Source organism: Chenopodium album, chromosome 14 (genome assembly GCF_948465745.1).
Source record: "Chenopodium album chromosome 14, dcCheAlbu1.1, whole genome shotgun sequence".
Lineage (NCBI taxonomy): Eukaryota > Viridiplantae > Streptophyta > Magnoliopsida > Caryophyllales > Amaranthaceae > Chenopodium > Chenopodium album.
In genome coordinates, this window is record NC_137847.1 from 31,464,071 (window position 1) to 31,536,159 (window position 72,089).

A 72,089-nucleotide genomic window follows, 5' to 3' on the forward strand; every position below is an offset into this window, starting at 1 on the left:
AGTCGGTAAAAATATACAAATACTCAGCACGCAGGCCGAAAAAGTTAAAAATTTGGCATACTGCCGTAGAAAATTCAAGGCTGGGCTGCCTGGTCCTCATTATGCTGGGCCGCCTAGTTCTCCTCTTTGGGATTCTCCCCATCAGATTGGAGTTCAATGGCTTCTCCTTCTTCAGGGAGCTCCTTGGCAGGCTCCTCAAGCTCTCTATTTGCCCAGGCCCCGAAGGATTCGGGCTCCGGTTCTCCTTTCTCTCTTAAATACACTACATTTTCAGCATATTGAAAAGCCAAAGCCCACATATCATAGTCCTTGTTGGGGTAGAGAGCATTACAGGCGATCTTCATCCGGGCGTCGGAGTCCTCTTCATTTTCAGCAATCAGGCGGTCTTGCTCCGCCTCGATGTTGCCTTGATATTCATTTGGACTTGCTCCGCATCCTTCTTCATTCAGCTTCTCAACCTCCACCTTGAGATTTACATTCTCCTGGGAGGCACCTTGCAAGGCCTTGAGGTCTTCCTCCGCCTTCTTGAGGTTGGTTTCAGCCGTGTTGGCCTTCTCCTTGGCCTCATCTAGAGCTTTTTGAAGACCCCTGATTTGATCCGCCTGTTGCATCAATTCGACTTTAGTATCAAGTTCATTAATTGTACATTGATATTCAGCAACATCTTGAAAATCCCTAGCTGATCTAGTGGCTCTCTTTACCTCCTCCTTCTTCCGGGCATATGGCCATTTGAGTCCATCAACCCTGAGCATGGCCTACAGACACAAACAGTGTCAATCATGCGGGATATATTATACTTAGTTCCAGAAAAGGGGAATTAGGTATACCTCAGACAGGAGTGCAGTGATCCGTTCAACATTGAACGTCTCAATGCCCGGGATGACATCCTTCTCCTTCTTGGGGACGGCCGCCAGCATGGACCGGGCATGCGCCTGGACGTCCGACCATCGGGGGGATTGATCTACACCATATATGAAAGGGGGTGAGTGAGCTATATAGGCGGCACCAGCTTGATGCCGGCTGTCAGACGAAGAAGTCTATTGAGAGTGAGATTTCACTCGCAACGGCCATCCCAGCTCAGGCGGAGATTCGAAGGGATTGTATTTACCTTTAGGAGCTTGTGGGATTGCACCACCCACAGGCGTAGAGAGGCTGGATGGGACCATATCAAAGCCCAATCCAAAGCCTCCGATGGTAACGTTTCTCCCCCCGATACGGAGGCGGTTCCTCCTAGAAGAGCCTTCGGGGCCCGTCTTACCTAAAGCCGCTTTGGCAGACTTTACAGGCTTGGTTGGGATGGAGGCGATCTCATCCCGTCCCCGTTTGAATAGGTTCTTAGTAAAGGACCTAGGTGCCTCTCCACCCTGCAATTAAAGAAGTATTAAATATACAACCAGCAATGCCTGTTGGAAAAACAGTGCTAGGAGCAAGACGGTTCTTTACCTTAGCCTTCAGCTTGGCGGCCTTAGCCTCCACCAGGTCTCTCCGGATTTGTGCAGAGGACCGCTTGGGAGTCTTCTCGTCAGCTACCATGTTCAAAGCTTCTTCTGCAAAAATAATGAACACATGATTAGTGCAAAATCATAATTGGCTAACAATAGTACAAGCGGAATTAAACCGGATGTATATCAAACATACGCTTTGGAAACATCGTGCTAAGCCCACAGGCGGATAAGAACGCCTTATCTCTAAACCATGCGCACATGGGAATCCAATTATTAGGGACCTTTATTACGTCCCCGGTTGAGAGTGTCTCCGGATGGAGCTCAAAAAATTTGGTTTCCATGATAGCGTCATAGTCATGCCCTGGGATCCGGGGAAGGACACATTTGTGACCTAGTAGGTCGGGCTTTTTATTATACCGATGCAGCTCCCGGTTCTCTCGATGGGTTGGGGCAGACAGCAGGTAGAAACGGGTCTTCCAACCGTCATATTTGGACACCTTGTCTAATGTCATTTGATATTGAGGGAGGGTGGTCAAGGTGTACCACTCCCTTCAACCGCCTGGGTTGCGGCTGAGATAGTGCATGTGTGCAAAAGCCTCCCAGCTGGGATTCAAGTTTTGCATCTCACAGGCGGCAACATATCCTAGAATGTTAGCCATGAATTTGGGGAGAGCTGCTAGACGCCTGGGCCATAACCCCTGAGTATGGCTCTCATAGCATTGTGAAGCGGGAACCGAAGGACTGTCAGGATTGCCGCCTCATAGCATCCAAAGTAGGCATTGGCATTCTCCTGGTCATCTTTCCAAGAGATGGTGCCTAGCTCAGGCGGCACCTGGATAGTATATCCATTTCCCAGGGATCGCTTCTTTACAAAGCTTTCAATGCCTTTTAGCATTATCCGCCTGTCTTTGGCGGAGATATGGATCTTAAAGGGATCATCCTTTGCTTCCCATTTTTTCCTCTCTTCGGCCTCACTATCCTCAAGCGGGGAAAAAGGGGCATCACTATCATCCTCAGGGCTAGACCCTGAGGCGGAGCTTTCACCGTCTCCCTCGTCGCCGGCTGACCCCGATGCAGACTCTTCCCCGTCTCTATCTTCGGAGCCAGCATCATCAAGGTCCATCTGGGAGACGGCTCCCTCCTCGTCTCTACCCTCATCGTATAAGATTGTGTCACTTGGGATTATAGGAATCCCAAACGGGAATATTCCCCTGAGCCTTCATTGCTCTCTAACCCCTCAATCGGTGTTACCTCATTAGACGACACTTCCAAAGTACCGCCTCTTCGACGCCATTTGGTGGCTGTCTGTTTAGTTCTAGCCATCGTGTCCTGCGCAGACACATAGATGGTCGGTTGAGGAGTACAAAATTGCTCCATGCACCTAGAGCCGGCACTCCCAGTCCTAGACTCAGCCGTACCAGGAGACCGGTTGACTACTGACCTAGGTCGTGCCGTGTGTGTTGGTGATGAGTCCATTTATTGAATGAATTGAAGCAAATGTAAATGAGCTGAAGAGGGTAGAGGCGGTACCTCATGTTTGTCTCTGAAAGGGGGGCAAACGGTGATGACTGACAGATGCTGCTGGAGTTGACTTTGCTTTTTGGGCATAGGCGGTTGTAAACTGGCTGAGGCAGGCGGAAAATGAGCAGAGCTTGTGTTCACACACGGATGGACGGCAGGCTCTCTCTCTCTAGAATTGGTGATTTTCTCTCTCTAGAATGTTTTGGAAACGTCCAAAATGAGGGGGGTAAATCGTGTATTTATAGAGGGGTAAAAAACAGGGGCATCCTGGTAATTTTCCCGGAATGTGAAAGGTTAAAATTTCATGGTAAAAAAAAGAAAAAAAAGAAAAAAAAACTTTATTACTATTTCCTATGGCTGAGTGACAGGTGTCGCAGATGCCACGTGGCGCGCTACGTCACATCTGTGAGGGGCAAATGTTTTGGGTAATTTTACCCGTGCCACGTGGGCCAATCATGTCCTGACACATACTCTGGTTGGTTCGAATTGGACCAATCTCCATTTGACACGTGTCCTTCCTAAAACTTGGGAGAAAAAAGGCGGCCTTTAAGGGCCCAAATCCCGAGAAAGCCGTAATACGGCGCAGCCTAGCAGAATTAGGTTAGAGTGACCTAATCAGGGGTACGTTTCCCAATGACCCTATAAGTAGGGAGATTCCCCCCATTTTTGGGGCATCTACAATTTATTACAGCATACCCTAGATTCTCTTACATCAGAGAAACACCTGATCTCGGAATCCGAGAAGATCTCATTTCATTTTCCGCACCTTCTCCTACTCATATTCAAGTACTAACTTGACCGTCGGAGGCGGAACTCCCATCACCTGGAGTCTCCATTGTTTTGCAGGTACAGGCCACGTGCAACCAGTCTTCGAGCCGTAACTCTCCCGAGGGACAAATACACCCAGAACAACATGGAGCTATTGCGATACCGAGGAAGGAAAGGGACACCCACCCTTAATGTATTAGCAGCTTGTGACTTTAATTTACTTTTTACGTATGTACTAACTAGTTGGGAGGGATCCGCTCATGATTCTAGAATTTTCCTTGATACAATAAGTAATCCGAGTTTAAATTTTCCAAAACCTCCTCCATGTAATTATTATTAGTAGTAAGAATTAAATTTTATTCATTATGTCTATATATATATATATATATATATATATATATATATATATATATATATATATTTTAGTTTACTAACATGAAATTATTATCATACTCATTTCATACCATTTTGTTTAGGTAAATATTACTTGGCAGACAAAGGTTATCCTGAAAGAGAAGGGTACTTGACACCTTACCATAAGACAAGGTATCATCAATCTGAATTTCGTGGTACAAATCCAAAAGGGGCTCGAGAAATATTTAATCAAGCTCATTCATATTTGAGAAGTTGTATTGAAAGGGCATTTGACATTTTAAAGGCTCGGTCGAAAATATTAGCTAAATTGCCAAGATATATACCACAAGATCAAAACAAAATAATTTATGCTTCGTGTGCCTTGCATAACTACATTAGATTAAGCAAAATCCCTGACCCAGCATTTGTGATCATTGATAAAGATCCAAACTTCATTCCTCCTGAAGGCTTAGTGGATGGTGACTGTCATTCCATGCAAGAGGCTAGGTGTTTGAGTACTAACGAGATGACAAAAATTCGAAATGAAATTAGTACTAGTTTGATGGCAAATAGGCAATCTAGACGACGACATATTTCTTAGGCATGGAGTTTTTTTTTTTTGTTTTTCTTTTTGTTTTAATTTAATAAACATTCTCATTTTCCAATATCAAATGGTTGTTTACATTGTTAAAAAGTTTAGCTTGTAATATTTCATTTCGATTTTACTGATGTTGTGCATTTATCTTTCCTTAGTATTGTTAGTATAAAATTATACTTCCAATTGTTCCTATAAAAAATTATTTCACAACTTCATAAACAGAATTATGTAAAAAAATTATCTCGCAATATCATTAATAAAATTATATGCCCAATTATACCTACCATGTAAATTTGTTTAACAATAAATACATATATCATTTATGAATAACTAATCCTTCAAAGTTAAATATGCTAATGTCCTTATTGGTCATTTTGCATACTCAAACAACTTTAAGTAATTAGCTATTTACCAAACACTTTTATACAAATCGGTTAATACAATAAGTTAGTCAAATCATTTAATAAAATCAGCTAACTCAATCAGATTCAACTTTCAACTTTCCCCCAAACAGAGCCTATGTATATTTTAAATAAAAAACTTTATTTTAAAATTCAATAAACAACCTACACATCGCACGGTTCACAGAAGTAGTTATCTATTATTTTAATAAATTCATTAACCTCCTAAAATCCCGTGACTGTCAAAACGAAGGAAGTAGGACTAACCCAGTGTGTGGTTCCTACAGGCGTGTGTACCTTGCATCATACAACTGTTTCGCGAAAAGAACATATTATACAAATGTAAAGAATGTAAAGATGTAATGAAAAGAACATACTATTAAAATATGAATAACATATACCTAAAGTAAAAGGAACATATTTGCACCAAAAAAGAGTGAAAAGAACATATGTTCATGTTCTTTGATTGCCAATGCAATGTAATTTTATTTGTGATATAATGTTCATTGCTTATTGTGTATTGTTCATTGAATTTTGTCTTAAAATAATGGTGGATATATATAAATCATGTTCATTACATAATATTTTCATGTTCTTTATTAATATTACAGATGTTCTTTAAATATAAAAAAAAAGAAAAAAAAAACTCAAAATTGGATGTTCTTTACAAAACAGGTACATGTTTTTTACAAAATAAATATATGTTCATTATAAAATAGCTAAATGTTCTTTCCGTATTTTTTGTCTGTACCAAGCAAGATAGGAACTGCTGTATCTTAAAATTTTCAGGACTAACCAACCTTTTGATAAATGATTAAGATAGCCAGCATTTGAAACGCAAAGCGACAATCTACTTTGAAATTTCATTGGAGGGAATATTACCCTCCCACACTCCCCGTTATTTTTTAAAATTAAGAACCAATCTTTTTCTTTAATTTTAAATAATTTCATTAAAGAATCTAAGCATGGATTATCCAACTAACTGCGTTTACACTCTCTCTCCCCTCCTTGCATTGCAATGGGCAACAAATTTGAAAAACGGAAGAATTACTTGTCTTTAATAATTTCTTTCTTTCTTCCACTTTTAAACTTTAAAGCTTCATTCACTTTCACTCTCTTTTTCTCTCTCCTCCATTAAAGCGTACTTTGAATTCTCCATTGAAGCGGCTTTCTAAGCTTTCTCTCTTCTACCGAAACAACTTCCAAGGTAATAATTTTGTTTCATTTTTGTAACAATTGAATGTCGGTTTGACAATCTAGTGTTTAGTTTCACACTATTGTTTGTATTATATATAGTCAATTTAGGGTTGAACTGTTGAACTTTTCGTTTTAGTTATGAAAGATTATAACCAGCGATTTTGTTGCTTGAATTTTATCGTTTGCATTTTGAGTTGCTAGTGTTAAGCGAGAACAATTTTATGCGAAGTTTTGAGCTTAATTATGATGATTTTGTTGAATTTGGTGGCAAATGTGTTGCCGGTTTTTCTGATTAACTATGAAAATGGTCCTTTTTTCCCGGCCAGGCCGGGCGGGGTGGCCGGGTGGGCATGGAGATAAGTTGTTAGGAATAATCATTATACTACCTCCATTTCATTTTATTTGCAACTTTGGTGTATGATTTGTGAGATATAATAATTCCAAAGTTGCAAAATAATATGAAATAGAGGTAGTATTATTATTTGGATACTAAATTGTATTGGTGGGATTTTCCTGTTATTATTCTTGAGTCTGGGACGGGGTTTATTGTTAATGACCTAAAAGACAAATGTGGTTGGTTTGAAATGGTGCATTACTCAAACCTACCAAACTGATTACTAGTTAAATTAATAATGTCGGTGTTGCAATGATTGATTTGGGTTGTGTGTAACTTGTTCATTTCTGGTAGAAGGATTGCTCGACACATTCTTGGAGGTTGTGTTCTGGTCTTAAATGGAGGATCCTATTGTGCAATCTCAGCCATTGATGTCTGAAGGGATTGAGGAACTATGCAATGGTTCTGCTGATGGTGGTGAAAAAGTTGTGGAAGTGATGAAAGCAGCTGTTGGGTCGAGTAATAGGAGAGCAGAAGCAAGGAGTAGTTTAGGTTTGAAAACAGGTGTGGCTAAATCACGTGTAAGTGGGAGTCCACATAATCCCAATGTGGTACCTGTAAGGGCAAGAAGAAGTAGCACTGGTGGGTCGGGTGAAAAGCAGTCTATTCCTGCAAAAAAGCAGCAGTCTGGTTCTGGTTTGGCGGGAAGAAAAACTGCTGGTCCTTCTGTTTCAGAGCCAGTACGGCGATCATTGCCAGAAACAAGGACGTCCAAGGTTTCTGATGTTGGTAAGAGTGTTAGCAAAATGGGTATCAAAGATACAAAATCAGGGCCAATTTCACCTGGGGCTAGAACTTCGAAGATGTCTACAAGCTCTAGTTTGAGTAAGAATGATTCTGATAACAAGTTGTCATTTACACGTGCTATAGGTTCCTCAACAAGTAAGTTTCATTCTTCTCCTTCAGTTGATAGTACAGCAAGCAGCACTACCAAAAAGTTAGTGTCAAAGAACTCTACACAGTCAGCTCAATCCCCTTCAGTATCAAGTGGATTGAAGAAAAGTACCAAGCTTTCTTCACCTTTGGCTTGGTCTCCATCTGTAAGTAGTGGATTCAGAAAAGGTACCGTGTCAGCTTCACGGGACCAGAGTTCAAGCTCATCTGGTCGAAAGAAGGCAGCAACCTCTGATTGCCAGGATTCTCATTTCATAGTTCTGCCACAGGTAGAGACTAAAGCTGGGGATGATGTGGTAAGTTGCTATCATTGCTTTAGTTGCAGTCTAATTGCTATTTGTGCCTGCATACTGCATGTGTCTGTTTGTAGAAGCTTGCAACATGATCACAGTCAGGGTCCTATTCCTATAATTGATAGACTCTATCTATCCTACAAGTGAGGTTGCCTGTAGTTGGGTATGATAGTGCTTCATGATTTTAGCAGAATTATATATTAAATATTTATGAAATCACCTGAACTCATTCTTTCATGGTAAATTATTTACAAATTGATGCACTGTGTCTATGGAAGATAAAAATAGTACTTGGTAGAAGACTAAAAAAATTGCTTGTTGATGAGCTATTGCGGAATACAGAATGGACATTTTTTTTTTGGTGTAAAATCATTAGCTTTGTTTGGAATGAGCAAGGTTTAACCTTTTGATGTTAAAGTGCTCTCTTAACTTAGATATGGACAGAGAAAGTTTGGTTTAATGAAGCGTGGAAAATGGTTTGTTGATATTTTGGTGGTGCATTTGTAAAGGATCCAACCAATATGGGAATATAGCCTCCCATGACAAGGTTTTGAGATCGAACTATAGTGAGAGATAGTCGGTTTCTGAGATAAATCTACATAATACACCCTAACATCCACAATTAAAGGTAATCCCTCTTAAACTTGTAAAGAAACTGTAGGAAAATCACAAAACTATGTAAAAAAAAAGGAAAGAACTAGTGACTATATTATGGTGATCGAGCATCTGATGCTCATTGGTGATACAGGGAATGGAGTCAAGTCATGAAGAAGTAGGAACTACTTTGTGAGTTTATACTCTAACATCTCCATGTGCAAAATGACGGTGTTGAGCCTATTAATGATAGTAATCAATTGATTGGTGTTTTGCGTCTATGGTTGGGCATACAGTGGTTGATTTTTGGTAGTGTGATTGGTGGTGAAATATTAGATGGTTAAGCTAGAATTCAAGTTAGGGTTGCTGCTGGCCAGAATGAAGAAGGATAGAAAGCAACTAAGAAAGTCACACAGAGGTATTGATGGAGAAGTGGATTAATTGGTGGGGTTTGAGTGTTTTTTTTTGGTGTGGTTTAGGGGGAAGCAAAGGTTACAAATTATGAGAAATACATGCAAATTATTCATATTGTTAATGTCATTCCATGCATAATCATTTTTTGTTGTCTGTTAGAGTTAAGCATATTTGTGATTCTATTATAGTTAGCAAAGAATTTAACTTGTAAATATATGTTTAAAAGTTTTTCTCCAAGAGGACTACTTATCCTCTTGTGTTCCTCTTTGTGAGTTTTTATACACTCTATTCTTTAATAATGTGTTCTTGTTACAAGTTATTGGTAGATTATCTATTTCTACCTTTTCATTCAGTTTAAGTAGAACAGATTAGATCCCCGTTACTGCATTTTACTTAGTTATTTTCTAGGATTTGTCCTTCTCACTTATTAATTTCTTTCCAATGCTTTAGTATTTCTCTTATCCCTTGGTGACAATATTAACATGCTTTTTGCTTGATGGTTGCTTCATGTTGTGGTTTTAGAGGCTAGATCTGAGAGGTTTGAGGATCCGTAGCCTGAACGCAAGTGGTGTGAATTTGTCTCAAAATTTAGAGGTACTTTTCTTATAATAAATTCCTTCTAAGATGGCATACAATGAAAATTGTCTTACTTTCTCTTTAATACCTATATTTGACATACTATCATAAAAAATGTGCATGCACTGTTTATATACTTGATGTAAGCTTCAACGCAAAGTTACAAATTTACAATTTCTTGAATTTGGTGCTAATGGGGTAGAATAGATTGTTACTTTGCTCTAGACATACAGATAGATACGTGTGAAACCAGTTAGATTTAATGATTTATTGGAATGAATGGCTTAAAATGGCTTCGTAAGCTTCCTTAAGCAAAGATACCAATTTTGTTTAAGAAAATTGTAACAAAATTGTAAGTGTTTTGCCATTTTTTTCAGTTTGAAAAACCACATTTCTTTCTCTCTTTTCCAAATTAAGTACGGTTTGCAAGATTTGTAATCTTGTTTGCAGTGGTCAATTGGCTATTGACCAGCTTGGTAAAACTTTGTGTGGACATACAATATTTAACTTCTACCTTTCTTTCTTATTAGTTGCAACAAAGGAATTCTAATATGTCTCACTATTAATACCCTTTTGTTGCAACTGATAAGATTAGGTAGTAGCTCAATTCAGCCTTTATCTCTTAAATATAAAACCTTCTTATGAAGGCGGTTTTTTTCCACATTGCAAGTGTTAATAAAAAAATAATGGGATCTTATGCGGGAGCATGAGGTGAATCCACAATAAAAAATAAACCGCCATCTAAATAAACTTTTTACACCTCAAGTAGTTTATTTGATGTAAAAATTAAACTACTTTACATCTTCATTTATTTTTATGTGAGATAGTGGTTAGCCTGCCAGGTAAAACCACTATTCAAGGTATTTGTTTTGCTAGATCAATTGCTGTAGTAGTTGCCCCTAGAAATTTTTATGTCAAAAAAAGGGAAATTCTCATTGGCAACCCTATGAAATTGCACTTTCTCTTTGGTAAACTTAAAAAAAACTTAATTTCTTTGGTAACCTTATATTCTTGATTAATCTCATTCATGGCATTAATATGGTTAAAACCTAAGATATCTTGATTAAGTAACTATATTTAGTAGTTGATACGACTAATCTAGGGTTTGTTGATTTTCCAATAATTAGTGAGGAAGGTGAACAATAATTGACAACATGAAATGAAGTAGCAATCAACCACAAAGCTTAAAGTAATTCTTAATCCTAGCCAACACCAAGTAAAGCAAAGATTTAAGGAGCAATTACCAAGATTATATCAATCACAAAGATAGAGGAGAGAGAAAACCTCAATTGGTTTCAATTAAGCAAAAAGATGTCCAAACAACAAATATCACCCTATTTATAGGGGTATTACAAAAAGCTAGAGTTCTTAAATTATAGCCCTTGGATTACAAATGAAAGACTAAGATTAAAATGAAAAACCTAAGAGGAAAAAGGACAAAAAACAGCCTGTCGAACGGGGGTATAAGACTACAAGAGTGGTCCCTCTGAGCTCCGTTGTTTTTAGTATTACTTTCTCTTTTTGTTGTGGTTATTATATTGTTGGTCCTCCAAATCAGTCTGTTACCTTTCACAAACTACGGACAGGTGTTTCCTTGGCCCCTCTTAAGATGGAAATCAAGGGGGCAGTTATCTATGTATGAAAAGCAAATGTATATACTTCTAGAGAGTACCTTAATATCTTACCCATTGGTGTATTTTTTTGGCAGTTCGTTTATCTCAGGGACAATTTATTATCTTCGTTAGAAGGCATTGAAATACTTAAAAGAGTTAAGGTCAGTTTATTATTTTGTATTGGTTTCTTGGCACAACTTTGTTAACCAATTACCTTATAAAGCTATTCGACTTCACTGTGTTCTAATGCACTATTATGTGCAACTAATTTGATGTTGTTTATAATGACCAGGTTCTTGATTTGAGTTTCAACGAATTTAAAGGGCTCGGATTCGAACCACTTGGGAACTGCCAAGTCCTACAGGTCTTAATTAGACTTTTTATCATGTACTTGTTTTTATACGAATCTATTTAGCATGCTCTTGAAAAGTCTCTATGTTTCATGTAGCAACTTTATCTTGCTGGGAATCAAATAACATCACTTTCAAGCCTCCCAGAGCTTCCTAATTTGGAGGTTGTCTCTTGATTCAATATAGGTTATATTGCACTTGTTTACACTTCATGATCGCTGCGTTGTTTTTCTACTTTACTTTTTCTGAATTGCTTTTCTTGTTTTCTTTTCCTTTATACAGTTTCTCTCCGTCGCTCAAAATAAATTGAAGTCTCTCTCTATGGCGAGTCAACCTCGGCTACAGGTCTGCTTTTGCAAAATGATAAAGTTTTGGCTTATAATTCATGTTTATATTTAGCTGTTGAAGCTGCTTGTTACTCTCTTCAGGTGTTAGCTGCAAGCAAAAACAAAATATCATCTCTCAAGGGTTTCCCGCATTTACCATCTCTTGAGGTTAGCTTTCTATCACTACCCCCTTTGAAAAGAGCTATCTTTCTTTGTTAGTAGCACTAGTTACCCCTGGTCATTCGGGTTGTATTGTGCTATATTGTAGTGCTAGTTTTTCAGCCAATGCATTGCTGGGTTTTCTTGCATCACACAAGTTATTAAAATATAAATATTCAGGAATTTTGACTTATATCCAAGAGTCATACTTTAATTAGGTGTATAGTAAGGGAAAGAGATGGTCTGATTACCTTTGTTGTTTGTTGGGCCAAATTTGTCATTCCCTTTTACCCTGTTACATTTTGACTTACCCCCAAAATGCCCCACCTCCAAAAATTTCCATTTTCTTTCCTCTGACACCCTTAAAACCATAGAGCACCAATAACACTAGCTCACTACCTCTGGTATTTTACCTTTGGCATCTATTCTTCCTTTTCTTTCTTTGTTTTCCTTGATCCGGTTTCCAAATCTCCAATCTCCATTGTTGTCCTCAGATGCTGTCTCCTCTTTTCTATCTTGTTTATTTGGTTAATTTTAGTATTTGGGGTGGTGCTGCACGGTATGGTGGTGTTTCGTGGTGCTGTGGGGGTGTTGCTGATGGTAGTGGGTTGCATTATGGTGTAAGGTGGTAGTATGTTGTGTAACGGTGTAGCTGTGTAGGGTGGTGTAGGTTGGGTTGTGCAGTATTGATGGTCTGATGGAGCTTGGTGGTGCTGGCGGTTCGTGTGAAAAAAAGAGAAGGGAAGCAGATCTTGTTCATCCCTATCTCATCTTAAAACAAACACAATGTAAAATTTAGGGGTTCGTATTTCCTTTCTCCTTGTTTGCCTTTCTTGAAGTCATTCTTCTTCCCTTCATGTGTACAAACTAAATGATCCTAATGGTTAGTATTCTTGTTCAATGAGAATAGAGTTTGATTTATTCACATCTCTTATCCAATTTTGTTTTACCTCAACTTATTGCATACGAATTCATATAAGCTAAATTAAATACTTAATGTGTCACTCTTGGAAAAGCTTCCCTTACACGTATATTATTTATTAAGTTAAATGAAACCTTTATATAGTTACGTGCATAAGTTGGATCAAAATATAAGTTTAATTTTAGAACTTAATAAATTACATATACCTTGTTTTTTCATAATGTTCTTAATTTTTGTTTCATAATGTTCTTAATATATTTTTGTTTCATAATGAACTTAACATAATCCTTTTTTTTTATATTTATTTTTTATTTTTTTATTATGTGTTTTCTACTTTTTTTGTCTTCCCATATGTTTGTTATGTGCCATGCCTTGACATCACTCACATGGTGCAGCACTTAAGAGTCGAGGAGAACCCGATCCTCCGGATGCCTCATATAGAAGCAGCATCCATTTTGCTTGTTGGTCCTACGTTAAAGAAGTTTAATGACAAAGGTTAGTGTTTTCCCTTATACAAGAAATCGATCACTATTGTGATAGAATCTCTCATTTCATTTTTACTGTTTGTTTCAGACCTGTCTAAGGAAGAAATCACAATTGCTAAGCACTACCCTACGTGTACTGCCCTCTGCATAAGGGATGGTTGGGAATTTTGCTCTCCGGACTGTGTTGCAGGTTGGTTTTCTAAGGTATATGATCAGTTATGGATCAAGTTAGTACCAACTTAGAATCCCTACCTTATAAAAAGTATAAGATAACTCTTAGGAATAGTGTGCTACCAACTATACCCTTAAAACTGTGAACAAAAATATGTACAAAAATCCGTATTTATATTTTTACCCTCATTAATATGTGTACCCTGACAAGGGAATTAACGCGTTGTCAAATGTCTATCCCTAGATCAAATACAATTTATACAACCTAAGCAAACCTAATACGAGTATAAGGCAAGCATAGGGGTCGAATCACAGGGAACGAATAAAACACCACCAAATGTTATCAACAACTATGCTAGTCCGGAATAGGAGATAAGTAAACTAAAGTCTAAAGATGCTAAAACAAGAAATAAGACACTAAGGGAAACGGTTTAGGTATAGTATTCACTCAAACATAAACAAAGGCATAGAAGTTGAATTAATCATGAACTAAACACGCTTGAATATCGAAGTAAGAGGTCCAATCTAGCCACCTATCAGGGTCAATTGGCTTCTCCTAACATAGCCTCTATGCTATCACATTAGAACCATATATTAGAAGGTGAAATCAAGTAATAAACGATACAAATGAATCTTGCTAGGTCCGCTATCGCATCTTCAAGCAATAATTCACCTCCAATCAACTAACAACATGCATTTTGCAAGTAGATTGAAGAACTTCGAGCATATAAAGACTTTAATCACAAACAAATCAACTCCAAACCCTAAAACATGCTTAAGATCCAACTAAACTACAACCATCCCCTTAATGGAGAAATTACTCACTATTCATGCCAACAACAAGATTAATTAATAAATAGCCAATCATTAATATGATTAACAAGCAATACTAACAACTAAAACAAGAATAAAATAGCAAGATAAAGAGAAAAGAGTAAGGAGATGCTCATTGATTGAACTTGAAGGTCTACAAAGAGGTTGATTAACCTTCTTCTTCAAAATCCAAGTTCAACAATGGAGAAACCCTCACTTTCTCTCTCTAAATTACTCTAATCCTAATCTAAACCTAGAGAGAGAAGCTCTCCTAAAACTAATTAAGAGAATATAATAATAGTTGATTGTTCTAATTACCCCAAAAATGGGTATTTATACTAAGCTAGGAAAAATAAGAAAGATAAAAGAATAAAAGAAAATGAGAAAGTAAGAAGGAAAACAAAAGAAAATTAAATTGGAAAGGAATAAGAAAAGGAAAAAGGAAAATAAAAAGAATTAAGAAAAGAAAATTAAAATAAAGAAAATGAAATAAAAATAAACAAAACAAATCCCATAAATCATCAGACTCATTTTCCTTCTCGAATTGAAGCTGCTCTAATGGGGAACGATTCCCTCCAATGCGCCTCACCAAGTATCATCATCATTAAATCACCACCATTCATCCTCAACCGCAATTATCAAGCATCAAATCAAGACCGTTCGATCTCCATAAATAATCACGTGCAAAGCTCGTGATTGGTTCGAATTATACCCAGACTTGCGCGCCCGCGAAGACGTCGCGCAATTGCTACTGCCTAAAATCTGTTTTCTGGACTCCATTTGTGCGTCTTCTCACAGGGCTGCGCGCCCGCGAAAAGCTCTAAATAAATTGGGGCTTTATTGAGGTTCGATTGTTGGGGCTGAATTGGGGCTGAATTGCGGTTGTGAGGGAGGAGTAGAGGAGATGGAAACGGTGGGTGAATTGCGGGTTGTGAGGGAGCAGCTGCGACATTTATTTGGTGTGAAGGTGGTGGTTGATTGAGGTGATTATTGCGGTGGTGGTGGGCTGGAATTGGTGTTCGCCGATGGTGGTTGCAAGTTGCTGCTGGGAATGGCTGTTGTAGGTGGCTGTTCTGATTCGGTTGATGCGGTTTTGTTGTTTGCATGAGCAGGGCTGCTGAGATGGTGAAGGGGGTAATTAAGGTGGCAGGTGGTTGATTTGAGTGTGCAGAGGTGGGAAGATCGAGGGAGCAGGGGAGTTCTGATTGGTGGTGTTGGTGCTCGGTTTGGGTGGCTGGTTGCTGGCCAGTTGGTGAAGTGGAGGAGTTGCGGTTGGTTGATGGGAATAGGTTGGAGTTGGAGTGTAGTTAACTGAGAAGATAGGGACCAGGGGAGGTTGGCTTTGTGTGGTGAAGGATAAGGTTTTGGTGGGGTGTAGGATAAGCTGGCAGCATAGTAGCAACATAGGCATTGTTTCCTTGCTCAAATTGGCGCCCGAACTCACTTGACATGAAACCCGAACACCTACACACAAAACTGAGGAAAGGATTGGGACAAAGAGAATAAAATAAATAATAAAAATAAGAGAAATAAAACTAAACTAATAAAAATTATATAAAATTATTCAAGTATATAAAATCAATAAAATAACAAAATAAACTTAAAAACTAATATATAAACCAAATAAACTAAAACATGCCAAAATTACCAAAATAAAAAGAAAATTTATTGAATAGAAAACAAGAGAATAAAAGGGAAAATAGAGGAAAATAAAGAAAACAAGAGAATAAAAGGGGAAATAGAGGAAAATAAATACGAAAAATGACTCTAAAACTACTCCCTGAGAGTGACATACCCTCATTAATGTATTTAATGCTTTTTTTTTCATTAAACATATCATCAATTAAATCAAAGTTTTTTTTTTTTTTTTTTTTTTTTTTTTTTTTTTTTTTTTTATTTGAATAAAAAAAAACTTCTAATGCTTTATACTTCATATGTTATTATTATTATTTGAAAAGAAAAAAAAACTTTATGTACAAAGAGACTGTTTATACCAAGAGACTATTTATTTTTACTCTTTCGTGGTTTGTCGTCGTTTAACTACAACTATTGTTAAGGTTTATTAGCTTTTGAAATTTACGTTATTTGATGGCACATAAACAACGTTATGGGACTGTGAATGGGATTCATATTAAAAAGTGGTATTTGAGCAGACGTTATCAAGAGGGTAAAGAACTTAAAAATCCTAAAATCAAGGGAAATCAATGATAGAAAAAAATGGTATTAATTATGGGAGAGAAATTGAAGGAATTTAAGAGGAAAAATATTATTAAGTGATTATTGCTTTAGTATTAGGTATATATATTAGATGGTCGTAGAACATTAAGGAACTTACATTTTGAAGTTTTTAGCTGCAATATTTCACATATTATGACCTAAGCTCACAAAAAGTCATCGGGAAAAAAATCACGCTAGAAATAGTATGCTAAGTATTATTGAAACATGGAGATAAATTAAGAATTCTAAATTAACAATTGCCCCTTAAGATATGAAGGGATAATAATATTATATGAAGGGATGCAAATCAATTAAAATATAATTTAATAGTAATTTTGGAATAATACCCTTTAACTTTAGAGAGTTTAAAAATATAATCATCATAAAAGATTTAGGTGCGCTTTCAATCTCTTCTTCAAAGCCACCACATAAGCACATAAACCAAATGGTACGTAAAAAACTACCGCGAAACCAAAGGTGTAAAAACACGCCAATACAACTTCTCCGCAAGAGCTAGCCCCTCCGCGCGCACCCTAGTTACTGTAAAATTAACAATGAGACGACTTCCGGAAAATCAAGGTCAGCGATGTCAAAAAAATGTTAGAAGGAAAAATAGATTGGGCATGTGTAAAGAGAATCTCTAAATCTCTTTAAAAGTTTAAGGAAAAATTATTTGTGCTTAATCTATTATCATAACCCCATAAAGAAATAAGCAAGACGGGTTTATGTCATATTGACTCTTAAAGTCTTAACTTGTAGACATTTAACTGATCTCCAAAATTGGAAAAAACCTATTCTACAAAAGGAAGCTGTTTCACAATTTAGAGTCATCACTAGCTCACTACCAAGGTATAAACAATGGACATTGGGGATAGTAGTTTATCTAATTTCCATTTATACTGTTTATCATCACGAACAGTTTCCTCTAGTTTTTTAAAATTGGTTGTCTATCCAAAACAAGCATGTGTCCATGTGAAATCTTCAACTTGGCTTTCCAAATAGTTTGTTTTGTAAGTAAATGAAAAAAGTGCTACAGATTTAAACATGCAATGGAGCTCCCTTAACCAATCCCACTAAAATTGTGAACTTACCCAACCATGGATTCTGAAGATTGTATCTATATGTGATATCCCTTGAATAATTCAACTCTTTACAAATTGGGCCTTGCATAAAGTAGAGCGATGACAGTTGATACTCTTTATTTTTATTTTTTAAAAATTTTGGGAGATGAAACGTGGTTCAGAGAATGGGGTACTCCCTTGCATATGATCCCTCCTGATACTAGGACTGAGTTGCCTGTAGTTTTTTCTTACAGTGCAGTGTGATTGATACTTTTTTTTGGATGGGTAATAAAGAATTTGTTAGGGGCATAAAAGGGTGTTGACCCCCCAAAAAAGGAGTAGAGCTAGGGTTGAGAATATTTATCCCCCAAGACAGTGACAAATTTTCTTTTTCTTAAGAACCTGTGGACAAAACTTGTTCCTTTTTTGATAGAATTATTCATGAGCGCTCTTTGAAGTCAAGATAGTGATGCTTTTGCTGAAGTGCTCGACAACATCAAGTCATCAACTATACAAGATCCTCAAAAATAATATTTCATATGGAGTGACAAGGATTTCCTCTAAGAAATATGTGGATTCTTTTCCTTCCATGTACACCACCGAATAGTCAAAGGAACTACTCTCCACATGTCTGCAATCCATTTGTTTTTGAATCCCACTCTTGAGCTGTTATAGCGATTCACTTCACTGTTGAACTTTATATATTTCATATAAAAACTCAAGTGCCAAAAAAATAGTACCTAATGACAAAATGAAGTAGTTGGTTACTTACTCTTCAAATTTGCAGACTATGGCCACTATGCTGGCAAGCCATATGATTTTCATTGAAATTATATGCCTGAGAGCTTTTTTTACATTATCTGCGCTCCTTTTTCCAAAAATTACAAAGCACTGGTGTTCCACCAGAAAAGGGTAGTAAGTGTAATATTGAATTTTCTATTTATGTACAGTTTACTGAATATTGCATTATATATATTCTTTTGCAGACTCAACTTTTGACTTCCTCGTTGAACAATGGAGGGATCAACTGCCCCCAGGATTTCTCCTCAAGGAAGCATCAATTGATCTGCCTTTTGAGGAAGATGCTTGCCGCTGCCACTTTATTTTCCTTCAAGACCATGGGAATGACTCGAACTTGGTTTTAAAATATCAATGGTATGTCGGAGAAGGGGTTCTTTCAAATTTCAAGGCAATTCCTGATGCCATTTCTGAGGTAATATGCTTTTCTCTCTTTAACAGTTTAACACTTGAGGATCCCAAAGTAATTTTTGATCTGTAAATGGTGTGTTGTTGCCTCTGCTTGATCATTTGGTCTCTCTGACAGGTCTACTGTCCAAAGCATGATGAAGTTGAGAAGTACTTGAAGGTTGAATGCATTCCTGTATTTGGGGAGACAGAATACCCTCCAATTTTTGCAATTTCTTCACAAGTCTCTCCTGGTGTGTTAATTTTTTTTATTTATAGTTGTATTTTGTGCTGTATAAATTTTAGAACTTGGATTGTTAATTATTAAACTATTTGCAAAGTTATTGGTTCCAATCTTGAATATTTCTTGTTTCCACATCTAGTAATGATGCTTAGCAGGAGATATAATATTCTGTTGATCTGAGTTGTAAAGCCTTGCCTATAATCATTCAATGATATTAGATAGGTTTCTGTGAATAAATGCTGCAAAGATAAATTATTATTGGAAGGAGATGGAATTCTGTGCTACATTCGTCGTCACTTGTTTCCCATTAATGAAATACTCCCTTTGTTTTTTTTTTTTTTTTTTTTTTTTTTTATTTGCATCACTTGAGAATGCACGGAGTTTTAGGAGAGTAATATTATATTATGATTGAGTGAATAAATTCTTATAGTAAAAGTAAGATGCGGATCATGAAAGAGAAAGTATGTGAGAGAGAATAAATATTTTTATTATTTAAGTAGGGACTAATGGACTATGGAAGAGAGAGAACTGATAAAATAATTTGAGTGGGGTATAAAGTAAGAGAGAGAAATGATAAAATATAGTATAAAGTTACCAAATATAGAAGTGATGCATTTCAAAAAAAAATACCCATTAAACGAAAGTGATGCAAATAAAAAAAAAAAACGGAGGGAGTAATTTTATATGTTTAAACTAAATGAAGGAAATAAAATAGTATAGGAGCAGTATTAGTAGCACTCGGTTGCAGAAGGTGCCGGTGAAGGTGGCCTTAGATGAGGAGGGCTGTGATTTTTGCTGTCATTGTGTTGGCTTTTGGGAGGGCTTTGGCGGTTGCTTTATAGTGATTTTTCGTGATTGTTCATTCGGATTATAGATTGGTTTCGGCTTGGGAATGGCTTGACGTGTTGTTCTTTTCATTGGGTTTTTTGATAATATTTTAATTGATTACTATCTGAAGTGTAGGATTACATTGGTGGATGTTTTCAAAGGATGAAAGTCTATTTTGTTGCCAGATATGTACTTCATCTGTTATTTTAGTTCCATTAATTATGAGCTCTGACCCATGTATAATTTTGATCCTTAATATTGTGAATGTTTGCTAGTAATTATTACAAAAAGTTGATTATTTGTACTTTATACTTATACGCTGAGACAGATTTAAATCCAACATAAGTACATAACTGTTATTCTTTATTTCTAAATAACGAATGGCAATGATGGTCAAAGTGAGGTATATGGACGATATCAAAATTCAACATTTTACAGCATAAGCACATGCCATTCTTAATTTATAAATAAGCAATGGCAATGGTGGTCAAAGTAAGGTATGTGGATGATGATGTCAATGTTACAACTAAACTATACGCTGAGACAAATTAAGATCCAACATAAGTACATAACTTTCATTCTTAATTTTGAATAACCGATGGAAATGATGGTCAAAGTGAGGTATATGGATGATGTCAAAAGTCAATATGTTACAACTTAAAAAAATGAAGTACTTTTGTAAGGCAAATGTGTTAGTTATTTACAGTATGAAATGTGGTAGCATATGTGCATCAATGAACTAGTCATTTAAATATGAACATCAAACTATTTGGTGACTGATAATCTGATATTATTGCTGTTGCTCATTGGATATCTACTATCCTTGAAGGAACTGGATGTCCAAAGGTCTTGAATCTTGATGTGCGTGGTGACCTTGTTGAGGGAAACATCATTAAGGGCTGTGCTGAGGTTGCTTGGTGTGGTGGGACTCCTGGAAAAGGTGTCTCCAGGTGAAATTTATTTGCATTAATTTTCTAATATTCCATTCCACTGTTAAATCCAAGCTTTGATCTATTAAGAGGCTTTCTAGAAAGTAGTTCTTAAAAGACCCAAAATTTGTCTTGTGTTCTGTTTTTGTTGGAAAATGGCTGATGGTATAGCTGATCCCATAGATTTGTGATTTACCTATGAAGCAAAATATTGAACCATTGTTGCATGACTGTTGCACAGTAGTGCTATTATAAACTTTCTGACTTATGGATCAGCAATTGCCATATTTGATTTTGCTTGTATGATAAATTCACAATTTCACAGTTGGTTAAGGAGAAAATGGAACAGCAGCCCTGCAGTAATTCATGGAGCTGAAGAAGCTAAATATCAATTGACTATAGATGATGTTGATTCAAGTTTAGTTTTTATGTACACTCCGGTAACAGCTGAAGGTGCCAAAGGAGAACCTCAGTATGCCATCACTGATTATGTAAAATCAGGTGCGTGAGCTTTTAATCCGCTAATTTTTTAGATTTTATTTCTGTCCCCAACTTTGTTACTTTTAGAATAATTGTGCATTATGAATAATACTCTTTTTTGTTCCTGTTCTGTTTTTTTTTATTTTTATTTTTTTATTTGTATCCTTCTGATCTTTTCGCAATACTATGAATTGGTAAATACAAGCAAAATTGGATTGATTCATTGGCTTTTCACTGTAACTGCATTGCTCCTCTAATATGTTCTTTTAGCTACATCCTGAGACTAAAATACTTTAGTAGCATTTAGCAAGCTCACATTGATGTATATAAATGCTTAATCTGTTATACGTCGAAGAGATTTATCTGATATGGGCACTATACATTTGCTTGCACTCGGTAGGGTGATTCTCTCGTCCCAAGAGAAAATTTTCTTAACTTTCCTGTATAAAATGTAAACAAAAGTCAGAGAAGGCGAGTTAAAGATAATAAGTGTTGAGTGTTAACAGAGACTACATTGTGTTTTAGGATGAAGAATACTGAAGTGGGACTGAGAATAGACATGCTGTGTTGTGACAGTCATGCAGTTTTGGAAGATCATGTAGTGTAACTGGTGTTGTTATCTTCACTTCAGTTAGTTTAATATTGCTAAATTCGTTGTTCTTGTAGGTACGTGAATGGTATATATCTTATGTTCAACTGTTATTTATTATCAGGCACATGGTTTTAGGAGAGTTTTGGTGTTGGGAACTTTTTATGTTGAGAATAAGTGAATATGAAAATAAAGTAGCTAGTATTGTTTATTGTTAATTAATTGAGGTGAGAGAAAGTGGGAACCATAATGCTTTAATTGCGTAGAGAGAAGATGAAAACAAATAAAAGGAGGAAAAGTAAAACATTATATATAGAGTGGAGTCTGGACCCATCTCAAGAAAGACTTTTATTCTTTTTTATTTTATTTATTTTATTTATTTTTTGTGGGACTATCTATTAACTTTTTATTATTTATTTATTTATTTTTTTAATTTTGGGATTTACTCTCAACACAAGCATATTTGCTTTCTAATATTTAAGGATGCTGTATTGAAATGAGGTGCAATTTAGGAGACATTCACCCTTGTGAGATCTGGATGTGCATGTTTACCCCAGCTGTTTGACTACTGTTAACATACTTCATTCAACTAGAGTTGATTTTTCATTAGCTGGATATTTTGAATGCATTTGATTGATGCATTTTACTGTCTGGTTATGTTTTAGTATTCGTTTGTGATCATAATAACCCTGTTTCTTTCTTGGTGTATGAGTATACAATTCAGAGAAATGTAATAGTTATTATTGTCTGACTATGATCATTATCAATGGTCAGCTCCTCCATCAGTCTCTAATTTACGGATAATTGGAGATTATGTTGAAGGCAACACTATCAAGGGTGTTGGAGATTACTTTGGAGGAAGAGAAGGTCCTAGCAAGTATGAGTGGCTGCGTGCCAATAAGGAAACAAGGTTAGCTCATATCTGGTGTGATTATTGAGTGTTCATTACTTTAAAAGTTTGTTTATTCTTTCTTATTACCATAATGTTGTTATTTTGGCCTCATATGTTTTCTTGAGGAATGGTGAATTGTTCTATGTACAGGTCGGTCTAGTAAATAAATTTGTCATGAGACATTAGTATGTTTATACCTCATTTTCTTAGATGCTGTATGTTGCCTAGTGTGTATGAATGAGTGTGATTAGGTGGCAGTTGTTAGAGCAAAGGGTTAAGAAGATCTGCAGGATCAACATGGCACCCTGGTTGATGTTTGCTGTCTTCATTCATAGAACATTGTCCAGACAGAACTAAACCAGACCTAGGATTGCCCTACCCAAACCTATAGTTAATCTGCAATTTTACCTGAGATGATATTGACCCTAAACCGATCTGATCAGAGAATCAACGCTACTGATAATTATTTTCTTTTATCTAACAATTTGTTCACTTACCTTGGCCAAACTGTAATCAAATCAAACACCAGATATTAACCAAATCCAAATGATCAAACAAAATGACTCATTTGTCACCTCATTTCATCTCTAACAACGTACTAGTCATATAACGTTTGAACATTTAGTTATATTATGTTTTAAAATTTCAAGTACTCTATCATAAAACTTTAAATTGGAAAAATATTGGATAAAATTCTGGTCAAATTTTGTCTTGTTCACTGGTAAAAAGTTTCAGCTGTTATAGTTAAGGTGATGCTTAGTTTTTTTTTTCTTTGGCCACAGAAATCAGTGTAAAAGCTTATCTCATTTCCTAATTATTTGTCTTCAGGGTATCTGAATTAATATTAAGTGGGGCTCCTGAATATACCTTGACACGGGACGATGTTGGCTGCCGTGTGGTTTTCACATATATACCTGTGAATTTTGAGGGTCTGCTATCTCTCTATTGTCTTGTATAGTTTGATATATATATTTCTATGTTTCTAATTTCTGTGTCAATTTGTAGGTAAAGAAGGTGAATCTGCTTCTGCGTTTTCTGATATAGTTAAGCAAGGTAATGGCTAAGATACTCCCTTATTCTGATTCTTCTGGTTATATCTGGAGGTTTGTGAAGAAATTGTCTCATGTGGATGTCTCTTTGTGCTATGTTTGATCTACTTTTTCATGTTTGAGTTTTTGTCATGTCATTGCCATTTATATTGAATCTTCTATATATAGCTTGGGGGTTGAAGAAGGAGGCTCATGATTCATAAAGCCATTTCTTTGTGCTATATTGATGTATTACTTTTCCAACATATTGTGTGGGCCAGCAATGCATTGTTATCTAACTTATGTTGACTGTTGTTCGTACATTGGATATATTCCATGGGGCATGATTTAGAGAGTTAATTAACAGCATGTTGATCATGTCTGAAATTGTGTCTGGTATACTAAGTTCCCTTGATATGTTGTAATTTTTTTGATTGTAAGATATTTATTGAAGCATTTTCTTATTTTTGGAAAATGTGTGAGATGAATATGTTTTGTAATGTTTATTGGGAATTTAGAATTTTAATACAACGTATATATATCATCATTAGAAGATGGTTTATCATGTGACAATTGGTAGTTACTATATTTCAACTAGGGATTAAAAAGGAGGTGGACAAAATGATATTTGTTACTTCTAAAGTATTAGACAATACTTTATGGATTAGTTCTCCTCGAATTCCAGTGTACATGCTTTCCACAGCCTTTTTCTTAGTTGATGAAATTTCTCAGCTAAGTACCAGCACAATATGCTTGCTTAGTGAGGCTCTGTATGTAACTGCACTATTAATTATAGCGATTGAACCTTGAATTATTATCTAGCTTGGAGGAATATGTTAATTCTTGTATTTAGTTTTCCCAATATGCTTGGGTAGTTCTGAGAGTTAAGAGTCTAAAAAGGTTCATATTTTATTTATTTTTACTTTTAGTTTGACTTTCTTCTTTGATTACTGATGATACGAGTCACACGACAGCCACTTAGTGCTACTGATATAGACATTCTATGGTAGCCATAATAAAAAATATTGAGAATGATGCCTGAGAGCTGCTCGAATGTTTATATTTATTTCTTATTAGATGGATGAACTAGAATTTTGTAAATTGTAAATTTATGTGGAAAGCATACATCCTTATGTTGTATTACAAACTGCAGCACCTCCAAAGGTAACGAATACAAGAATTGTTGGTGAACTTAGAGAGGGAAGTAAGATTACCGTAAGTGGTACAGTTACTGGAGGAACAGAAGGGGCCAGCAGAGCACAATGGTTTAAAACAAGCTCTTTTACTTTATCTGGGGAGGATGGCCTAGAAGCTTTAAGCATGTCCAAGATTGCAAAGGTGGGATTCTTAATCATATTATGGGTTACATATATAAGAATCTTTTCCAATTTTGTGCTTATGTCTATTGCCACTACTACACTTATGCAGGCCTTTCGCATACCATTAGGAGCTGTTAGCTACTATATTGTTGCAAAATTTACTCCAATGACCCCTGATGGTGAAGCTGGTGAACCAGCTTATGTTATATCTGAGATGACTGTTGAGAGTACGTGTAACTTTATAAGCTTATATAAAATTCACATATATTATTCTCTCTCTCTCTCTTTCTGTCTCTCTTATTTTTATTTATTTATTTATTTATTTTGAGAGGGGGTGGGCCGGTGGGGTTCCAAACCGTAGTTTATAAGAGAATGATTGTCACAAAATTGTAAGCTATATTGCGGAAGGCCGGAACCAAATGTTGTGTCCAAGTTATTAAATTTGACTCTACTGTTGCAACTCTTCTCGCATTTGTATTTCAATAATGTAATGAAACTTTGATCATCATTCATTCATTCATAAAAAAATGTTAAGAGGAATGTATTCCTGTTTTTTGTTTTTTTAATTTATTTTTTAATTATTTATATTTATTTCTATACTGTATATTTTTATGTTTATGTTTATGTTTATTTTATTTATTTATTTTTGTTTAGCCAATTACAATTAAGCATATAGCTAGCATTCCTTCTAAGCCAAGATCAAACTCTTCTCTTACCTTTACAACATCTTGCAGCTCTTCCTCCAAGTTTGAATTTCTTGTCAGTCACTGGTGATTATGCAGAAGGTGAAATGTTGACAGCCTCCTATGGTTATATAGGTGGTCACGAAGGCAGAAGTATTTACAACTGGTATCTTCATGAGGTATTAGTTACCATTTATGGTGTTACTACAGGTTCTCTTCTTTCATCTGACCTCCCCTAAAAGTTAACATGTCATAGCTAACATTTTCTCTATTCATAGGATGAAACTGAAACAGGCACTTTAATCAATGAGGTTTTGGGGCATCTTCAGTTTCGAATACCCAAGGAAGCCATTGGCAAATTTATAGCCTTCAAATGCATACCTGTTCGAGATGATGGTATGATTGGCAAAGAAAACATTTGCATGGGACATGAGCGTGTTCGTGCTGGTAAATACATCTAATTTACCTTCTTCATTGTATTTATTTCTACAACATTTTTTTGGAAAGGTCTTATTTGTTTTCATCCTATATCATTTGAGATCATGTTTGAATTCGTCTCGTAATCAATTTGGAATTAGATATAGGTTTATGTCAATTGCAATCATTAGTGCCTAGTTCCTTAATCAAAGAAAAGGAAACTTGTATCTGGTTGCCCACGTTAAAGGCTATTGGGACTCATGTGCAGTGAATAACACATTCTCAAAAATATAGCTGGTTGATCATGTTATTTTTTTTCTTATGTAAACTGAAGACTTTAATAAATTTATAATTAACAGTGTTGGATACTTGAAATTTTGTTTGACAGGAAGCCCAAGGTTGATATCTTTGCAAATAGCTGGCAAATCTGTTGAAGGATCAACATTGGTTGCTGAGAAATTATATTGGGGAGGTGAAGAGGGAGAATCAGTTTTTCGCTGGTTTCGGGTACTGCATCCAGTTTATGTTGCATGTGACTGATATTCGCTCTCACTCAAGTCCTAGACTTTATTTTTCATGTGCATTTTGAATCAATCTCTGTTCAGATTATTTTTACTATTCGTCATGTTGTGGTTGTGAGCTTAAATTTATTCTTACTCCGTTTTGTTTTAATTGCAATGTGGTGGTGGGAGATGCATAATTTTCAAGGCGAGGAGAGATATAAAAAGAGAAACCCGCATGATTAGGAGAGGAACATAGAGAACAGTTAGCCAAAAAAAAAGCAATGTAGCATACATTTTGCAACTTTCCAAAGAATATTTTCGAATAAAAATAGAATGAAGTGAGAATGATCTAGTTTTATTTTCGAATTTTATTAGATGCAATTACTGTGTTCTTAGCATATTTTATTTGTAATTACAGACTGATTCAAGTGGGCAACAGATTGAAATCAATGATGCTATGACAGCATCATACACACTTTCGGTTGAAGATGTTGGATGTTTAATATCAGTATCCTGTGAACCTGTTAGAAGTGACTGGGCACGTGGTCCAGAAGTAATCTCTGAGCAATTTGGTCCCATAGTACCTGGTAAATATCTAGTAGTCTTTGATGATGTTTATGGTTTCACGTTTCTGTTATAGAAAAAAATTGAACTATTTAGTTCTTACCTATACCAGATTTATCTGCTCTATGCAACATAGTAATAGGCATTTATACTACCTTGTGCTGAAAATGTTGAGTAACATTTGTTTTAGCGGCCACTATTAAACAAACTAACTTATGGTTTTTTCTTCAATTCAACCCATTGATTTAGAAAACAAACGAACGCAATTGAGCAATTGACATGTAATTTTTTTTTTTGTCCTCAAATGTCTGTTGGGGGGTGTTCAGAAGGTTCTTTGAAAATTTTGTGAAATCAGGTGGCCTGTTTTAAGAAAAAAAAAAAAAGAGATTATACCCCATATCAAGTTTGGTTGATCATTTTGAAAATTACTCTTTCTCTGATTATATGACATTATGTAGGTCTTCCATCCTGTGAGAAACTGAAGTTCTCAGGTTCTATGATGGAAGGGGAACGATTGGCATTCATTGCTTCATATCATGGAGGGTGAGAATGTAATTCAAAATTTTAACTTCCCATTTTCTTCAATTGTACTTCTAATCACCTTTCTGATCTGTTCCAGGGTAAAAGGCAACTGTTGTACTGAATGGTTTAGAATTCAAAACAATGGTCACAAGGAGAAACTATGTGCTGATGGTGAGGAGAGAATTTTCATGCTATATAATGAAATGAATGGTTATCTAAATATGTCATATTAGCAGATTATCTGGATCTAACCCTTGATGATGTTGGGAGCTGCATTGAAATTATTTTTACGCCTGTTCGGGATGATGGAATAAGAGGAATTCCCCAGAGTATTATATCTGATGTTATCATTCCTGGTAGGTGGTTTGAACACACAAATTTGCTTCATTATATTTCTTCCTATGTTTTTAATAACTGATTTTAACCATTGTGCATGTTTTTGATGTACGTTGACTATTCTTGCTAGTCTGTGCTAACAATTTTTGCACTAAGCTGCTTTGTTCTTATTAGATTGATTAGATTTAATAAAATTCTATCAGTATGCTTGCAGATTTGCTCTTTAAATTGACTGCTTGGCTGAAAGTTACCCCACTTTTTCTTTAATTTTTAAAACTTACTGCCTTTGTTTTTTTTTTTTTTAGTTGACAAGTTTTGACTTTAGCACTATTCACACACTTACCTTTGACCGTATTTTGTGATTTATACGTAATGAAAAATGTAGTCAGGTGTGATCTTGTTAGATTCGTCACGATATATATTTTCAAACTATCAACTTTTTATAATTTTTGCTTATTGGTAATTAAAGGCATTAATGGTTAAATTTGTGCATTGACAAAAGTGACTAAAGAAATGTGTCAACGAAAAAGAAACGAAGGAAGTAGAAGTAATATTTAGCCTGTGTACCCTGATTTTCTTTTTATTTTATTTTTTTTACTAAAAGTTGATTCATAAATAAAAAGTCATACGCCATTACAAAGAGATTTATATCTAATAAATACATGATAATTGAATCTAATCAAAACACCCTTTCAAAAAAGCTACGATCGTTGTTGCAAATCGTACATTTTTATACCCTCTTTCATATCGTTGTGATATACAAACTTTTTCGACGAGGGGGTCTATTGATCTGTTGTAGCCGTGAAGAAAATTTGCGTCTGATTTATCTGATTGTACTCGAACAATTAACCTCTTATTTGATCCTGCACAAATCTTTACCTCAAAAACAAAACTTGAAAAAAACCACCATAGGGGCACTTACGCCATTGAAGCCCACTATAAAGGTACTTGCTACACTCAAAGAATGTAGATTTATTGTATTAATAACAAAAACATAAATTAAATAATGGAAAAGGGTCGAGCAATTTTGCTATTTCCGGCCTATGAAACACTTATTTTGAAGAACCCCAGAGAGAAAAAAAGAGAGAGAAATAGAGAAGAGGCTGATTTTTACTTTGATTATGTGTATTTGGAAAATTGACCGGCTACAATTGGCACAATTTCTTGCAGGCAGTGGATGAGGGGATTAACACCCACAAAAGAAACATATAGAATAAAACTTAAGAGTATTACCCTGAAAGAAGTCGCCACATTACTTCAACTATAATGTTAACGGTGATGAGAATTGAACCCTTAACTCTGGGTTAGGAGGTAGGAGCTCTGCCTGTTGTAATGGATTTACAAGGTTAAGTAACAATGTGTTAGTTACGTGCAGGGGAAGGTGAAAGGATGTTTGATTGATCTCGAGTAATATAAAAAATTACACAAATAGGCTAGGATGCTAGGTTAAAAACCTAGTGATATCCCCGTGCTGGGTTGTTTGTAGGGGGTAAACAAATTCAACTCCCACTGATTCTAAGGATACTTTGACTTCTTGAATTCATTTCTTTTTTTTTTCGTGGTTATACACTTATACATCACCTGTTTCTGACTAATATTTTGTTAGGAAAACAAACTATATTCTGACCTATTTGATTACTAGTATGATTCCTTGAGGCCTGACCCCATGTAGTTTCTTATCAACATAAATTCCATGACACTTGGATTTGGGCAGCTGTCTTCTGTAGAAATTTGTCTTCATGGCAACCTGTTATCTTGTGATGGTTGGATGGAATATGATATATGAGTATGGACTATCGATATGTGTTTTTTTTTTTTTTTTTTTTTTTTTGTAATCTTTTATTCACTTAGTCAAACATTACTAATGTTTATTTTTTTGTTTTTGTTTCTATTTTTATATTTGCCAGCTGATCCTGTGGGTTTGGAGCTCACTATTCCTGGTTGCTGTGAGGCTGAGGTGGTGCTTCCACATAAGATATACTTTGGCGGACATGAAGGTGTTGGGGAATATATTTGGTACAGAACAAAGAATAAGCTTCATGGATCTGATTTGAGTAGCATATCTGATACATATGATGATATTGTTATTTGTGGTAGAGACTTGTAAGTAATATATTGCTTGGGTCTGTACATAGTTTAACATATCCATTTCCATGCTGTAGTTCAATAATTCTGATGATGAATTGATGTTACAGAACATACACACCATTTCTTGATGATTTGGGGACATATTTGGTGCTATATTGGGTTCCAATTCGTGATGACGGGAAACCGGGCAAGCCATTGGTTTCAATTTGTGATGATCCAGTTGCCCCAGGTATAAAGCGGTTCACTTTTTAATATGCATGCAGTTTCCTTTGTAGGCAATTCTAATGGATATAAACACGTGACTGTTAACTTATGATTGTATGGACAGGATCTGTTGTTCTTTTTCTTGTAGTAATTTTCTTAGGGGCTGGTGGTGTTGGATGGAGTATGTAGTGATGAGAGCTATCTGGTGCTTCTTTTATTAGATTTTGGCTGTAGATTATCTATTCATCTGTGATTAATTGCCCAAGCACATGGTTCTGTTACATGCTAGCATTTTGCACCTGGTTGTTTGCTTGGAAATGGGCTGTATGCGAGTTCCCAGTAGTCACTAATATTAAAGTTGAACTGTTTGACTTTTACAGCTCATCCCGTTGTCAGAAATATTGGTGTGAAATCTTTGAATTTAAGCACTTATTCTGGCAAAGGTGAATATTTTGGGGGACATGAAGGATCAAGCTTGTTCAGCTGGTACAGAGAAACAGCTGAGGGCACAATTACTTTAATTAATGGGGCTGATTCTCTGACATATGAAGTCACTGAATCGGATTACAATTGTCGTTTGTTGTTTGGGTAAGTTATTATAATGTATCTGCATAGTGTATGTAAGAGCCAAGCCATATTTTTGATGGTGGGGGATGCATATTTGACCCTTATTTTGACTAATTTTATCTCTTGAAGCTATTCGTGATTTCATATTTATGAATCACCTTTTTACATAATGAATATAAAAAAGTAACCATTACTGGAATAATTTCCATGGAATTTAAATTTCTATTTTTAGTTTTTTACTTTATTTATTTATATTTATATAGGAAGTTACATTTGTTGATTCTTAAATGTTGACTTTTATATGTAACAGGGTAACTTAGATTTTAGCTAATCTATGCTTTGAAATTTTGCTGCATTAAATCTTTTTGCAACAGATATACACCAGTTCGTTTGGATTCAGTCGTTGGGGAACTCAGGCTTTCAGATCCGACAGACCTTATATTTCCTGGTAAGACTGCTTCTGAGGAATGTCCTTTGCATGTGCTATGAATTAGTTTTATGATCTGTCTCAAACTATTAGGACCTCACTTGTGTGTCTGCACATGCATATCAGGTGGGTGATGTGTGTGTGTGTGTGTGTGTGTGTGTGTACACACGCTCCTTTGCTTGTGTAATGAATTAGTTATCTAGTTTAAGTCAAGCTATCAGGGTCCCAGTCTTGGGAGTTCTGCTCTTTACTCAAACAAGTATGTAACATCCAGATGTAACACGAACTCATATTATTTCTTGATTTGATATCAAATTTGATATTGTTAGTAGCAAGTAGCAGTAATTCTTAGGCTCATTTGAAATACGCTCTATGCCAGTTGTCCTGGATTATTATTTTAGGACAACAGGAAAACAGCCCATATCCCAAGGACAAAAAGCTCAAGTAAAAATATTTCCAGCATTTTATTGCCATATTCTTACCCACTTACTTGCTCTCATATAATGTATTTTTTTTTAGTGTCTTCACCTTTCTAATAAAATTTTTGTTGATCCAAAAAACTTTAGTTGATCAGCTGACCAACTCTTATGGGGTTTGCATGAGAATGAGGTATTCGATTACAAGAGATGGAGGAGGAAGATTTTTGTAGATGACTATACGGAATAATCACTTTTGATTCATATAGCCAACCCCACTTATGGGATTAAGGCTTTGATTGATTGATTGAGTTGACCACTCTAATGTCTTTGGATTCTCTCTCTCTCTCTCTCTCTCTCTCTCTGTGGTGCTGCGCTTATATTTGTTTGAGCTGAGCTGGTTCAACCCTGGAGGTTAAAATTAAAATGTTGATGTGGCTTGGGAATGATGAACAAAGGTAACAAATTAACGGGCAGATATTGACGAAAAAAACTTCCTCCTGTCAAAAATCTAAGCACTCGTCTTTTCTTGATTTTGTGGACTTAATATCTTGTATCCTGATGTCATAATGTTTTTTTACTAGCCCTTCATTTACCTTATGAATAATATTCCCTGATGCCTTGGTTAATCTCCGACTCCCTGATATAATGATGATTTCTGCTCAAGGCTCCTTTTATATGGTAGGCTGATAGCCCTAGGTTTAGAATTAACCCTAACCCCTATCCCTAATCCCATTAAAAGTTGCTAGTGCCTCAATTTCTTATGAATAGTGCTTTGGTTGAGAAAACCTTGAAGTTTTCTATAGCTACTAAATTCAGCCCTAGTTCGCGTGAAATTTTTCTGAAATGATTTGCATTTTCTGACTCATGTACCCTCATTTATTATGCACCATCACACTTTGTCCTTTAATTGTATGCATGGCACCTTTGTTTTTTCTATCTCTGAACTCGTCTCTATCTTTTTCCTGCGCTCAGTGCTTGGGTTCTCTTAATGGCATTAAAACTATCCATTTCAGTTCCTGCTTGTTTAGCCTTTCTTATCTTTTGTCTTTATGTTGTACTTTTCCTTTGCAGTTCAGTTTCTTTTATCTGTTTCTATTACAACTTACAAGCAATAGATTGCTTGCTGTTCTGTGGCTTTTCTTCTAGGCAAATTTTGTATGAGGTAGGCTTGTTCTCAGACATAATAGAGATGGACTCTCAAATTGTCTTACCTAATTACACGACTTTGACATAACTTGTAATTGTTGTGGATTTCTGTTACAAATTTGTACTCTTGGATGATGAAATGCTTTTTTCTTCCTTTAGAACTGTTGAAAATTGAGATGGTTGCTCTCACTGGAAAAGCAATGGAAGGAGAAATGCTCACTGCCGTTGAAGTTATTCCAAATAGCGAGAGCCAACAAATTGTTTGGAGCAAGTATAAGAAAGATGTCAAATATCAGTGGTAAGTTGTTGATAATTGCGCAAATGCATCATATTCTCCGTGTGTTTTTGACTTAATGAGTGATGAGTATTTGAGAATTTAATTTCTTTAGCATTTCCCCAAAATTCATCTATTTGGTAAATTCTTCTTAATTCAATGCTGGATCCATATAAATAATTTACTTATTAGCTTTGATGTTGGTCATTCCTAGAAACTAAATTTTATGTACAAAGTCTACTAGCGTGATAGTAGCTCCAGCCGATAACAAGTTGACAACAGAAACAACTATCCCAAAAGGATGTGGGGTCAGCTAACATGAACCATCATTTGTAATCATCAGTGAAAAGTGAATTAGGAAAAATCTGTTAAGAAAGTAAACTAAGTAGAGTGCGAAGCGAAAGTAGAGCAAGCTAGACTAGAGAGAACACAAGGAGTTCTTTTTTTTTGTTTGTTGGTTTTTTTTTAAAAAAGAGTGGCTGACAAATTAAGCTAAACAAAGTAAAGGTGGTAAAAACTTAAGTAAATTTTTTTTATAGCAAGCTGGGGATTTTTTAAATTTTAATTTTATTTTTATATATCAGATATTTTACAGAATTTTAAGTAATAATCATAAATTGAGGATATTTTGGCTTATAAATTGAACATGTTTTGGTTCAATATGAAGTTAACTAGTGTAAATAACGTTTAATTTGGAAATTAACACTATTTGATAGGTTCTCCAAATTCAAGATAATCCCTAAGGGAAGAATAGTACATTATAATTGATATATATATTAAGTAACTTAGTCTTTTTATATGAACTAGAAATGAATCAAATCTATAACAACATACTTTGTACTAACCCAATTTAAATATTTGTTGGAACAAAAATTTAGTTAAATGTGAAAATCAAAAGAAGAGAAGGTAGAAAAAAGAGAAAACTAGGGATAACATGTAAGTTGGCTTACTTGGATGGAACATTTGACAAAATCTGTTAAATGGTGGCAACATTAACTTATTTCAAAAGTAAAAGGTGGTAAAACTCAAAACCATCAAAAGTAAAGTGATAGAAATAAAAAATAGTCCTTTTTGTTTTAATATTTGTGTTCTTCATGTAATGCTTATAGTTTGCTAGTAGTGTTCAATCAATGTACGTAGATTATACTTGTACAACGAATAAGTTTACATTCTCAAGATAAAGTCAAACATCTATAAACAAGTCTTAAAGAATCACATCATATGCACAACTAAAGATAGCCCAAGGTCACATTGTAATCCTACAATACCCATCGTTTGCGGTCAACAAGGCACGTGAATTAATTTTAATAATTGTTGGTTCATTTAGGCGAAACAAATGTTGCTATGCTGGCACACTTTTTTAGTTGGAAATATACAATGAATAATACTTCCTCAGTTTTCCTAATATTGCAACATGGGCGTTGGACATGGATTTTAAGAAGAGAGAGATAGAGAGAAATAAAGATAGGGACCCATGTAATGAGGAGAGAGAAAAAGAGAAAACATGTACAAATAGAGAAATGTTGCAATATATGTGAAACTTCCTACAATGGTAATTGTTCCAATATTAGGGGAACGGAGGAAGTATTAATCACATCACCAAAGTACCAAATTACCAAAGCAGAGATTCTTTTGCAAATTCCTTAGAGGAATTTCTTAATGAGCTTATATTTGAGCAAATAAAGTAACATGAAATCTAAAGTGTAATGAAATCTTCTTAAGACTATATTCCCAAATAGCTGGAAGACACTATATTTTAGATTCTTAACATTAACTAGTGTGGACTTCTCTTAAGTTAACAGTCCCCTCTCCCCTACACCAGTCCCCACCTAAATTGTGGATAGGCGGGGACTGTTAACTTTAGTTTGCATGCATGTTGCATCAATTTGTATGGAAGAGGGTATTCGTTTTGTTCATTCAATGCATGATATTTTTCCTTTATAACATATTTATTTTAATGGTCTGAGTTTAGCATACCCGTGGTATGCCCCTTCAAAATTAATGTTCCATCCCCATGAGTGACTTTGCCCACTTTGGTAGCCACATTTGTAAAGGAAAAAGAAATCAACAACTTAGCCAGAAAGTGGTGTTTTCATTTTTCAAAAGCGTTTCTTTGATGAATATTCCTAATTTTTTTTTTTTTTGATAGATTATTATCTGAAACTTTTAGTTTACCTTGGTGTTGACATGCACTATGCTGTAGGTATTATTCTTCAGATTCTGAGGATGTCAGATCCTGGGAGTTACTTTCTTCAGAAAGTTCCTGCTCTTACAGATTGTGTTATGAAGACATTGATCGCTGCTTGAGATCTGAGTGCATTGTTACTGATGTCTTTGGAAGGTCAAGTGAGCCCGTATATACTGAAAGTACTCCTATAATGCCAGGTATATCTTTTTTCCCACTTTTTCTCTTCTGTTCTTCTCCCAGATCCTAAAATGAATTACTCCATAATACAGATACAAAGGGAAAAAAGAAGAGGGAAATGATTCACGATGTATACTTTGGAAATAACATCTTAATTCGCATGAGTATGTCATAGTTGCTGAATTGATTTTTAGTAACCTAAAATAGTAGTTCTTCTGTAGAGAAGCTGGAACAGAAGTAAAGAAGTTGTCTTATATTGACTGTCATGACTGATGTTAGAATGCTCATACAGTTAGATGATTATTTTTATTTTATATGACCATGTGATGTTTGCTTGTATATGGTAGAGGTTGATAATTCTATTCCATATCTTTATGTTTCACCCTTTGTTTACTTAGTAATGACCAATTTCTGTTGGGTTAGATATCTGAAATCTGCTTTATTCATTGCGTATTTGAGCATTTTACATGCAATAGGCTATGTCTGATGTACTGTTTTGTCATCAAAGAACATTTTCTTCCCACTGTTCTCACTTGAGAGATACTGAGCTACTCAAATGGATGATAAACAGCATGAAGGGAATGCAAGCATAACTAATTGCTGTACATGTCTTTATCACTACTATGTCCTCAAATAATTGTTCCATTTACCATTTTGGTCAGTCCCTATATGATTGTCTTATTACCTTAAATGGAAAATTCACCTTTTATATAACGCATCCAACTCATGTGTTGTGGGCCCTAGTACTAGCTATCTCATTCTCTCTTTCTTCATAAATCAAGTAATGTTGGACCCTCCATCAACTCTTGTTTCCTTATTCAAATTTTAATTCTTGTTTTTCCTCTATCCAACAAAAAAACCTACATACCCGACTATCAATGTTAATATGTGTTTGCAAGTCCATAAGGACAATAATTGGAGGATTGAGGGAGCACAATTCTATGTTTTCTGAGCTGACGAGTCATGCAACTTACATTTCATATTACTTGCTTGAAGTTGCCGCTATTTAATCAATACAATTTCCACTTAGCTCTACTCAGCAGTCATGTTATCCTATAATATTTATGTAGGAGTTGTTCTATCAAATTAAATTCTTGCTATCTTCAGGAACACCTAGAATTAATAAACTGGAGATTGAGGGAAGAGGATTTCACACTAATTTGTATGCTGTTCGAGGAGTTTATAGTGGAGGAAAAGAGGGAAAAAGCAGAATACAGTGGCTTAGATCCATGGTTGGCAGTCCTGATCTCATCTCTATTCCAGGTATGTCCGTCAGGCTTACTCTGTGTCTCCATAAACTTCATTATATGTTAGCCTATTATCATCTTCTTATGCATGTACATGTGACCTTGTCTAATAATTATCATTGTAACCTATTAACTATCATAGTAAAACCTCATCATTGGCAAATGACATTCATAGTGATATGATAGATCATTAAATACATAGAAGTTGAACATGTAGAATATGTGGTCTTTCGTCCTTAAAGAACAGATTAATGGAAGAGTTTTATTTAATGTGTTGTATGGGATCCTCTTTTATATTAAGCATTAATAAAGGCATTTGAAATATCATATTGAATTTATAGCAGGACGTAGCATCGTTGCGTCATCTTAGGCTCATCTGTGCTGGAGAATACAAACATTATTCTTAGCCTATTAGGAAGCCCCCCAGGAATTGGCTGTTGGAATAGAACTTGGCTGGGGTTAGGGGAGTATCCTGTGTCATTTCGATTGTCTATGGTTAAGAAGCTGCTGGAAAAATGTCAACCAGGCTGAAGTGTGTAAAATTTCATTTCGAGTGAATAGTGTAGGAGAAGCTTTTTGAATCTGTCTATTGTTTGCAATTTGAATTATTGTCGCCGTCTGGATAGTGGGTACTCTAATCAATTACAAACTACCATATGTGATGTGCTCTGAAGTTTCTTAAATTTTATATCTTCATTGAAAGACTTAGTGAGGCTTTTTTCAAATCTGAATTGTCAGAATTTTGCATTATTGTTACTGAACGTATACTTAAGTCACTAACAAACTCCGATATGCATTTTGCTCATCGGTATTCACTAAGCACATCATTTATTGTGACTATGAGAACCTTATGAGTTATGATGTTTACTATTTCAGGGGAAACGGGAAGGATGTATGAAGCTAATGTTGATGATGTGGGGTACCGACTTGTAGCAGTATACACCCCTGTGAGAGATGATGGAGTTGAGGGACACCCTGTCTCGGCTTCAACAGAGCCAATAGCAGTTGGTAAACACTTCTGTAAATAGATAATTCAGAGATTATTTCTTAAGAAGTTTGCTTTTGTTTGAGTATTAGTTTTCTTTCCCTATCATTTTGTCTGATGCAGAACAGCAGTTATCATCTTTTTTTATACCCCGTTGGTTTGCTTACAAATCGTATGGCTGTCATAAGATCATATTATCTCCTTGTGCTTGAATTATGATTGCGGAACAAATCATTTCAACATCATTGCATAATTTGATTCCATCAATGCCCCTTCCTCTTCCCCCTCTCTAGATGTTTAATGTTATTTTCAGTCACTTTTCATTGAGGAAAGTTCTGAATGTTTTATGCTTACATGATAGATCACTGTACCCTTGTAATTTTTTTTTTTTTTTTGAAAGATACCCTTGTAAATTCTAATAGTTCCTAAAATCTGACCTTTTGCCTTGTTGCTTGCAGAGCCTGATGTTCTTGAAGAAGTGAAGAAAAAGCTTGATTTTGGTTCTGTGAAGTTTGAGGTATGAAAATAATTTGCATCTCAACTAATATATTATAATGATCTCTTTGTGGTCATCATTTGTCTTCCAAATAAGGCCATGCATTAGTTTTCAAAATTATGGGTTGTCTTTTGATCACCCTGTCTTTCTGTGCCAATAGTTTATTATCTGTCCTCTCATGCATAGGTGGTCAATATTATTAGCTTTCACCCTTTCCATTTCCAATTAGTGTATACAAGTTATTAATTTTGGTCCTGTAAACAAATGAATTTTGAAAGTCCACAAGAAACAGAATTTGTACCTTTCTGGTCCATGGGGTGACTTTACTTACTGTTAGAACAGTTTTGTTTGCCAAATCAATAATTGTAAAGTTTCAATACTTTAAACCTGATTTTTTGTTTGGAGAACAGATGAACAGTATTGTCACAATTCGTGTAAAAGGATACTCCCTCCGTCCCTTTTTGATCTACCCTTATGCCATTTTCGGTGGATCTAAATGATGTACCCATCTCATTTTTTGTATAATTGAAGGATAACATTAAATAACCCTTTTACCTTCATTTTCTCGTCTTTATTTGGTGATTTTCCTATATTACCCTTTATTTTGCAAATATATTTGTGCAAAAGTTAGCTTTTCCATGTGAATTTGATTTTCCCATGTACTTCCACTACTTTCTCTCTCTACTTTTTTGCTTTCAATGTGAATTTAGCTTTCCCATGTACTGCTACTACTTGAACTTCCTTCTTCCCCTTCTTAGTTCCTGTTAAAATTGGCCGTAAGGGTAGATAAAAAAGGGGCGGAGGGACTATTATTTTGGGCCAATATGATATGGAATTATAGGCCGTTTTGAGGTTGAATTTCTGAATCAAATCCAAATGTGTATTTAAAGGAATCAAAGTACATTAACAAAGGCCCATAGAGTTCCAGAACAATCACTGACAATTGGCTAATTTCATTTGCTTGAATGGTTTAAGACAGTTCTAAAAGTCTCACAAGTAACTAGTTGTGCTTTAGGCTTAATGTTAACAAAAGACCCAAAATAGTATTATTTGGCTAAGCTACTGTGGTCAATAGGAACACAAGACATACTCTATGTCTTGTGTTATTTTGAGGTTTGTTATCAAAATGCTCTTGTTATCCAAATATTTGAGGAGGCCACACACTTGTTGATCATTTTTATGAAGCCCATATCCAAATATTAGTTCAGCTTATCCAAGTGTTCATGCTCATATCAAAATGCTCTTATTATCCAAATAACCCATGACAAGAGTATGTCATCATTATTTGTGAAGGCCATCCATAAAACCAAGTCCTCATTATTGTTGATCTTTCCTAAGTCTTGCTTTTCTAAAATAGTTTATCCCATGATTTGATGAAGAATACGAAGGGCCAGAGGGTGAGTTTCCTTCCATGAGTTAGAATGAAATTATACTTCCCGATCTTTCTTGCCACCACCAACCATATTTACTACACACTAAATTTTGCAAACTTCAAATAGATATGCCGGCATCCGGATTAAAACAAATTAGCTCATTGTGTTGCTGGAGGGTGAGTTTTTGAGGTTTGTTGTAGAGTTGGAATAACCGAATAATCATTGTTTCCAATTTAAGTAATTATAGAAGATAAGAAAACTCAAGATTTAAGTCCGGGTAAGTTTTGGAAAGTCAATTCATGAACCTCCTCAAACCAAGATTATAAGTAGAACCAAGATTATAAGTAGAAAACCCAAGTTCTCTTCAATCCATAATATTTGTGTTGCTTCATCTAAGTATCATTGGGTGCTATTCAATATCAACCTCTTTAACAAGGAGGAAATTGGGGTTCTTTTTCTAGCAAATATTTTAGTAGGGAGAGTGGGTTTTTGATGATTAAATTTTATAGAGATTGTATTTTTTTTGGGTACTTGAGTGCAAATTGAGTGAAACTTGATTAAGGTTTAACAGTTGTGGGGTTTGGAGTAAAAAGGGTAGTATGAGAGAGTGTTAGCAAGATATGCTACCCAATTGAAGTAGGTTACTCATTTAGTGGGTGCCGCTAGTCTTTTCTTGTAGCGAGCCCCTGCTCAATGGTATCTCTTAATGACTTTAGGCACTCATATCCTTCTGCCTACATTAAGAGGGTTTTCAGCTCAAATTATTGACTTCAAAATTTTTTGGGAACTTTATGTGGTATCTTAAGGCTCTAATTTTTCCTATATTTCCCACAAGTACGTCTCTTTATGGGCTTTCAACACTACCTACTTGTGGCTCTTGAATTAAACATGGTATTTCTCATTATTTGCAATCTACATCCAAAATGACAAAGTAGAGAAAATGCCAGAATAAAGTTATTTAATGAGAATAAAAATGGCTTGCCCTTTCGTGACTTTAATGCAGTGTCTTAACTTGATGTCTCTTTCTTGTATCAATGTGGATTAGTGTGTAAACCGTGCCAATCTTGACACCTTCATAGTACAACTCGCAACAATATCCGTTAACTAATGAACGAACTTGACTTATCCCATAACTCAGCAACCCTGTGTGGAAAGACCTCTTTCACAGTTTCACCTCAGCGAGCCACTACACTTTGAGCTTCCTAGGAATTAACCTTAATTCAAAAATGTACTAGAGGCTTTGTCATCAACATTGAACTCCTTTTTGATTTGGAAATCATGCCACTTTTTGGTTCAAGCCTTACACACACTAGCACAAACATAGGTTCTTCCAACTTGTGCAAATCTAATTACCTTTGCTCAGTGGTGCTAGCAAGATCAAAGTTTATCTTCTTGATCACCCATTGAGTTTGATGCTTTAACTCAAGTGACACAACTTCCCATCGACAAGCTTGTAAGAAGTTCCCAATTTGAGTCTCCAAAGGCCAAAGAGCTGCATATACCTTCTCTCCAATTTTTCCTATATTTTGCTGCGGTCTTTGGGAGACCATTTCATAAACTACCAAAGAAAAGGAAAAGACCCATGATAAACTTTTCTCTTGGTTGGAAATTTGGGCTTGCTGGTGATATGCAAGACCAACCTTGTGATCAACTACATCTTCGACATCTTTTGGAAGGTACCATGAGCAAAGTGATAACCCCCATCACCAATTATGGCTCCTGTAATTCCAATTCTCAGGAAAATAATCTTCTTAAGCACCTTCATTGCAACTTTGTGATAATGAGTAAGAAGACAATGGCCTCAACCCATTTCAATACTGCACTAGGAAAGGGAATGAGAGGAGGGGGAGAGAGAGGGGTGGGGGTTGGGGTGGGACATATCGGATGTTCTAACCTAATGCGCGACCCTTTTGATGACAGAGGGGCTGATTTTGGTAATCTAGTAAGATACATAATTGTTATCTAATGCTCCAAGATGACTAAAAGTTACAGAGCTATTAATCTCACTTCATTAGAAGTGGGCATGATATTTTGCTTCAATTTTCCTTTAATCTCACTTCATTATAATTAAAATTCAAAGGACATGTGAACCTTTTCCAGTGTGGTCTGGTTAAGCTTAACGACTTTTACTGTTTGCTACAGGTAATATGCAACAAGGCTCCATCATCCAAGAAGGTTGCTACTTCTGCTGCCAATTTTTTTTTTTTTCTTTTCTTTGTATAATATTAAAATTTTCTTTTGAATTGATGATTTAAAATACCATATGACATACCAGATTTTGGATACTGGTGGACTTGAGAGGAGAATACTTGAAATCAATAGAAAGAGAGCCAAAGTGGTGAAGCCTGGTTCTAAAACCTCTTTCCCAACTACTGAAATGCGTGGCAGTTATGCTCCTCCATTCCATGTAAGTAATACTCAGGTTGGCAGACTGTCACTTTTTGTCCATCATAGCATTTTAACTATACTGCAATATTTTGATAATGTTCTTTTTCATTGTTTTTGTCAATTGGAATAGTGGTACATGAGTATTGTCTTTGCTTTGTTCCACCATCTCAAATCCATGTGTTAAGATGTATCAGGATACTAACTACGTAATTATACGCCATACTATTAACACGATTAAAAGATTTTAAACCAGAGCAAAACAGTACATAATACCTTATCTAGCTGCTGTGAGTAGTCTTTCTCTTTTAAAAAAAGTATTTAGTTGATGTTGCCCTTGCTAGAAGATGAAACGCCAACTTTATCTCGGTCAAATCAGTTTTTTGTTATTGCGAGATTAGTAGTTAATCCCATAAATTTTGAACGTGGAGCCTGAAGATACTTGATAAACATATGATGGTGCATTGATGCCATAGTTTATATGGTGTTTCTTAATGAGTACTCCGTTATTAATTTTGCTAACTGATGGTAATGGTTGAAGTCCGTAATCTGGTGGTATTGGCCTTGTTTTGTAATATTTGTAGCCCAGGAGAGAGGTCTACTGTTCTCCGAAATTGCGAAGTTGTACCTTAGCACATACTTCTTTTAATGTACTTTTTCTTTCTCCTATTACATGACTAATTGACTACTACAAAGCCATCTAAGTAATGGTGAGGACAAATACACTGCAGCTGGAAGTCTGGAACCAATACTTAATATTAGATTGTGATTTAAATTTACAAATTGAGATTAAAAGTTTTATATTATTTTAAAGAACAAGTTATTAGTTCTTGCGAAATCTTATTCGTGGGTTGATATAGATTAAGATGATTTAGGACAAAAATCATCCAATGCATAAACATAATCCGACCTTTATCTGAAGAGTGATGGACTAATACATTTTTCTTAAAAACAAGATCTGCCGATTGGTGTATTACAGATTTTCTCAGTTTGTTTTGGTTGGAAAAGTTTTAATCATAACAGGTTACTTGTTTGATCAGGTGGAGGTTTTTCGCAATGATCAACACCGGTTGAGGGTTGTGGTTGACAGCAATAATGAAGCAGATATTATAGTGCATACACGCTACTTGAGGGATGTAATTGTGCTTGTTCTCAGAGGTTTAGCTCAAAAATTCAACAGCACATCCCTAAATTCTTTGTTGAAAATAGAAACATAGGAACTTGTTCACAGTTTCATACAGTGAATCTATGTAAAGGTCATTTTCATCAGTCTGAAGTAAAGTTTGTTTCATATCCGTTTATTTTCTAACTTGTATCGAAATTTTCATTAAAATTCATCATAGGCAATGGCAGGTCGTGTAGCTGGAAGTTTGGCTCTGTAAATTTATTAATTTATGACAATGAATAGAGAATTCAATGATGTTTTAATACTATATGTATATCATCGTATATTTTATATCTTCTTATGTTCGTCATACATTCTTCTATAGGAAAGTTTGATTCAGGTTATCAGCTTTTTCCCAACAGCATCCAACAATGCACGATCATATAAAAACATTTCAATGATATGAGATAATCTCAGAAAAAGCCCCACATACTTAATAAGGGAAAGTGATGCACATGAAGCTTAAAAAAAGGAAATATTAAGAATTAATAAACACTAATTGTACTGATGCAGCGATTCATGCATGTTATGAATCCTCAAATTCATTCTATTTTAGAAAGTTTATTTATAGGCCTTCTTCTCTTCAACTATTTTTGTACGAATTGAAATAAATTTGCAGAACTTAAATTATTTTTGTAATATTGTAGCCAACTAGCCATTAAAAGTGTTTTTGTAAAATAGTGTATTGTCATAATAATATAACTATTCCCCCCCCCCCCCCCCCTAATTTTATTAGTAATCATACTTGCGTACTCACAAATTTTCTCATCATAATCAAACAACCTAAAAAGAAATAAATAGGAAACAATCACTACATTGTCCCTTATATACACTAAAAAACATACTATATATTACTAACTTTTATCGTCATTGTTCCCACTGTGACCTTCTAAATCTTCGTGAGTAAGAGGACACTTCTTTGCTTCAACTTTACCTAATTCCATGGCATTCTCTTCTACACCTACCTTTGCCATCTCAATCGCAGTATCATATGATGCATGCAACCCAAAGAATACATAATAAACCATTAGAAGGCAAGTCCATATGGCGAACCTAATGTAAGAGTCCTTGTCAATTGAGCCTAGAAGGAATATGTTGACAGCAATCGACGCAGATGGCAGCCAAGGAACCAATGGGACACCCCACAGTTTAGGATTTCTTGCTTGTGGAACAAAAAGTTGTAGTCCCAACGTCGAAAGGAACCAAATAGGCCCGGTGATGGTGTATACTATCCACCCCGTTTGTGTAGCACCCCAGTAAGCAGCTGTCGCGATTGAAGAGCAAAGAATGAGGGCAGCGAAAGTAACAAACTTGTTACGATCACTAGGTGTAGTTATCCCACTTGCATAGTACCTTCGTACTAGAAGGGCTAATGCTACTAACATGAAGATGAATAAGGTGGAAATTGAGAGGAGGTTAGACAAGATGTCGAGGTTTGTAAATAATGCAATAATAGCAGTAGCAAACATCATAACAATGGTTGCGTTTCTTGGAGTGCCTGTCTTCTCGTTCACCTGAGCTAGCCATGGAGGCATCATGTGTGTTCGCGCTATGTGAGTCAGGTAACGAGCTTGGCCTATTGCACTGACTAGTAACACTGTTGTCATTCCTTTTAGAGCACCAATGGCTACAAGATACTTCGCCCAATTCATTCCAACCTAAAAATATTTCCATAGCAAATGTAAGTATACAAACATATGTGGTACATTAGAGTTATGTTTGAACATTCTAATTAGCAAATGTTTAGAATTGTTAGAGCTAGCACACCAATACTTTAATTTTGTATAAAAAAAATTAATTAAAAATAGATATATATTTGAAAATTAATATTGTAATCAAGCCAACAACAATAAAATTATCTACATGTATGAACTATTTACATGTTAGTAATGTATGTTAAAATGTGGTACGGTCACAACTAATACTTCAGTCATAGCTTAAGTTTTGTAAATTTTTTAATACTACTTTGTTAAGATATTCTACTTTCACTATGCATTACGATTTACCCAAACAAAAAACATAGTTATATGTATTTGTATTATATATTTATATTTTCCTCAAATTTTATTTTCAAAATGTTAACTTTAACAGTTACCATTTTTACTCAATATAAATTTAAAAAATTAATAGTTGAAATTATATAATGACAACGTAAAAATAAAAGTATTGTAAGCATCTGACATAGTAGAGTGTCAATCAAATAGTCCAAATAAATGAGAGAGTAAGGGATAGCTCAAGTGGTTAAATCTTCCCTCTCGGCCCCGTCCTTATGGCTCTCTAAACACCAAAAAAAATAGTCCAAATAAATAAAAGGAGTGTAAGGATCGGAGTAGAAGAATACCTTCTCAAAGGCTAATGTAAAAGGAGCATCTTTATCAATTTGATTATAAGGCTGCATGAGGCAAAGAGTAAGAGACATCAAGCAATACGCAACGGTAACTATAGCCATGGAACCAACCAATCCAATAGGAATATCCCTTCCAGGATTCTTCGTCTCCTCAGCCATCGTCGACACTGCATCAAACCCAACATACGCGAAAAAAAGCACAGCCGAGGCCTGGAAAATACCACGAGGTTCGTAGGGAATAAAGGGGGTTAAGTTCTTGGTATCGGCGTGAGTAAGACCCGCGATGATGATGAAGACAATGACGAACACGTGGACGATGGAAGAAATGTAGTTGAGACGGGAAGAGCCTTTGACGCTGTAGACTGCAACAAAACAGATTACGCCGATTACAACGACTGCGATTGGGTCGAGGTGGCTGTAGTCAGGGCTTAAGTGATGTGCAATGATACGGAAATCGTCGGGTTTGTGGTTGCAGAGGGTGGCGAAGTATGATGTCCATGAGCGTGCAACTGCTGCGCCGCTAATGACGTATTCTAAGATGATGTTTCCTGCTGCTATGAACGCCATGAAATCTCCTAACTCGACTCTTAAATATGCAAATGAACCACCTGTAATTAGTAAATCGACCTCATTATTAATGGTAAGAAAAAAAGTAAACATCAGGAAACCCTCCTCACAAGAGGAATTTCTAATGCATCGGAAGAAAGGATGAGAAATAAAGAAGAATTATTAAAAGAAACTATATCCATTCTATCACTAACTAAATGACCTCGTTCTAGAGTATGTAGTCATGGGTTTTACACAAAGGATTTAAACAAGTATACAATTAGGTTGTATCCATATAATTGTACGTGGTTTAAAAAAAAAATCAAATTCACATGCGTGACTAGTATATTTATTTGGAGTATTGAAGTCCAGTTACTTGTCATAAAACCCAGGGATGATAATATTAGATGGATATTCACTAACCTACGGATGACAGATGAAGTGGATAATGGTTCGAATCGGATGTGGATGATGATTTTTTCATTAGCTAACCATCCATCCACCTTTTAACACATATAAAGATTTTTAATTTAAGAATTTTAATTCAATAAAATTGAAATATACAATAAATATACTTTATTTGTAGCAAATTAATTTTTACAAAGAATATGTAGTTAATGCTTTCTTATTATTTAAAAAATAATAATGTAGATTCAACCATAAATTAAATTTCATGTGATTTTTTTTTTACCATAAAATGTTCATACATTAGTCATTCGATCCACCCGTTTCATCCGCGGATGATGGATTGACGGATATGGATATGGATATGGATGAGGGTGAAGCGGGTGATGGATGGATGTGGATGGAGTGATTTGATTGATGAATGGATGTGGGTGAAGCTCCATCCGATCCGAATCCGATCTATTGTTATCTCTAATACCTCCTATCAAATAAACATGTAATACATTTATAATGATGAATATTTTTATTTTACTAATTTTCATATGCTATTTCAATTGCATTGAGATGTATGGAGTAGGATATAATACTTCAATTGATTCATTTTATGATGCATGCATTTTTGATTTTTTTTTTTTTTTTTTTTTTTTTTTTTTTTTTTTTTGACCATCCACAACGTTACCGATTATTTATAATCTTATCAGAAAAAAAAACTTATAAAAGTACATTTTAAAAATAGAAACAGAAAATTTTAGATATGAATGTGAATAAAATACGCACTTAGGCAACGAAAAGCAAGAAATCATGTTTAGCGGCCATTTTTTTTTTTTTAGTTTTGAAATTCATAATTAACACTCCGTTTGTACTACTCCGTAATATATAATTCTCTCTATATCAGGAATAGACCAATAAAATATTATGTACCGTGTTAAATATAAAATAAAAATAAAATAAATATCTATAAATTAAATATTAGGAAAATTTGTTAAAAAAAACCTTTTAAAAGCATCATTTTGCAAAAAAAAAAAAAAAAAAAAAAAAAAAAAAAAAAAAAAAAAACCTTTAAAAGCTTTTTGGGTAAAAAAAAACCACCACGTTTAATTTTTTTGCGAGAGGAAACCCATTTCCTCAATTATGTTCTTATTAACTTAATTATACTCTAATTTCCTCCTAAATCTTCTAATTAACCTCTAACCCACTCAATTACTTAAGAATTAGATTTAATTTATACATAAAAAAAAATTAAAAAATAAAAAAATAAAAAACCCACCACCAACCAACCACTCCTTCCCCTTCTTCCTCCCTTTCCCCCTCCCTTGGTAGCAACCCCTTCACCCACCGGTTCGGCCGCCCGACTCCCCCACCTCCGGCGACCTACTTCCACTGCTGGTTGACCCTCCCTTTCCTCTTATTCCCGTTGGTGACTACCACCTCCCTTCGAATTTTTGGCTCTTATTTACTCAAACATGCTCAAATCAAGTCCAAATCAATTGAAATTTGCTTCTAATCACCCTAACATCACATACTTACATAATCAAAGCCAAAACAAGCATCAATTGCAAGCAAGATGCACAAAATTAAAAACTCCCAAATTGATTTTCCAAGATTTTTCAAAATCAAAGAGGTGGTTGTCGGGCGGCGATTAGTGGGAAAGGGAGGGTCGTCTGGTGGTGGAGGAGGTCGCCGGAGGTGGGGCGATCTGGACAGCGGGTCCGGTGGGGGAGGGGGTTAATGCCATGGGAGGAGGAAGGAGGAGGAAGGGGAGGGGGAAAGCAAGGAAGAAGGGGAGGTGGTGGTGGCTTTTTATATATATTAATTAAATCTAATTATTTAGTAATTTGGTGGGTTAAAGGTTAATTAGAAGAAATTAGAGTCTAATTAAGTTAATTAGAGGTTAATTAGGAAAATAGGTTTCGCTTTTAAAAGGTTTATTTTCGCAAAATGGTGCTTTTAAAAGAGGTTTTTTTTTTGACAAATTTGCCTAAATATTATGTACCGTATTAATTTTCAAGAATATGAGATACTTGTATTTTTGAGAAACCTTGAAACTAATAATAATTGGAATTGGAATATATTTTTCAAAACCTTACCTTAGCATCAAAAGAAAATGACTCCTAATTATAGTTTAGAAAATTTGTCAAGAATAAGCAAATCTTTGCTCGATCTTCCCAAAATAAGCAAACCTTTTGATTAACCCAGGGTAAGTTGACCTTTATGGGGTATTTTCTTTAAATAAGTCAAATGAGCTATAACCTACCAAGTAGGTCACTTTTTTCTTATTTTATAAATGATAATTAATTAAATCGTATTTAAAAAAAAAAAACCCACTACATACCAGCGCTCAACCCCCATCCCTGCCAGCCACCAAACAAACCACCTCCCCCTCTGGCCTCCCCGGGTCCCTGGCCCCTTTGTTCCCCTCCTTGAGGGCTGCTGACCCATCCTAACCCGAGCAGAAAGCTAGAAACCCACCTGAACCACCCCACCTCGAAACTCCATTTTACAGAACCCCTTCCGAAAACCACCACATACCTCGATTCCCTACCCTAACCACCAGAATATTACCATATCGACCTTGAAACCCAACCAAACCCACCTCGAAACCCAACACCCACCTCGTTGTTGTTATGCAGATTTGCGACTTCGATTGTGGGGATGTGATGCGATTTTTGGTGGTGGGGAAGGCAAGGGATAGTGGATTCGATGGGGATTTTGAGGGTGGAGGTAGGAGGGATGGTGATATCGGTGGTGGGGATGGGAGGTGGAGGTATTTCGATGCTCTGGGTGGTATCCACGGTAGCCGACGAGGCAAGGGCGGGGAGGGGTACTGGCTGTAGTAGTGGGGGTATCTAAAAATTAAGGTTTTTATTTTTTAAATTTATCTTGAAAAAGTGTTTTTTTTTAAAAAAAAAAATTAATTTTTTACAAATTTTCAAAAATGAATTAGAATAATAAATTTTAATTAAAATTTTAAAAACTGACCAACCACACAATGACATGTGGCATAAGTAATCCAAACAACCGGTTACACTTAAAACAAACCAGTCATGAATTATTTTGAGAAAATACCCTATAAAGGTCAACTTACACTGAGTTAATCAAAATATTTGCTTATTTTGGGAAAACCGAACAAAGGTTTGCTTATTCTTGACAAATTTTCCTTATATTTATTGTAGTCGTAATTGTCTCCTCAATTGTTTTAGTAAACGTAGGACAGCAAAGACCAATTGAATCAAATAATACACACTTAAAAATTAAGTATAAAAAAATAGATAAATAAATAAAATAAAGGTTTAAATTGTATAGATATAAGTTGCACTCTCAAGTCCAAGTTCAACAACTGTCGTATTCATGATACAAATATGATTTGCTTCTAGCATTTGACTAATGACCCTTCCACCACATGTTTGACTTTGTTTAGTTAAGGATAACTCATACTCTGTATTATTCGCTATTAATTTACTTCTTAGCTGGTTGACAACAAGGATATTATGAAATTGGCAAAACAAATCAATTTTTCATCTTTTTATTCTCTACTATTTTTATCCCATATTTTATTTATCAAAATTGTGGCTAATAAAATAAAACCTTAAAAGGCTACAATTTTTTTGACTAGTATTTCTGTTTCGGCCATGCATAAAAAACCATTTTATAGCTCAAATTAAAATTTTAAAGTGAATTTAAATAATTTTAATCATACTATCCTTTTTTTTAAAAAAAAATATTCATATTGTTTTTATATGAAACTCTATGCACACGATAAAAAAAATAATAATAATAATTGTATATCTATTATATAAAATAAAAATAAATTAATTAATCTAAGAATTTGCAATAGTTTGGGTGGTTAATAAATTACTCCTTAATTATTTAGAATTTTCCTATGTCCTACTATAGCTTAGAAAGTTGAATCAATCACTATCAATTTGATTTGGAAATGGAATCTTGAAGATTCCTTAACATTTAGGAAATTTGACAGGATCTTGGAAAAATGGGTTCACTTTTATGTATGTTCACATTTCTAATTATTTATGGTAAAATTTAAACTAATCACATTATGTAGGTATATAAATATATAATAATAATTGAAAACTGTCCAATAATATTTATTTATTTATTTTTTTTGAAAAACGAAAACTGTCCAATAATTGATTGTTTGTTACTAATTTTGACTAAAAGAGTAATTTTTCACGCAAAAGACAATTCTAAAAAATAGAATTATTTGTTTCTTCCTGAATTATAGGATGTTGTTACTTTTCAAAGAGATTTGTTTCGATTGTCCTTTTCGTAAGCCTTGATTTTCGTTATTTGTTAATTTTTTGAACAGTTATTATCTTTGATCAATTATAATGCAATACACCAATATTTTATCTTTACAACTAATGGATGACGGCACATATGGAATCAAGTGATTGTTCACAAAAACAACAAGCTATTTTAGGTTTATTTCTTATAAACATCAAGAGGCTTTAACTACAAAAATTCACATATTTAATTAGTTATATAATGTTTTATTCCATTTTCTTATATATATATTATCTTTTTTACTCTTCAAAATCAAACTTTGATTGGTAATTATATCATTATATGAATTATGTTAATCAAATTTTATGATAGAATTTTACAAAAACCAACTAATGCTATGAAACCACTAAGAGTCTCGATTCATTTATTCCATATTCTTAAATATTGTCTTTTTGATTTGCTAATTATATTATTATATGAATTACAAAAATAAAATTTTATGATAGAATATTACAAAAATAATTAAGATTTTTTTAAAAAAAAAACCTAAATAATGCTATGAAACCACTGAGAGTCTAGATTCAATTGATAAAGTCAACCTCCCACAAAACCACAAAAAAAAAAAAAAAAAAAAAAAAAAAAAAAAAAAAAAAAACTACTGTAACAATGGAGTCATCAACAATTAATCAATCTTAACCTTAATTACTCATAATAATTTATTAAAAATATTTTTTTAAAAAACCAATAATTGCATTTATAAAAATTAAAAAAAAAAAAAAAAAAAAAACCTTAGAATAAAAAAACGAAACAAGCATAATGGATTCAACTAATGAATCAATCTTAACCTTAATTACTCAAGTAATTTATCAAAAAAATAAAATTAAAAAAAAAAATCAATAATTGCATATTAAAAAAAAAAAAAAGAATACCTGCAACAGGGATCTCAACAGCAAACTCGGTGTAACACATAACGGAAAGCATAGCAGACAAACCAGAAACTGCAAAAGACAAAATAACAGCAGGACCAGCATGCTGATTTGCTTCTTGGCCTGTAAGAACGAAGATACCGGCACCAATCACGGCGCCGATACCGAACCAAGTTAGATCCCACCATGTCAATGCCTTCTTCATATCGTGGAGACTTTCAGACTTGACTTGATTCAGCTCCGTGTCGTCTAGGGACCGTGTCGTAAGCCGGTTCATGAACCGTGCAGGAGTCTCCTTAAGGGCTGACATATAATTTGACCAGCTTTGGAATGATTGTTCTGGTAGGAAATCAGCCTTTGAGCAACCTCGAAATCGGTTTCGCATTGTTGTTGGTGATCCTCCGCTTCCCATCTCGCACGCCTTGCCTTTGAGAGGAGTTTACACCGTGTGAGCGAGAGGAGGATCTATGGTTGTGGAATGTGGGTGTTTGTTTATATATATAACTATAGCGTTTGAATAGAGAGTGTAGTGAGTTGGATAAACAAATATGGGCTTTTTATATATTTTTGTACTACTACTGGATGATGTGTGTTCATGGGCCACTATAATTTTCATGTTTAATTTGACTAGTTTAAGGGCCTGTTTATATTTACTGAATTGAGCTGAATTGAACTGAATTGAAGTGATTGGAACTGAACTGAACTGAACTGAACTGAACTGATTGGAACTGAACTGAACTGAACTGAACTGAACTGAACTGGATTGAGCTGAAATGAATATTTTATGTGAGAGAGAAATTAAGAGCTGAACTGATTGGAACTGAACTGAACTGATTGGAACTGAACTGAACTGAACTGAACTGAACTGAAATTAAGTAAATGTGAACAGGCCCTAAGTGTAGGCGCGTGCACCATTTTGTTAACCTAAATTAGGTAGCCATTAATGAATAGTTAAATAAATTTTTTTGGTAAAGTTTTTGTTATTTTGTTCAAGAATTCGTAGTTGTATGTAGTATAAATTATTGGATAAGTCTGTAAGATATAATTATTTCATATCGAAATATATTAATGTTAGTAATTATTAATATCACAAACAATTGATAAGCATTGATACTTATTACTTATGATGATATGGAGTATAGAATATTAGAAAAGTTTATATCATTGTTTGGAATGGATCACATGTTTGAGCTTTATCTTTCTTTGTGTTAATTATTAACCCCTGACCGAGTAACCCCTTGAGTAATTCATGACTGAACCCCTCAAGTAACCCCTAACCGAGTAACCCCTCCCCCTCAAGTAACCCCTAATTGAGTAACATGTCAAGTATCCCCTGACTGAACCCTCAAGTAACCCTTGATCGAACTCCTTAAATAACCCTGTCCGAGTAACTCAAGTAACCACTGACCGAGTAGCTCGAGTAACTCATGACCGAGTAACCCCTCGAGTGACCCTTGACTGAGTAACTCAAGTAACCCTTGATCGAGTAACCCCTCAAGTAACCCTTGACCAAGTGAACCCCTCGAGTAACCCCTGTCTGAACCCCTTAAGTAAACCCTGATCGAGTACCCCTTAACCGAGTGAACCCCTCGAGTAACCCTTGTCTCAACCCCTCAAGTAAGTCCTAACCGAGTAACTCGAGTAACCCCTGACTGAATAACTCGGGTAACCCCTAACAAAATAACTCAGGTAACCTCTACCACAATTCGTTTCATAATAATTGCAACATTACTTTCTTTGGTAAGAGTTCACAACTATTTTATTATTTCTCTCTAACTAACCCCATTTACACTTTTTATTTTTTATTATTTCTCTCTCCTACGAACAAATAAATATATCCCACTAACTTTATATTATAAAATCACAAATTTTTGTATGCAGCCTGTTGTACCGTGCAGCAAGGTTTACTCGAGTTTCTCGGTATATGATTACTCGAGTTGCCGGGAATACTCGAGTTTCTCGGTTAGGGGTTATTCGAGTTGTTGGGGTTACTCAAGTTACTTAGTCAGGGGTTACTTGAGTTACTCCTTTTCGAGTAACCTCTCAAGTAACCTCTGACCGAATAACCCCTCAAGTAATCCACACTAATGAAAAAAATGTCATTTGTAATGGGCAATAATTTGCCAATTACAATAAACCTATTTGTAACGGGCAAAATAACAGCCCATTACAATAAAACAGCGTAATGGTACGGAAAAGAGTATTCGTAACGGGCAAAATGATGCCCGTTACAAAAATCTCATTATTTATAACGGGCAGCACTTTGCCCGATACAAATAAGTTGGTGTTTGTAACGATCACCAATTGCCCGATACGAATAGGTTAGATACTTGGCTACGTTAAAAAACCCTAAAAGTGTACTACAGTTTTCACTTTATGGCTCTTACTTTCTTTTTCTCTCTCCTCTCTCTTACTTTCTTTCTCTCTCTTCGGATCGTTCCTTCAATGGCGACTTTTTTAACTTCACTCTCTCTTCCACTTCATCTGTGTTAGGTTTGGGTTTTTTCTCACCTCAATTTTTCCTCTCCTCAAATTCTCTGTATCTCTCTCTTCAATCGACTTTCTCTTTCATCAAATTCGAAGCTTTTTGCAATGGAAACTAAACGAGTTACCGAATTTCCTATGACTCATCTTGATCGTCATCCCAGGAAGCGCCCGCGTTTGGGATGGGATGTTGCTCCTCAAACAACCAAGGTATACGATCTTTTCGTTTTTTATTTTGATTTTGTTATTATCGGTGTTTTTTTGGCTAGTTCTGGTGAAATTTGATTCGAATTAGCTGAATTTATTGAATTTTATTTGTGATTTTGATATGGTTGATTCTTGGTGGTTTATTGTAATGATTTAATTATTTTTGTTCAAATTTGCTGTTTTATGCTTGTTTATCGTCTTTCACGATTTTTGATTGTTTAATTCGCAAATTTCTGATATTTAAAAGGAATTGAAGTTTTTTTGGTACATGTTTTTTCATGAATTTATATGATGTATAGCTTTTGAAATTATGAATTGGTTAATTTGTTGAATTTAAAATTGTTTGCAAACCTATTTCTTAAATTTCTGATTTTTATTTCATGATTGAGCCGATGTTACTTAAATTAGGGTTTATTTAATGTAGATCGCTGACGGGATTTGTTCTAATTATGATAGCTTAGGTTTATTTTATTAATACAAAGTAAAAGATGCTGTAATGTTTGTTTGGAGGGCAGAACACCAACTGTACTGGATTCGGAAACCATCCTCTATAATTTTCCAAAAGATAAAAAACAGAAACGAATGGATTCAGATTTAAAGTCTGTCAGGTAAAATTATGTAGATATATTAATAGATTATGATTCAAAGAACACCGAGCTAATTCTCGCTAGTATAAACATCACAAACTACCTTGCCAAAATAGAATAAACAAGCTGATGGTTTTTTTTTTTTTAATGAAATTATATTATTGCATTTTTCAGGTTCTGTAGAGGTATCAAATGAGAGATCATTGATGAATGATGATCAGTTGTACTCTCATTGTTGTTCTGTATACCCTCTTCATTTCTATATATTCTTTGTGCGTGTGTACACCAGAATTTTATCCAACATTGAATTTTATCCCGTGGTGGGAAGATGACAAAGATGGACATTACATGTTTGAGCTTGGAGATGATTTAACTTCTCGCTGTAAATACACTCTCCATTGTTAAAATTGTTCTTTTACTTTGTGTTACTGCTTTGCTTCTCCCAAGTAGATATGATGGTCGTTCATCATTAATATATAGTTTCGAATTAATAAAGTATAAGGTTGTATTCAATTCGGCTTTCCGTTGTAAACTTGGTCATTGATGAACCATAAACTCTGTTGATTATTTTATTGAGTTGTAGCTATCTTTTTGTGCACCCTTTGACTGAGAACTTGGTATTCTTTATTTTTCTCCTCTAATTTTTTAAAGTTCAGCTATAATTTATGTTCTGCTTTTTAACAACATACTTATTAAGTTAAACTAAATGAACAGATGCTCATTTTGCGGTTTAATTCATGGAAGAGGTGATATTGCTTGTGTTTACAGGTTCTGTGTTTTGTTAATTTTCTCTAATTTGCTGAATTTATATAGTGATTCTATTTTCAAAATAATATGGAGACTAATTCTAATTTCAGGAATATATATGGCCTGAATCTAATTTTAGGCTAGTGTATGACAGTTTATTAATGTCAAAGTATGCACTGAACTAACTGAATATAACTCTCCATTTTGTGTTATCTGTGTGCTGATCTTTGTACCAACTTTGCTTATGTATTGCATAGGTTCTACTGACAAAACAATCAAATTCTGGGACTTTGAGACATTTGAGTTGATTGGTTAAGCAGGACCTGAGGAAAAAATTCCAAATAATGCTTAATCAGGCTTTGACTTCTTCCATCTTTTATTTTGTAGATGTATTTCATGTTACTCAGTTTTTGGTGTCAAGTCACTTATTAGTTAATTTATCGTGTGCCTATAAGACATCAGGAGTGCGTTGTATGGCCTTTAATCCTGATGGGAGGACCCTGCTTTGAGGATTACATGAAAGCCTAAAGGTACTTATCCTATCCATCCCTATTTCTGCAAGCAATAAGTGAAACTTGGGGGTTTTTGTTTCTAATATGTACATGCCAAATTAATTCATCTTTTAATCCCACAATGTAGGTTTTTTCTTGGGAATTGATTCGTTGCCACGATACCGTGGATGTTGGATGGTCTAGGTTTTCCAATCTGAATGTGCATGAGGGAAAGCTTCTTGTTTGCTCTTATAATAAGAGTTGTGTTGGAGTTAGGGTAGTTGACATCTCGGTAAGTGAAATTTATAATCAAATCAATATATCTAGTGGACTGTGTATGCGTTTTTTTTGGGGTGTGTGCGCGCGTCTGGAGGTTGGTTAATTAATTTTGATTTACAGTTAATTGATTTATACATTGTTGTTACATTGTTTTCAGCGGATAGAGCCATATTTAGTTCGTACGCGCTTCAATGGACATTCTGAATTGTAGTCTGCTTCATCTGGTAATTTGCAGCACTAAGGCAGCCTCAGAATTATGATCAAAGTTGCAGCAACTCGGAAACATGGTGGAAGATGTAAATAATTCAACACTAAGGGCCTGTTCATATTTACTTAATTTCAATTCAGTTCAGTTCAGTTCAGCTCCAATCAGTTCAGTTCAGTTCAGCTCAGCTCTTAATTTCCCTCTCACATAAAATATTCATTTCAGCTTAATTCAATTCAGTTCAGTTCAGTTCCAATCATTTCAGTTCAGTTCAGCTCCAATCAGTTCAGTTCATCTCAGCTCAGTTCAGTAAATATGAACAGGCCCTAATTTAGACGAAAATCATTTGACTCTTATTTTAGTCTTATTAAGTAAACTTGTTTTTATTATTATTACAATTAAGATTTGTTTTATTTTTCAAGTTTTAGTTATTAGGAATAATGAATGTAGACTTTTGATGATTGTATATTATGTACTTGTATAATATACAAGTATAAATTTCTATTATTATTTGATAAACTGATTCTGCATGCAACGTAAGTGCTGGCTCTTTTTTTTTTTTTATTTTTATTTTTAATTGGATCATAGACTATTTGTAATGGGGTAGACATTATGGCCGTTACAAATAATCCCGTTATTTGTATCGGACGAACATGTGTCGTTACAAATAATCCCGTTGTTTGTAACGGGTACTTGTTTTGCCCGTTACAAATAACCCTGTGATTCGTAACGAGAACATGTTTTGCCCGTTACAAATAACCACTTATTTGTAACGGGTATGTGCCCATTACAAATAATATTTTTATTCGTAACGACCATATTATTTTTGCAGAATAGGCTTTTTTCCATTAGTGCCATGACTAAACCCCTCTAGTAACCCCTAACCGGGTAACCCCTCTCTCTCAAGTAACCCCTTATTGAGTAACACCTCAAGTAACCCCTGATTGAGTAACACCTCAAGTAATCCCTGACTGAACCCTCAAGTAACCCTTGACCGAACTCCTTATATAACCTCTAACCGAGTAACTCGAGTAACCACTGATTGGAAGTAACGCATGATCGAGTAACCCTTGAATGAGTAACTCAAGTAACCCCTGATTGAGTAATCCCTTAATCAACCCTTAACCAAGTGAACCCCTTGAGTAACCCATGTCCAAACCCCTAAAGTAACCCCTTATCGAGTAACCCCACAGGTAACCCTTGACTGAGTGAACCCCTCAAGTAACCCTTGTCCCAACCACTCAATTAACCCTTGACCGAGCAACTCGAGTAACCCCTGATAGAATAACTCGGTTAACTCTCTAATAAAATAACCTTGGTAACCTTGCCACAGTTCGTTTCATAATAATTGGAACACTACTTTCTTTGGTAAGAGTTCACAACTATTTTATTATTTCTCTCTGACCAACTCCATTTACACCTTTTTTTATTATTATTTCTCTCTACTACGAACAAATAATATGTCCCACTAACTATACTTTATATTATAAAATCATAAATTTTTGTATACAACCTGTTGTACCGTGCAGTAAGGGATACTCGAGTTTCTCGATATGGAATTACTCGAGTTGTCGGGTTTACTCGAGTTTCTCGGTCAAAAGGTTACTTGAGTTGTTGGGGTTGCTCAAATAACCTCTGACTGAGTAACCCCTCGAGTAATGCATGATTGAACCCTTTGAGTAATCCCTAATCTAGTAACCTCTCCCCCTTAAGTAAACCCTGATTGAGTAACCCTTCAAGTAACCCCTAGCTAAACCCTTTAGTAATCCCTGAGCCTTAAGGAACCCCTAACCGAATTACTCGATTAACCACTGACCGAACTCCTTAAATAACCCCTAACCGAGTAACTTGAGTAACCACTGGCCGAGTATCTCGAGTAACTTGAGTAACCACTGGCCGAGTATCTCGAGTAACCCATGATCGAGTAACGCAATCAAACACATTTATTAACAAACACCCTACAAACCAAGCATAATGATAAGTAAGAGTTCGATCCACAAGGAATGGGATATGGTTGCTAAAGATCTTAACACTTAAGCTAATTCGAAATCTATGGTCAATTAGGGTTCATCAAGTAGACAAACAAACTATGATTCTAAATCGATGGATTAAAGACACTAGGGAATGGGATCCACTCAACCAAGGCAATTAGGAAAACGGGGAGTAAAATAGACAAGGTATAGCAAGGACAATATGTAAAATCGACCTCATGCAATTAGAAAACAACTCACACTACTAAACTTAGATTCCTCATTAGTCTAGCAATAGATGATACATAATCAAATTGCAATAAGTAATGACATACTCAATTTACATTCCCATGTCAAACTAAGCATATCATGCTATCAAACTCTTAAATCAAGGGTAGCTAATCCTATCATGAAGAACTAACAAGCAATCTCATATAATCAATTTAATTGCAATACAAACATCAATGCTTCTCCCACATTTGCATAATTAATCCAAAGGGTTGAGCTTCACCCAACCCCTAGCAAGAAGACTACTCACAACTCATGTTTATCAACGTGCAAACAAGTATTAGGGTTCTAACTTCTTCAATAATTGGGGAAAAGTGATTAACAATTGAAATAACTATCATCCAATAACAAATTATCAAGAACTAAGAAGATTTAAATATCATGCAAGAACAAATAAAATCAGAAATTGAATGGAGAAGAGTAGAAGGAAGTTACTAATTGAAGCTTGAAAATGTTGAATACAAAGTGCCAAATCTTGAGGATGAATCTTGAAACCAACTATTACAAATGATTAATTTGATGAAAACTAAGCTAAATTAATGTTTCAAACTAAGAGGAGTTTCTAAAACTAGGCTATTTTTGTCTCTCTTACAAATGAACTAAAGGGGAAGTATTTATACTCCCCGAAACGCATAGGGAAATCCGTCAAAAGAAAACGGATTCCCAGCAAAGGAGCGCTCGCTCCACGGCCAGGAGCGCCCGCTCCAGCTTGCTGCACGCCCTCTCCAGCTGACTTCAAAATATAGGCAGTTTTGAAAGGTTGGGGAGGAGCTCCCACTCCTCACAGGTGCACGCCCGCTCCTCACAGGGTGCACCTGGCAGAAAGTTTACAGGAAGTTTGGAGCACCCGCTCCTGAGAGGTGCACGCCCGCTCCAGCTGGAGCGGGCTCTCCTTTCTCTAATTTTCTTGCCTTAAAAAAAATCCACGCATCGAATGCTTGCCAAATTGAATAAATAAACTTGCAAAACATGGACAAACACAAACCAAGAGGGGACAAGGCGGAGATAAAACATTTTCATTCAAAAACGGGTTAGAAAGAGGGGAAATGAATGCAAAACCGGGTTAAAATTTACACAATAAATGTTCAAATAAACCACTTATCAAATCCCCCCAAACTAGCCAAATGCTTGTCCTCAAGCAATTTACATTGCCCAAAAACAAACCCAAAGATCAATTTGCTCAAAGAAAAGCACATGCATGGATACAAGAATCCTTAAGCAATAAAACTCGAGCATGAGGTAAATGCCTAAGATCAACCACGGTCATGACTAGCCAAGGCCTAACTAACATTTTCGAAAATACTCAACTCAAGCCTATTCAACACATCTTACCGCGTCCCTATCAAAAAGTTCAAATCCCCCCTAATGGTAGTGTCTCGTGACTCCTCTAAGGAGCGGGAGAAACATAAATAAAGCGGTTTTCAAAACGCTCGACATCTCAATGAACAAGTACCCTCTCCATATGCTTGTGAATCAACTCCCTCCACCGACAAAGGCTTCCACTACTCTCCTAATCATTACAAAACTCAAGGAATACGACACAAAGTTAAGGCATAAATAGAACTAGAAGTGCATTGCAATTTGAGCCAAACTAAGATGTATATCATTAAGAGCAAACCTTAAGAGGTTCCTAACCTTGACCCAAGTTACAACCATGAATGAACTTTTTTTTAAAAAAAAAATACACCCCCCAAGCTTGTTTAGTTGCTAGGGTGGTGACATTACATCACTTTTTTTTTTTTTTTTTTTTTTTTTTTTTTTTTTTTTGGGTTGGAGTAGAATACAAACTTGGGTATTTACATCACTAACTACTAAATACAAAGAACTAAAAAATTGAACTATGGAAATGGTAATAATAAAAATAAGGAAAAATAAAATGCCTTAACCTTTTGTGATTAAACAATACATGACACCCTTCATCAATACTAAGAGTAGTTTAGACCACGATCTTGGGAGTTGAGACTCAAGTTCTCGATCTAGGTAGTAAATCAAAGAGGATCCTTGCCACTCATGCAAAATGTAGTAGGTTTGAAAAATATTAAAACCTCACTTTTTGGAACAATGTGGGATCAAATACTACCTTTCGGGGATTAAATTCCTTTGAGATAGGCGACACCATCTTACCACAAACCTAGACTTTAAGTCTCGTACATTCGGAAAAGTTATTCTCACACTAGCATAAACTAGCCAATTCTATGTTCAACCAAGGACATCTAAACCATGCTCGAAATTTTATTACAAAAAGAAAACAAGCCTCCACCACATACAATCCAATATAATCATTGCATGTGGAAAAAGAGAACTAATTAAAGAATTTGGATATTAGGGTTTGGATATTAGGGAATTTGGATGTTAAAGGGGTTAGAGGATAAGAAAAAAGAACTTTGGATGTTAAGGAAAACCATCATCATTAATCCACACTAATCATCATCAATAATCATCATCAAGAAAGACCAAGAGCAATACCAACCAAACCATGATACCAACCCTCATACAAACCAACCAAAACATGAACATAACAAAGCCATTCATAAGGATAAGATGCTCCAATAGCACACATATAAGGAGAAGTGAGAAAAAACATCAATATGCAATTGTTCTAGACTAGGCATGCCATATAATTGTGAAGAGAGCAACAATCAACCTAACATAGGCATGCGATTTAGAACATAATACCATATGAATCCTACCACAAGTCCCAAAGACTAAACTAAGCCTTTCATGCCAAACATTCCGCATACAAACTCAAACTTCTCCTTATATAGCACAAGATCATCACATGAGAGCACAAATCCTACCAAAACCGAAACTACCCTATATACAAAGACCCCAAGACTTCCCCCCAGCTAGACATTTAAATACTGTTCCCACGATAGATGGACACAAAGAGAAACATCTCCCCCCAAGCTAGAACTCGACACCGGCCTCGGTGTTATAGATGATGGGAAAGAAGAGAAGGGAACGGTAAAAACAAATGTCTAAAGGCTACTCCTGATCATCCTCCCTAGGCGGCGATGTCATGTAGTTATAGTTGAGGTCTACATCGCCGGAAAAGGAAGGTTGATCCACGTATGAAGGAAGATCATAGTTGGGGCTACTACGATAGTGACCGTAGTCCGGTGCACTACTAGTACCCCAACCACCATCATACCCAGGTGGAAACCCGAAGTATCCCCTTAAGAGGTGGTTATCGATCTCCTCGGGAGACATATTACATGTCTCGGGCACGTGGTAATAAGAAGGGTCCCCCCTAAAATCACAACCTCTAGGTTGTGTATAATCGCAGGGAGGGAAGGATTGTAGCTCCGAAATGGAGCTACGGGGTCCTTGCCAATAGGAGTAGGTGGGTTGGTTATTGTTCCAACCCGGAATCGGCCCCTCTTGCACGGGGCGGTGAGGATAGTTGACATAGGGGAGGAGATCTCCCCTCTTAATTTGGTTTTGGTAGGACATTTAAGACACAAAACTTTAATATTCATTTTCTTTAATAATTCTTTGGTTGGTTAGGTTGAGATGGTGAAAGGCCGAATCAAGGTTGAAGGAGGAAGAAGAGGAGGAGGATTGGCCGCCCATAAAACTAGGAATGGTAGATATGCTATGGCGGCGGGGTTGAGATGGTTGATCAAGGTCGGGAACATTCCCGTAGAGTGGCTCATTTGGCACTTGCCAAGTGGTTCCCACGGTGTTCATTATCGCCGCATTAGGGAGAATGCAACGGTGTTTCCCCTTGACCAACCAAGAGTAGGTGGTCACATTTTTTCGGATTTCCACAATCATATTCATTGTGGCAAAATCGGAAAGGTCAAGAGCATTTGAGCCTTGTACCGGGGTTAATTGGTTGACCTAACCGGTGAAATCCAATGCCTTGGCGATGATGGTGATCATCCCACCACACTTAATCTCACCCGTCAACTCCGTACTCATCTTGATATCGTAGCACCGCTTAATGAACATGTACCCTATATTCATGTTCCCCTCAAGATCCCCCTCGAATCGAAAAGTTATAAAGAGCCATTTAATCTCCTCTTAGATAGCTTCCCGAGATCTTGTTTTGTGAAGCAAGCGTACCCCATAATTCTCATGAATATACGGAGTACGGGGTGGATGATGTGGCTAGCGTGGCTAGACCGGGACGTGAATGCGGGGTACCCCGCGATAGTATTCCACCAATTACACTCGTCGTAAGTGGTGAGGTTGTAACTATCGGGTTTGGTTATTTGGTTGTTCACGGGCCACCCAAATATCTGATTGAGGCGAGTTAAGCTTATGTTTTGAGGTCGATTGAACATGTTAAACTTAATCTCGCACTCAATGGACTCTCCCTCACCACTAGTTTTTCTCACGGTTAGGGTGGATAGGAATTCAAGAGTGAGCGATTCGAATGTTACCTCCCTCTTTCGAAGGAAGTCTAACCATCTGAAATTTGCAGCCACTTGACAAATTCCGTCGTCTATTCCTAGCAATTGGCACGACTCTTTGTCATAGAATCGGGTTGGAAGCATTTTTCGTGTGGAAAGTTTTTTGTGGTAACCTTTGGATTTTTCGGGTATTTTTATTGAAGGGGGAGGATTGGATTGATTTATTGTTTGGTTTGGGGTTTCGGTTGGGCTTTCGGAATGAAGATTTTCATTTATTTGGATGGAGAAAGTAGTCTTCCTCTTCTTCCCTCCCGCACCTCCAAATAAACGAAAAACCATTTTAGAATTTAAGATTGGATTGGAAAGCTAACTTAAAACACCACAAACACACTCACAACACAACACAAACAATCTCCAAAATTTACTTCAAACCCCCGATAAAATCCAAGTACCTGCTTACAATTCAATAATATTCCAACACAAACAACCAACAATTCCAACACAATAATTCCAACACAACAAATTCACAAATCCAACAAAATTTAACCAATTTTCATGCACAAGTTCATCAAACTTAAGCAAGAAACTAATCACAATTCTCTTACTCCATAACTAATCACAAAATTCTACAATTTAATTATCAATGGCAAGTAAATTTGTTTAAATCTCCTAATCATGCAACTAATCATACAACAATCATGAAATAAACAAATTAGAAAAGATTGAAGAAAAACCCTAAGGTTTAAGAGGGAAAGTGAAGTAGGGAAGAAGATTTTACCAATTAGAGTATGAAAGTACTCTAAAATTCTTCAAATTTACCCAAATTTCCTCCTCTAGCAATCTTTACCCTTTTCCTTGCTTGTTCTTCAATTAGATTTCGTGGGTCTTCAAAATTTTCGCCCAAATTTGTGAAAAATTATGGTTTTTAGAGAGAGAATTTGATGGATAAGAATTTGTGAATTTTGGTTGAAAAAAAATTGGGATTTGATGATGAAATTGAAGAGAGAAGTTGGAGAAAATGAGGATTTTAGAGTGAGAAGTAGATGGGGAATGAAGAGAGAGAATAAGAGAGTATGAATTATTGGTGAAAATGGGTGAAGGAGATTAAAAGTAAGGGTAAGATTCCTATTTTTTACCCGAACAAGTGGGAGCGGGCGTGCAGGTAGGAGGAGCGCCCGCTCCAGACTTGGGAAAATCGTTTTTTTTTTTGGGTTGGTTTCTTGTGAGGAGCGGGCATGCAGCTTCAAGGAGCGCCCGCTCTAGATAGAGGAGAGGGCGTGCAGGCTGAGGAGCGCCTGCTCCTAATCTTCTGCCAACCTTCTGCCTTTTTTTACAAAAATCTTACCCCCTGAGGAGCGGGCGTGCAAATATTGGAGCGCCCACTCCAGATGGAGGAGCGGGCGTGCAGGCTGAGAAGTGCCCGCTCCTAATCGTGGGAGAACCTACTATTTTTTTCTTCAAAAATTCACCATGTGAGGAGCGGGCGTGCAAATATTGGAGCGCCCGCTCCAGATGGAGGAGCGGGCATGCAGGCTGAGGAGCGCCCGCTCCTAATCGTCTGCCAACCTTCTGACTTTGGCTTTAATTAGAGCCCCTGTGAGGAGCGGGCGTGCAATGTTGAGGAGCGCCTGCTCCTCACTGCTTATGGCTAGATTAATTTCCTTCTTTGCTTCCTTTTTGCTTGTTTTTCCTACATCAAAACCAGAAGGACATAATTCACCAAATGTTAGCCAAAATCATATATTACCAACACTCTTCTTTCTTTTCTTACTCACTCATTGTTTTAATTCTCATTTTCTTCCTCTTGTCAAATTTTTTTATTTTATTTTTTATTTATTTTTTTTTACTCGGGTTGCCTCCCGGAAGCGCTTATTTAACGCCAATAGCTTGATGACCTCCACACTCAGGAGGTAAGATTACATTGAATTGATTCTAGTACACCGACATGAGCACCCTCGTAGTAAAGCTTGAGGCGATGCCCATTCACCTTAAAGGATCTCTTTCCGTCCAAATCCCAAACTTCCACGGATCCATGAGGAAACACTTCTTTGACAACAAAAGGACCACTCCACCTTCATAAAAGTTTCCTGGGAAATAATTTCATCCTACAGTTATAGAGGAGTACCTTATCGCCTTTAAGGAATGTTTTCTTTTCAATATTGCGGTCGTGGCAATCCTTAGTGCGATTCTTGTAGTTGCTAGCACCTCATAGGCCTCCAATCTTAACTCTTCAAGCTCATGTAAATCAAGCCATCTTTACTCTCCCGCGCTAGCCAAGTCGAAGTTAATCTTCTTGATTGCCCATTAAGTTCGGTGTTCAAACTCCACCGGTAGATGACAAGATTTTCCATACACTAGACGATATGGAGTTGTGCCTATTGGGGTTTTGTATGCCGTTCTATATGCCCATAGAGCGTCATCAAGCTTTTCCGACCAATCCTTCCTATTCCTTCCAACCGTTTTCTTGAGGATTAATTTAATTTGACAGTTGGACACTTCCGCTTGCCCACTAGTTTGTGGATGATAGGTAAGGCCGAATCTTTGGTGAACCCCGTGCTTTCTTAGCATCTTTTGAAAAGCATTATGAACGAAATGTGAACCGTTGTCACTTACCACCGCTCTAGGAATTCCGAATCTTGGAAATATGACTTTCTTGAACATCTTCATGACTACCTTGTGGTCATTAGTTAGGGAGGCAATGGCTTCAACCCATTTTGATACGTAATCGACCGCCACAAGAATGTATTGATTTCCATAAGAATTAGGGAATGGCCCCATGAAATCAATACCCCATACATCAAATACCTCTAGCTCAATAATCGGTTGTTAAGGCATCTTATTACACTTGTATATGTTGCCGGTTCGTTGACACCGGTCACAAGTCTTCATAAACCCCCAAGCATCTTTGAAGATGTGAGGCCACCACAAACCGCTATGCAAGACCTTCAACGCTATTTTGTTGGATCCCATATGCCCTCCACATGGATCGGAATGGCACATCTTGAGCACACTTTGCACTTGTTCATCCGGAACACACCTACGGAGCAAACCATCTACTCCTCTTTTGTAGAGAATAGGGTCATCCCATACATATTGTCTTGCTTCCCTCTTTAGCTTCTTTCTTTGGTTCTTGGAGAAATCGGGAGGGAATTCTCCACAAGCCAAATAGTTCACCAAGTCGGCGAACCAAGGAAGATCCTTTTCATTCAAGATATAGAGCACATCATCTCTCAATTCATCACATATGGGGATTTCATTATCACTAGCTTTCACATTCTCTAATCGGGAAAGATGGTCCGCAACCACATTCTCGGCCCCTTTCTTGTCACGGATTTCAACATAAAATTGTTGGAGAGATAGGACCCATCGAAGAAGACGAGGTTTGGACTCTTTCTTTGCCACAAGGTATCTAATAGCCGCATGATCGGTGTAAACAATAGTTTTGGAACCAATGAGGTAGTTCCAAAACTTCTCAAAAGCATGTACCACGGCAAGAAACTCTTTCTCTGTTGTGGTGTAGTTCCGTTGAGCTTTATTCAAGGTCTTGGACATGTAGTAAATGACGTGAAGCTTCTTCTCAATTCTTTGTCCCAACACCCCTCCAATTGCAATATCACTAGCATCGCACATAAGTTTAAACGACAAATCCCATCTTGGCCCTTGCACGATTGGAGTAGAGATCAAAGGCTCCTTTAATTTGTTAAAAGCTTGAAGACACTTTTCATCAAAATTAAAGATGGCATCCTTTTGAAGAAGAGCATTTAGGGGTCTAGCAATTTGTGAGGAATGTTTGATAAATCTCCTATAGAACCCGGCATGCCCCAAAAAGGATCTTACTCCTCTCACATTAATTGGAGGTGGCAAATTTTCAATCACTTCAACTTTGGCCTTGTCGACCTCAATCCCCTTGCTTGATATCTTGTGACTAAGGACGATTCCCTCTTCAACCATGAAGTGGCATTTTTCCCAATTTAGGACCAAGTTGAACTTCTCACATCTTGCTAAGCATTTGCCTAAATTGGACAAACAATCTTCAAATGAAAGGCCCCATACCGAGAATTCATCCATGAACACTTCCATTTCGGCCTCAAGCATGTCTCCAAAGATACTCATCATGCACCTTTGAAAGGTTGCCGGTGCATTGCAAAATCCAAATGGCATCCTCCTATATGCAAAAGTACCATATGGACAAGTAAAAGTTATCTTCTCTTGATCATCCGAGTTTATGGGGATTTGAAAGAAACCCGAATAACCATCAAGAAAGCAATAATACTTGTGATTGGTTAGTATTTTAAGCATTTGGTTGATAAAAGGAAGAGGAAAATGATCCTTGTTAGTGGATGCATTTAGACGTCTATAGTCTATGCACATCCTCCAACCGGTCACCGTTCTAGTTGAAATAAGATCACCATTCTCATTTTCAACTACGGTCATTCCTCCCTTTTTAGGGACCACATGAACGGGGGAAACCCATCTAGAACTCGAAATGGGGAAGATGATGCCGGCATCAAGGAGTTTGGTGATTTCTTTCTTCACCACCTCCCCCATTTGAGGATTGAGTTTCCTTTTCCTTTCAATGGAAGGCTTAGCACCCTCCTCAAGTGTTATGTGGTGCATACATAAAGCGGGACTAATACCTTTGAGGTTATCAATGGTATAGCCTAAAGCACCTTGGTGGTTTCTTAAAACACCACATAACATTTGAGTTTGGCACTCGTTCAAAGAAGAATTCACAATTATCGGAAAAGTTGAATTAGGACCCAAAAACACATACCTTAGGTGTGATGGTAGAGGTTTCAACTCTACCATTGGAACACCCTTACCTTCTCTTAAAGTAGCTATTTCCAAAGTATCATCACTTGTGATTCCCATGCATACTTGCTCAATGCTTTCTTCCGTACTTCCTTTAAGCATTCCTTCATACAATGCCATCTCCTTGCCTTGCTCACCTATCTTTTCCTTATTCAAAAGGACATTCTCAAGGGCATCGTTAGTAGTGAGCAAGTGCTCATGCATAGAAGTCACAATAGAATCAATAGTATCAATCATTATACAATTATCAAGATTAGAGCTTGGATATTTCATGCTCTCATTCAAATCAAATTCTATCACCTCATCTCCTACTTTTAGTGAAATTTTAGCACTTTTAACATCTATTAAAGCACCCGAAGTAGCAAGAAAAGGTCTTCTTAGAATTATTGGAATGTTCACATCTTCATCCATCTCTAACACAACAAAATTCATCGGGATTACAAACTTTCCCACCCTTAGAGGAACATCCTCTACCTTACCTTTTGGAAATTTAATAGAATGATTGGCCAATTTTAAGGTAATGTTGGTGGGTAGAAGTTCCCATATCTCAAGTCTTTGATATACCGAATATGGCATAAGGCTAACACTGGCCCCAAGATCACATAAAGCATTATCAATTTGCATATTATATATAGCACAAGGGATAGAAAAGTTACCGGGTGTAGACACCCATTTGTGTCTCCCCAAAACCAAACCCAGTGATGAATACCTTTCATGTCATTGATTATCGAACGAAGTGAAAGTGTGAAAGGTCAATTCTTTCTTTCTGTTTTCGAAAAACAACTCTATTTTATGAAAATAGCTAATCCAGTTTAGTTTGGTCCACGACAAGGGTCCAATAATAGTGTAGTTGGATGGGGTTTGCAAAGAGCTTTCCAACAATATATTATAAGCCCAATTCTGATGAATAATGAGGAAGTTATGGCAAAAATACTAAACTGGGCCTGGGTTGATCTTTACATGCGGCCCGATAATCTAGGGGAGGGCCCAATGTTAATTATTATTCCTAAAGTTATTAGCCTTAATTATAGTCTTCTACAATTTTCTAGAAGGTTCTATTAAGTCCTAATAAAATTAGAATTAATAATTATATTTTGATAATCTTTACTTGGAATAAAATATTATTTTATGAAAAATACGATTTCAGTTTTCATACGGACTTTACAAGTCAATTTTGATTGATAAGTGGACTCCATGTTTGAAAGCGCGTAGGAATCCAGGCTGTCGCCATACGACAGGCCTGTCGCTACGCGACAAGCCTTGTCGCCACGCGACAGAGCTTGTCGCCAAGCGACAAGTTTGGTTTTGCGGCGACAACATGGAGTTTTATTCCTTATCAAATTCGTCCTATTTTCGGACTGTTTTCATTATACATAGGGTCCTGAACCTCCGTTTTTAACAATCAACAATCATCTAGGATCTACAATCGACAATCAATCTATTCTCTAAATCCTCTCTAAGCTCTCATCTCTCTAGCTTTTCACAAACAAAATTTCGCATACACAAGATCTAGAAATACCTAGCCAAGTTCGAAGTTGCCTTCGCCCTAGATGTGAAAGGTTATAATTTCTGAGGGTTTGGTCCCAAATCTCTATTTCCATTATTTAATTTAATTGTTTAATTTTATACTTTTCCTTGAAGTTACTAACGTGTGTGTTTTGTTATTAGAAAGAGATACGAGGCATCCAAGTAAGTACTTTAATTGTTTTATTGATATTATGATATAGAAATCATGTTTAGGTTCCTATTTTGATTCCTAATATCATGTTTAGGGAAAAGGTTATAATATCAAATATGCTTATTATGATTCTTGCGATGCCTTTTATTGTCTTTTCTAATATTATGTTAGTACCATGTTAGGTTTAAAGCTTTGATCTTCAATGCTTAGTGACATGTTAGGATTTGTTATTAATCTTGTTAGTATCATGCCTAGGATCTTGCTATTATTATGCTTTAGTGTTATTATGATTATTATTATGGTTATAATTATGATTATTATGATAATTATTATGTTGCTTGATGTTATATTATTATTGTTATTTCTTGATCATGCCCTCTCTTGCAGGATTAAAGGGAATTTGTACTTGTAATCACGCTTAATAAGATAATTAATAATCTTGTTTAGGCTAATATGATTATAATTCAAGTGATCACCAATAATAGTTTTTCTTGTGCATTAAATTTAACCAACATAGATAAATAGGTTTAGGGTTAACCTAATGATTGTATGTTAGCCAGAAAGCGCACATGAATACGAGTAGAATAAAGTAGAGGCCTATTTTATATGGCGAGTTCTTTCTTTTGTAGATTGGATTCGTACCCTCATCCCCGAACCCTATTTGGTTCAAGACCTTTTGGAGTTAACGATCTCATTGATCGTTTAGGGGTGTAACCTTCACCCTGTGAACGGTTTACATGTTCCTAAAACTTGTTGGCGACTCTTTTCCTCTAGCTTCCTCCCCTTTGGACGCCACCATGCTTAAGTGTATGATCATAGTGGGGTTTAAGTTTGGGGTAATGCTTGAAATATTCCCTACAGTTTTTGGCGACTCCACTAGGGAGGATTTCTATTTTAATTCCTGAAATTTATTTCGGCAATGATTTAGAATAAGTGGATGAGACTCGAAAAGTTCTAAGTATTTCATGTGCATAATTTTGATTAGCATTATTGTCATATGCATAAAAAAGGTCCTCATTGGATAGACCATCCGAAATGAGTAAAAAACATAGGATTTTTACACGTAGGAAATTTTAGAAATATCATTCACAACTAGAATTGAAATAATACTGCGAAATCTGGAAAATTCTAAGAACGTAGATACCTACTGAGGCATGTAGGAACTAGCGTCTAGAAAATAGGGCTTGTCGCCTGTAAAGTGATTCTGCCGCCTGGCGACAGGGGTACTTTTGCGGCGACAGTCCCTGTAGTCTGGCGCCAAGTTTTTCCAATACCGAGCCAGAACTCTGCCTTCTTGTTTTGACCATTTCTAGCACTGTTGGCTCAATTCTACTTCCTGATTGAGTTTTTCTCTCTTTTCTGAAACCCATATGTGTTCTACATATGGACATAACCCTCTGGGGGTTCACGCTCCATCTACCCAATCGAACGCTCCTGGCAACGATGGGTACATCCGAGTTTGTGAATCCACCAAACCGTGGAAGCAAGTTTTTAACTTGCAGGGTCCCATCCATACGCGCCAACCCTTCCAAAGGTAAGGCTTCCGCACGGTGCATCCAGACTCATAACCATGGACCCTCTTTGACTAACCCATATCCTTGAACTTCAGAGAACTAGAGCCATGGTCAGGTTGCAAACTCATTGCATCATATTGTGACTATTTGAACTATTTCTACATTCTTTGCTTGTGCATACCCTATACGTGCTAACCGTTCATTTGACTTGTGTTTAAGTCTAAATAAACTAATTAATGACTAAAAAGGACTTTGTCTAACTAATTAATTAATTAATTAATTTGACTAATTAAAGACTAATAAAGTAATCAATCTGACTTAGTACGACTGTAGGCATGTCCCCTTAGAGTAAACTTACTGGAAACAGTCCCAAATTAATGTTCTAACAATGGCGCAGAAGTTCGGGCTGTGGCGCCGCAGTTTACTGTTTATCGCCTGGCGACAAATTTGTCGTTTGGCGACAAGCTTCAAACTGTGGCAACAGTTCTATTGTTCCGGCGACAGTCCAGATTCTTACTCGAGTCATCACGACGAGTCTAATTAAACAGTCTGCTAATTAGTTTAACCAATTTGTTAATGGCTTTAGCCATATTTAAGTCCTTAATTGAGTCTAGGCACTTAGTCCCATGGTCATACACAAGAGCCTTAACATGTCACATACACTCACTAGTGTTAGCACACACTTTATATAGTCACCATGACCATGTCTTAGGTTCATGCATGAGTCCGTTTTTTCCGTCATTTGAGTTGGGGATACATTCTATTCTTAATTTTTTC

General features: G+C 35.9%; 2 protein-coding genes and 1 long non-coding RNA gene across 5 annotated transcripts; 2 read left to right on the top strand and 1 right to left on the bottom strand.

Moving 5' to 3' along the window:
* The first annotated feature begins 6,155 nt into the window (after positions 1-6,155).
* On the top strand, positions 6,156-43,519 carry LOC145580194 (187-kDa microtubule-associated protein AIR9-like). Of its 2 annotated transcripts, none has more exons than XM_081637593.1 (38): positions 6,156-6,294; positions 6,973-7,868; positions 9,396-9,467; positions 11,158-11,223; positions 11,355-11,426; positions 11,511-11,576; positions 11,695-11,757; positions 11,841-11,906; positions 13,215-13,314; positions 13,393-13,494; positions 18,553-18,779; positions 18,891-19,005; positions 20,653-20,773; positions 21,078-21,253; positions 22,596-22,731; positions 23,542-23,642; positions 23,719-23,766; positions 24,895-25,079; positions 25,170-25,287; positions 25,795-25,922; positions 26,022-26,190; positions 26,549-26,667; positions 27,082-27,250; positions 27,686-27,770; positions 27,847-27,920; positions 27,983-28,105; positions 29,993-30,188; positions 30,281-30,402; positions 30,758-30,965; positions 31,319-31,392; positions 33,096-33,234; positions 35,414-35,595; positions 36,683-36,838; positions 37,699-37,830; positions 38,266-38,324; positions 41,819-41,851; positions 41,952-42,098; positions 43,102-43,519. In XM_081637593.1, exons 2-38 carry the CDS (start codon positions 7,017-7,019, stop codon positions 43,276-43,278), a joined length of 5,178 nt encoding a protein of 1,725 aa, XP_081493719.1. In that variant the 5' UTR covers positions 6,156-6,294; positions 6,973-7,016; the 3' UTR covers positions 43,279-43,519. The 2 variants fall into 2 exon arrangements, with proteins under 2 accessions (XP_081493719.1, XP_081493720.1); XM_081637594.1 differs by having other exon boundaries at positions 27,986-28,105; positions 41,952-42,083.
* A 459-nt stretch (positions 43,520-43,978) lies between these two features.
* Positions 43,979-52,095, bottom strand: LOC145579140 (cationic amino acid transporter 1-like). Its single transcript, XM_081636408.1, has 3 exons — positions 51,696-52,095; positions 45,568-46,181; positions 43,979-44,884 (listed from the first exon to the last, which is right to left on the bottom strand). The coding sequence occupies exons 1-3, from the start codon at positions 52,075-52,077 to the stop codon at positions 44,081-44,083; spliced, it is 1,800 nt and encodes a 599-aa protein (XP_081492534.1). The 5' UTR covers positions 52,078-52,095; the 3' UTR covers positions 43,979-44,080.
* Positions 52,096-54,087: 1,992 nt separating this feature from the next.
* On the top strand, positions 54,088-57,137 carry LOC145579141 (uncharacterized). Of its 2 annotated transcripts, XR_014099044.1 has the most exons (5): positions 54,088-54,386; positions 55,145-55,352; positions 55,975-56,247; positions 56,357-56,500; positions 56,645-57,137. It is a non-coding gene; the product is annotated as an uncharacterized LOC145579141 (long non-coding RNA). The 2 variants fall into 2 exon arrangements; XR_014099043.1 differs by having other exon boundaries at positions 55,145-56,247.
* Positions 57,138-72,089: the final 14,952 nt, after the last annotated feature.

Bases quoted from the DNA above. Each gene is read 5' to 3' on its own strand.
- LOC145580194 (XM_081637593.1), top strand. From the start codon at position 7,017: ATGGAGGATCCTATTGTGCAATCTCAGCCATTGATGTCTGAAGGGATT. The intron at 26,191-26,548 runs GTAAATACATCT...TTTGTTTGACAG, and splicing joins ACATGAGCGTGTTCGTGCTG to GAAGCCCAAGGTTGATATCT. The intron at 35,596-36,682 runs GTATATCTTTTT...TGCTATCTTCAG, and splicing joins AAGTACTCCTATAATGCCAG to GAACACCTAGAATTAATAAA.
- LOC145579140 (XM_081636408.1), bottom strand. From the start codon at position 52,077: ATGCGAAACCGATTTCGAGGTTGCTCAAAGGCTGATTTCCTACCAGAA. The intron at 46,182-51,695 runs GTATTCTTTTTT...TACTAATTACAG, and splicing joins TGTTGAGATCCCTGTTGCAG to GTGGTTCATTTGCATATTTA. The intron at 44,885-45,567 runs GTATTCTTCTAC...AAATATTTTTAG, and splicing joins TTACATTAGCCTTTGAGAAG to GTTGGAATGAATTGGGCGAA.